This window comes from Lolium perenne, chromosome 3 (assembly GCF_019359855.2).
Source record: "Lolium perenne isolate Kyuss_39 chromosome 3, Kyuss_2.0, whole genome shotgun sequence".
NCBI classification, from domain to species: domain Eukaryota; kingdom Viridiplantae; phylum Streptophyta; class Magnoliopsida; order Poales; family Poaceae; genus Lolium; species Lolium perenne.
Genome location: NC_067246.2, coordinates 195,458,967 through 195,531,055, shown reverse-complemented (window position 1 = coordinate 195,531,055; position 72,089 = coordinate 195,458,967). Strand labels below are relative to the sequence as shown.

Sequence of the window (72,089 nt, the reverse complement as noted above, 5' to 3'; positions counted from 1 at the left end):
TCCATCCACTCTGCGATGAAGTCCGACAGTATTTGCGACTTTATTGCTTTTCTTTTTTCATACGTGATGTCCCGAGGGGAAAGTTCTATTCCCCAAAGGGAGACATGACCCGTAGCTTCTGGGTTGTTCAGTATATTTGACAAGGGAGCTTCATTGACCACTATGATCGGATGTGCCGAAAAATAGTGGCGCAATTTTCGTGCTGTCGTGAACACTCCATATGCTATCTTTTGGTACTGCGGATACCTTTGTTTTGAGGGCGATAAAACTTCGCTAACGAAGTATACTGGCCTCTGTACGCCGTGGAGTTTTCCTTCTTCTTCCCTTTCAACAACTAGCACCGTGCTCACCACTTGGGGCGTGGCTGCGATATACAGCAGGAGGGGTTCCCTTTCTTTTGGCGCCACCAAGATTGGTGGTGTCGAGATTGTACGCTTCAAATCCTCGAAAGCTCTGTCGGCTTCTTCGTTCCACTGGAATTTATCTCCTTGCTTTATCAAAGCGTAAAATGGTAACGCTTTTTCACCCAGCCTAGCGACGAATCTGCTCAAAGCTGCGACTCGCCCAGTTAGCTGTTGTATTTCTTTCAACTTTGTTGGCTTCCTCATTGTTACGATAGCTTGTATTTTATCGGGATTTGCTTCGATCCCTCTTGCTGAAACTAGAAACCCCAGAAGTTCTCCTCTTTGGGACGCCGAAAGAACACTTCGTCGGGTTCAGTTTGAGGCAGAACTTATCAAGGTTGTCGAAGGTTTCCTTGAGATCCTCGATCAGCGTTGTCCCCTTTTTTGACGTTATGACGACATCGTCGATGTATACTTGTACGTTTTTTCCGATCTGTGTCGCCAAACACTTCTGCATCATTCTCTGATATGTTGCTCCCGCATTTTTTCTACCGAAGGGCATTGTTCTGTAGCAAAACACGCCGTAAGGTGTAATAAACGCGGTCTTTACTTCATCTTCTTCTTTCAATCTGATCTGGTTATAACCAGAATATGCATCCAGGAAGGAAAGACGTTCACATCCAGCCGTGGAATCGATAATTTGATCGATCCTCGGGAGGGGAAAGTGATCCTTTGGACAATGTTTATTGAGACACGTAAAGTCGACGCACATGCGAAGGACCTTAGTGTTTTTCTTCGGCACCGACTAGGGTTTGCTACCCATGTGGCTTCTGTGAATATCTCTTTGATAAAACCAGCTTCCCGTAGTCGATTAATTTCTAACAGCATGGCTTTGCGGTTTGGTTCCGAGAAACGCCGCAAAGGTTGTTTGATTGGTCTCGCTACTGGATCCAAGTTTAGGTGGTGCTCGGCAAGTTCCCTGGGTACTCCTGGCATGTCAGCTGGACACCATGCGAAGATTTTCCAGTTCTCACGGAGGAACTCGACGAGCGCGCTTTCCTATGCGATATCCATGTCGTTTGCGATGGATGTCGTCTTTTTCGGGTCTGTCGGGTGAATCTGCACTTCTTTTGAATTTTTCTCGGTACTGAAAGTTGATTCTTTGTTTGGCCTTCCAACGTACGCGATGCGTCATAATCAGTCATGCTTTTTGACGCCAAGTACTCAGCTTGCATCCCGAAAGTTTCTGACAGCCGGTGAAAATCCTTGTCGCACTTATCGGCTAAGGCAAAGCTTCCTTTGACTGTGATTGGCCCCTTTGGTCCAGGCAATCTCCACAACAGGTATGTATAGTGTGGCACCGCCATAAATCTAGCATATGCTGGTCGTCCCAATAGAGCGTGGTATTGCGACGGAAAATCCACGACTTCAAATTCGAGCCTCTCGATTCTATAATTTTCTCGGGTCCCAAACTGAACGTCGAGATTGATCTTCCCCAATGGATAACTTGGTTTCTCCGGTGTGATGCCGTGGAACCTTGTGTCTGTTGGTTTCAGGTTTGCTAAGGATATGTTCATCTTCCTCAATGTATCTGCATACATAAGGTTTAAGCTGCTGCCGCCGTCTATGAACACTCGAGAGACATCAAATCCCGCGATAACTGCTGGCAGAATAAGTGCTGACTGCCCTGGTCGAGGAACTTGCTGCGGATGATCTGCTATTGTGAAGCCGATATCTTGTCCCGACCAATTAAGGTACTCAACTGTTGGTGGAGGCATTTTCTCCGCCATAAACACCTGTCACGAGATTACTTTCTGAGCTCTATTGGACGGCCTTCCCTTCTGAATCATCGACACTGCTCCGTTGGAGTTAGGATCAACATAAGGCGGTGGTGGAGGTGCTGCCGCTATTCTGAGCTGATGCCGATTGTCGTCTGTAATCGCGGGAGGAGGCGGCAAGTGAATCTCGCTTCTGGGCTCTCGAGGATTTCTCTGTGCTGCCCGCGCGTTAGCGTTCTCTGCATACCGCAACATTGCCTGAAAATTTCGACAATCTTTCTGCAAGTGCCCTGACTGTCTTTTACCGTTGCTGTCGAGGAAAAAGTGCATCTGGCACGGTCCATTCATCATCTCTTCAGGGGACACGAAAGGCCTTGGGAACCTAGGCCCACTATTTTGCCTGTTGCGTGAATCGTCCCTGTTATCACCTCGCTGCTCACTGCTTCTCTGATAATCATCTCTGTTGTTTCCTCCTGTATTTGACCGAAAACCTGCCGAAATTTGTCCTGGAGCGTCATAGTTCTGGTACTGCCGAGGAAATCTTCGCCTCAGTTGATAGTTTCGACCACGGTCCTCCTCTGGCGACCTGTGCCGTTTGTTGTGGACAGCGTCTTCTCCGTCTGCCCATTTATTTGCTATCTCCATTAACGCGGATACTGTCTTTGGATTGGTCCTTCCCAAGTCCTCAACAAAATCTCCATGCCTGACTCCTGCGACAAACGCATCTATTGCTCTCTCGTCGGATATATTTTCTGCCGAGTTTTTGATGATATTCCACCTTTGGATGTACTTTCTCATTGGCTCATCTGGCTTTTGTCGACATGCTCTCAACTCCTCTAACGACGCGGGTTTCTTGCACGTGGATCTGAAGTTCTTGACGAACACGTCCTCGAAACTTTCCCAGTTGTCGATGGATCCTGGAGTGAGTTTCTTTATCCAAGATCGTGCAGCTCCACTCAGATGCACTTGGATGCTTTGCATAGCTGTTGCCCTGGTCCCTCCTGTGAGCTTCACCGTCTCCAGATAGTCGACTAACCAATCCTCTGGATCTTGAAGGCCGTCGAACTTCTTGAAATTGTCGGGTAACTTGAATCCTGAGGGGACTCGAGTTTTTCGGACTCTCCTCGTGAAGCATGGCAAGCCGCACATATCTTCGTCGTTTAGCTCCGGAGATTGTCGATGATCCCTTCTGCTCTGCCGCGCTCTGTCGACTCTTGCTTGTGCTGCTGTGTCTCTTGCTCCACTTGGTCCTTCAGGTGCTGCCGCTGTTGCTGCTGCAGGTCGTGGACTATTTTGCCTTGCCGCTCCTTCGGGAGGCGTTGATACAAACGATGTCCCCATAGCTCCAACTCCTGCTACCGCCATATTGTACAGTGTTTCCCTTGGATCACCTGGAGGTGGTTTAGATGCAAGGATGAAAGCATGTGTCGCCATATACCCAGCCTCTGGTGTCTTAGGGATGATGTTTCCTCTTGTGTCTATCGACATAAAGGACATGTCGAGGTTTTGGACCAAGTGCTCTCTTTCTGCTTCGGGTATGTGTTGCAGCCTTGATCTTGCTCTGTTCCGCGCCTCCCTGTGGCTATCACCCGTAGTTCTAGATTGTCGACTTAGATCTGCCCTTCTCCTGCTGGACGCAGAAGCTGCCTCCTTTCTCCTATTCAACTCAGCTGTCTGTTTTTCTAATTCCCTGGCAGCTCGCGCGAGCCTATATTGATATGCTTGCAATTCTTCTGGTGTGGCTGTGGTAGCCATTGGTTCTGTGCCGTTCATAGCTCTCGCGGCTCTGTCCCACGCTGCTTGTGAAAGTTGAACTCTATCTCGCGGCTCTGGCCCGACGTATTTGTTGCCCAGGCCTTGTCGCAGATTGGAGGGATCGACGTATGGATTTCCCAGACTGTCGAAAGCCTCAGATGTCTCCTCTTGATCTTCAATGGCGTAAATCTGATGATACTTTGTACTCAGATCCACGTTGGGTTTGGTGACATCATCGTTGAGATTGATGAAGACCTTGCCCACTGTGATAGATTTGTCGATGAAGTCGTAACTATCGACATCGCTTGAGCCATCGCTTATATATGAGTCCGCAGATGACTCAAACGACATGTCGTTGAAGATCTTGGCGAGTTTCTCTCTTGTTCTGGTGCTGACATAACGTGTCGCCGAGGTTTCTTCTTCTCCTGACTCGATTGACGATGCATAGCTCAAAAAATCAGAATCGACCACCGACGATCCCGACGAAATCGGAATCTCGACACGATACGATCCTTCCTTCTCGACGCGAAAGTGAAACCTTCCGAACGTCATCTCCATGGGCTCCGCCAGATACGCATATGCATCCAAACGGGAGGGTGGGTGAGGAACAAAATCGACAAGACCAGCAGCGATCTGTTTACCTCGATCCATTGTGTTGCTTGCGGTTGACGATGTCGAAGATCTTGAGCGTGCCATCGAGATCAGATCCTTACGCCTCTAGTTCCCACAGACGGCGCCAATTGACAAGGTATCAACTTGTCAATGCCTATGGATTGTAGGCTAGGGTTTAGTTGGAAGTAGAGGGTAAGTAGATCTCGAAGGTTTCAGCCGAAAAGTACTCGACGATTATGAAAACTAAAATTTGCAGACAATGATTCGATTGATTCTTCGTCCCTCGGCTCCCCCTTTATATAGGAGGTGGAACCGAGGGATTCGTGCTATACAAGTTACAGAGTCCGGGACGGTTTCTAACTCATCCCGCCAGATTACAAATAACACTTCCTATTACAACTCTTAACTTTCCTTAATATATCTTGGACTCCCGAATCTTCTTATTCTTCGGGTAGTGGGCCTTCAGTAAACCCCGGGTACTATCTTCGGAAGGCCCATTTGGCATGCCTATGTCACCGGGGTTCCCAGCGATCTACACTAGTGGTAACTCTCCAATAAGTGACAAGTGTTGGGTGAACAAATTACAGTTGGGCAATTGATAGGATTGATAAAGCATTAAGAAAGAACATCAATTCATTAATCATGTAGGCATGTTTTCCATATATAGTCGTACGTGCTCGCAATGAGAAACTTGCACAACATCTTTTGTCCTACCAGCCGGTGGCAGCCGGGCCTCAAGGGAATCTACTTGATATTAAGGTACTCATTTTAATAGAGTACCGAAGCAAAGCATTAACACTCCGTGAAAACATGTGTCCCTCACATCACCGCCATCCCCTCCGGTTGTCCCGATTCTTGTCACTTCGGGGCCTTTGGTTCCGGACAGTGACATGTGCATACAACTTGTAGATACAATCTAAGCAATAATATAGAGCTTAAATCTAAGATCATGCCACTTGGGCCCTAGTGACAAGCATTAAGCATAACAAGATTGCAGCAACAATAACTTCACAAACTTTATAGATAGACTAATCATAATGTATCATCCATCGGATCCCAACAAACACAACACCGATTACATCAGATGGATCTCAATCATGTAAGGCAGCTCATGAGATCATTGTATTGAAGTACATGGGATAGAGAGTACCAACTAGCTACTGCTAGAACCCGTAGTCCATGGGGGAACTACTCACGGAGCATGATGGAGGCGGTGGCGTTGATGGAGATGGCTTCCGGGGGCACTTTCCCGTCCCGGCAGGGTGCCGGAACAGAGACTTCTATCCCCCGAATTGGAGTTTCGCGATGGCGGCGGCGCCCCTGGAGTCTTTTTGGAGTTTCGTCGATTCGTCCCGAGTTTTTAGGTCGAAAGGGCTTATATAGGTGAAGAGGCGGCGCAGGAGGGCGCCTGGGGCCTCCTCCCCATAGGCCGGCGCGGCCAGGGTGGAGCCCGCGCGGCCCACATGTGTGGTGGCCCCCTGGCTCTCCTCCGACTCCCCTTCGGTGTTCTGGAGCCTTCCGGGAAAAATAAGATCTTTGGCGTTGATTTCGTCCAATTCCGAGAATATTGCCCGAACAGCCTTTCTGGAACCAAAAACAGCAGAAAACAGGAACTGGCACTGTGGCATCTTGTTAATAGGTTAGTTCCGGAAAACGCATAAAACATTATAAAGTGCGAGCAAAACATGTAAGTATTGTCATAAAACAAGCATGGAACATCAGAAATTATGGATACGTTGGAGACGTATCAATTTGCCGTTATCTTTTTCGAGTTATGCATTAGAGACAGCCGCATTCACTTTAAATAGAGCACCATCAAAATCCGTAGAAACGACACCGTATGAATTATGGTTTAATAAGAAACCTAAGCTGTCGTTCCTTAAAGTTTGTGGTTGCGAAGCCTATGTAAAGAAGTTACAACCGGACAAGCTAGAACCCAAAGCGGAGAAATGCGTCTTCATAGGATACCCTAAGGAAACTATAGGGTACACTTTCTATCACAGATCCGAAGGAAAAATCTTTGTTACTAAGAACGGAACCTTTCTTGAGAAAGAATTTCTCACTAAAGAAGTGACTGGAAGAAAAGTAGAACTCGATGAGATTGATGAATCTATACTCGTTGATCAGAGTAGCGCGATGCGGAAGTTGTACCTGTACCGCCTACACCGGCAACAGAGGAAGCTAATGATAATGATCATGAAACTTCGAACGAGGAAACTACTGAACCTCGCAGATCGACAAGGGAACGTGCCACTCCTAATTGGTATGATCCTTGTCTAAATGTCATGATTGTGGATAACAATGATGAGGACCCTGCGACGTATGAAGAAGCGATGATGAGCCCAGATTCCAACAAATGGCAAGAAGCCATGAAATCCGAGATGGGATCCATGTATGATAACAAAGTATGGACTTTGGTAGACTTACCTGATAGCCGCAAGGCTGTCGAGAATAAATGGATCTTCAAGAGAAAAACAGATGCTGATGGTAATATTACTGTCTATAAAGCTCGACTTGTCGCAAAGGGTTTCCGACAAATTCAAGGAGTTGACTACGATGAGACTTTCTCACCTGTAGCGAAGCTAAAATCTGTGAGGATTTTGTTAGCAATAGCTGCATTTTTCGATTATGAGATTTGGCAGATGGATGTCAAAACGGCGTTCCTTAATGGAGACATTGATGAAGAGTTGTATATGGTACAACCCAAAGGTTTTGTCGATCTTAAAAATGCTGACAAAGTATGCAAACTTCAGCGTTCAATCTATGGACCGAAGCAAGCATCAAGAAGTTGGAACCGACGCTTTGATAGGGTGATCAAAGACTTCGGGTTTATATAGTGTCATGGAGAGGCCTGTATTTACAAGAAAGTGAGTGGGAGCTTGATGTCTACTTCCCCCTCCTTTTCCTGTAGACAGTGTTGGGCCTCCAAGAGCAGAGGTTTGTAGAACAGCAGCAAGTTTTCCCTTAAGTGGATCACCCAAGGTTTATCGAACTCAGGGAGGAAGAGGTCAAAGATATCCCTCTCATGCAACCCTGCAACCACAAAGCAAGAAGTCTCTTGTGTCCCCAACACACCTAATAGGTGCACTAGTTCGGCGAAGAGATAGTGAAATACAGGTGGTATGAATATATATGAGCAGTAGCAACGGTGCCAGAAAATAGCTTGCTGGCGTGTAGTTGATGGTGGTAGTATTGCAGCAGTAGTAACACAGTAAAACAGTAAACAAGCAGCGATAGCAGTATTTAGGAACAAGGCCTAGGGATTAGACTTTCACTAGTGGAAACTCTCAACATTGATCACATAACAGAATAGATAAATGCATACTCTACACTTTTGTTGGATGATGAACACATTGCGTAGGATTACACGAACCCTCAATGCCGGAGTTAACAAGCTCCACAATTAATGTTCATATTTTAGTAACCTTATAGTGTAAGATAGATCAAAAGACTAAACCAAGTACTAACATAGCATGCACACTGTCACCTTCATGCATATGTAGGAGGAATAGATCACATCAATACTATCATAGCAATAATTAACTTCATAATCTACAAGAGATCATAATCATAGCATAAACCAAGTACTAACATGGATGCACACACTGTCACCATTACATCGTGAAGGAGGAATAGACTACTTTAATAACATTGCTAGAGTAGCACATAGATAAATTGTGATACAAATACATTGCAGTCATAAAGAGATATAAATAAGCACCTCACTATGCCATTCATCAGTGAATAAGTATTCTGTGAAATATAGCCTAAGAGACCCACACGGTGCACACACTGTCACCTTTACACACGTGGGACAAGGAGTCTCCGGAGATCACATAAGTAAAACTCACTTGACTAGCATAATGACATCTAGATTACAAGCATCATCATATGAATCTCAATCATGTAAGGCAGCTCATGAGATTATTGTATTGAAGCACATAGGAGAGAGATGAACCACATAGCTACCGGTACAGCCCCGAGCCTCGATGGAGAACTACTCCCTCCTCATGGGAGCAGCAGCGGTGATGAAGATGGCGGTGGAGATGGCAGCGGTGTCGATGGAGAAGCCTTCCGGGGGCACTTCCCCGCTCCGGCAGCGTGCCGGAACAGAGACTCCTGTCCCCCAGATCTTGGCCTCGCGATGGCGGCGGTTCTGGAAGGTTTCTGTGGATTTCGTCGAACGTGATAGGGTTTTCGCGACGGAGGCTTTAAATAGGCGAAGAGGCGGCGTAGGAGGGCTTCTAGGGGGCCCACACTATAGGGGGGCGCGGCCCCCCCTGGCCGCGCCGGGGTGTGGTGTGGGGCCCCCAGGGCTCCCCTCTGGCGGCTCTCGGGTGTTCTGGATGGTTCCGGGAAAAATAGGAACCTGGGCGATTTCGTTACTAGGATTTCTGAAACCAAAAACAGCAGAAAACAGGAACTGGCACTTCGGCATCTTGTTAATAGGTTAGTTCCAGAAAATGCACGAATATGACATAAAGTGTGCATAAAACATGTAGATAACATCAATAATGTGGCATGGAACATAAGAAATTATCGATACGTCGGAGACGTATCAGAGCTCTGTAGCATTCCTGATATTATATGTAGATAACATATTATTGATTGGGAATGATATAGAACTATTAAGCAGTGTAAAAGGTTATTTGAATAATAGTTTTTCAATGAAAGACCTTGGTGAAGCATCGTATATATTAGGCATCAAGATTTATAGAGATAGATCAAGACGCCTAATAGGGCTATCATAGAGTACATACCTGGACAAGATTCTAAAGAAGTTTAGAATGGACGAAAGTAAGAAAGGGTTCTTACCTATGTTACCAGGCAAGGTCTTGAGTAAGACTCAAGGACCGGCTACGGCAGAAGAAAGAGAAAGGATGAGTAATATCCCCTATGCCTCGGCAGTAGGATCTATCATGTATGCCATGCTATGTACTAGACCGGATATAGCACATGCTGTTAGTTTAACTAGCAGTTATCAAAGTGATCCAGGAATGGAACACTGGACAATGGTCAAGAATATCCTGAAGTACTTGAAAAGAACTAAGGATATGTTTCTTTGTTATGGAGGTGACCAAGAGCTCGTTGTAAGCGGTTACACCGATGCAAGTTGGAACACTGATCCTGATGACTCTAAGTCACAGTCTGGGTACGTGTTTATATTAAATGGTGCTGCAGTAAGCTGGGCAAGCTCGAAGTAGTGCACGGTGGCGAAGTCTTCAACAGAATCAGAGTACATAGTGGCTTCAGAGGCTTCATCAGAAGCGGTATGGATGAAGAGGTTCATTGTAGAGCTCGGTGTGGTTCCTAGTGCATTGGACCCATTAGTCATCTACTGTGACAACATGGGTGCCATCGCCAATGCACAAGAACCAAGGTCACACAAGAGGCTGAAGCATATCAAGCTGCGTTACCACTCGATTCGCGAGTACATCGAAGATGGAGAAGTAAAGATTTGCAAAGTACACACTGATCTGAATGTAGTAGATCCGTTGACTAAAGCTCTCCCAAGGGCAAAGCATGACCAACACCAGAATGCCATGGGTGTTAGGTACCTTACAATGTAATCTAGATTATTGACTCTAGTGCAAGTGGGAGACTGAAGGAGATATGCCCTAGAGGCAATAATAAAGTGGTTATTATATATCTTTATGTTTATGATAAATGTGTATATACCATGCTATAATTGTATTAACCGAAACATTGATACATGTGTGATATGTAAACAACAAAGAGTCCCTAGTATGCCTCTTAACTAGCTTGTTGATTAATGGATGATTAGTTTCATAATCATGAACATTGGATGTTATTAATAACAAGGTTATATCATTGTATGAATGATGTAATGGACACACCCAATTAAGCGTAGCATAAGATCTCGTCATTAAGTTATTTGCTATAAGCTTTCGATACATAGTTACCTAGTCCTTATGACCATGAGATCATGTAAATCACTTATACCGGAAAGGTACTTTGATTACATCAAACGCCACTGCGTAAATGGGTGGTTATAAAGGTGGGATTAAGTATCCGGAAAGTATGAGTTGAGGCATATGGATCAACAGTGGGATTTTTCCATCCCGATGACGGATAGATATACTCTGGGCCCTCTCGGTGGAATGTCGTCTAATGTTTTGCAAGCATATGAATAAGTTCATAAGAGACCACATACCACGGTACGAGTAAAGAGTACTTGTCAGGAGACGAGGTTGAACAAGGTATAGAGTGATACCGATGATCAAACCTCGGACAAGTAAAATATCGTGTGACAAAGGGAATTGGTATCGTATGTGAATGGTTCATTCGATCACTAAAGTCATCGTTGAATATGTGGGAGCCATTATGGATCTCCAGATCCCGCTATTGGTTATTGGTCGGACTGAGTACTCAACCATGTCCGCATAGTTCGCGAACCGTAGGGTGACACACTTAAGGTTGGATGTTGAAATGGTAGAACTTGAATATGGAATGGAGTTTGAATATTTGTTCGGAGTCCCGGATGAGATCCCGGACATCACGAGGAGTTCCGGAATGGTCCGGAGAATAAGATTCATATATAGGAAGTCATTTTATAAGATTTAAAATGATCCGGAAGGTTATATGGAAGGTTCTAGAAGGTTCTAGAAAAGTCCGGAAGAAACCACTTTGGAAGGCGGAGTCCCAAAGGGACTCCACCACCATGGCCGGCCAACCCTAGGAGGGGGGAGTCCACCTTGGTCTCCACCAAGGGGGCCGGCCACCCCCCCACATGGAAGGGGGGAATCCCACCCCAAGTGGGATTCCCACCTTGGGTAGGTTTCCCTATCACATGGAAGGTTTTGGGTTCGGGTCTTATTCGAAGACTTGTAGTCCAACACTTGGGGCTTCCACCTATATAATGAGGGGCCAAGGGGAGGGGGCCGGCCACCCCAAGACCACAAGGTGGCCGCACCCCCTAGTGGCCGGCGCCCCCTCTCCCAAACTCTAGCGGCCCTCTCTCCTCCACCACACCCCGCACGCTTAGCGAAGCTCCGCCGGGTTTCTCCACCACCACCGACACCACGCCGTCGTGCTGCCGGATTCAAGAGGAGCTACTACTTCCGCTGCCCGCTGGAACGGGGAGGTGGACGTCATCTTCATCAACAACCGAACGTGTGACCGAGTACGGAGGTGCTGCCCGTTCGTGGCGCCGTGATCAAGATCTTCTACGCGCTTTTGCAAGCGGCAAGTGAACGTCTACCGCAGCAACAAGAGCCTCATCTTGTAGGCTTTGGAATCTCTTCAAGGGTGAGACTCAATAATCCCCTCGTTGCTACCGTCTTCTAGATTGCATCTTGGCTTGGATTGCGTGTTCGCGGTAGGAAATTTTTTGTTTTCTATGCAACGAATCCCTACAGATGATGCCTGTGACAGGCGTGACCAGCGGTGTCATGGTGGTGATGGTTGTGGTATGTGATAGGCAGTAATCCATGGTTGTAACCGTGTAGGTGTAGCCAGTGGTGGCGACGTTCTTCTTGTGCTACTTCGAAAGCTTCGGCCTATCATATTCAGCCTAGTCTTGCTCGTAGGTAGCGTAAACCCGCCATGACCTCTATCGGCGAGAGTGACATGGTGATCTTTCTGCGCACCGGTGTCGTGCCAGGCTTCGTGAAAACGACGTGAGGCTTTGTGATAGGTGAGAGGTAAAATCACCATGTGGACAAGTGGTGAGGCTAAAGCTAGGCTCGTATGAAACCAAACAAAATGAGCCTTACGTTTTTGCTGGGCCAAGAAAACTCTGCACATGCGACCAAACGAGATGCGTTTTCTGGCCCATGGCCCGTTCGCAATGCGGAGGCACTCCCATCTCACTGCCGCAGTCATGCAAGAAATCGGTTCAGCCTACCAAATGGGCGCAATATATTCTGAATGTTGTTTTATATAACAGCTTCATATTTGATGCGTATTTGGTGATAACCAAATCTTTGATCCAGGTTAGAAGATATCCTATCGTTCTAATTCATTAAATAAATCGTCAATCAAATGGAATTGGAAATGTTAATTAGTGCGAGCCTCAAATTTTCTCACTATCCAAGGATCACTACAAGTTCTACTCCATCTAATGCACACATTCCTCCGCATATGCCCTAGCCTACTAGTTTGATCAGAAAAAGTTTAGAAGAATGGGGGTTATAATATACATCTACAACTACAAATAGATAAACAACAAATACACATACTTAAATATAATAATTTAACTCATAATATGAGGATTGAACATCAAGAGTATACAAGTATGACCATAATCATGTAGGGCAACTCTTTTTTATTGAACAAGAAGGGCCCCGAAAGGCCTAGAATCTGCATTTAAAACGGCCATAGGTACATTTTCCAAAGGGGCCTCTAAGAAATAGGAAATTACAACAAGGTCCAACTTATTTTGCACTAAGCACCGTAAAAAGCTTCGCAGAAACTCAGTCGAGTACATGGCCGCCGCCGATAAAGATAGGCTTCCAAACACATCCATCCTTTCTTCCGCCAGGGACAACAACACTTGGGGAATCTCAGAGTTGCATGGATGCATCGAAGCCAGGAAAGATCCTCCGGAGGAGTTCAAAAAATCTCAAGCAGACGAGCTCGAGGGCAGCAGGGGCCATCCCCATTGCCGAAGATATCAGCGACGCGACCGTCACTTGGAAGCTGCTGCATGGGATGCAGACTCCGCCAGCTCCAAGTAACTCCTACATCTTGCACATGCCACCAAGCCTATCTTCTCATTCCTCTACAGAAAGAGAAGAGCTGCCCCATCGCCGCTGATGCTACAAGTACACAACATGGACCAACACCATCACCTTATGGATGGAGTGGAACTCCCTCTTTCCCACCATCACCTTTGGCTCCGACCGAGGGAGGTCCACGATGGGAGTTTGAAGGAGAAGGCAACAACAAATCTGGCCGGCGAGATTTGCGGTTATCATGCCGACATGGAGAAAAACTGTAGCATAAAGATAAACCCTAGCCCTATCACTACTTGTACTACCTAGATCTACTCCGGCGCCACTCCTTTGCCACCTTTTTACATCCTCGCTCCGCAGCGTGGTGCATAAATACGGGGCGGCATCGTTCGGCCTGGTGCTCTGCTCTCCTCGAGAGAACGGAGACCCTACGCCATAATGACGACACGCGCCACCTCACCTATTAATCACAGTTTAAGTTTAGAACGCCCGTGTGCGGCACGGTGATTAACCCGTAAGACGACTTCCTTATTACAGTATTAACTAACCGACCGAGTGGATATCTATAGGACTGTGTGTGTGCCCGTACGGCCCGTGGGATATATACAACCGCCGTAAGAGCATGTCTAGCGGTGCCCGTAAAATTCAGGCCCTTAAAAGCCGAGTACAGGGCGTAGAAAACGGTTTATACGGGGCGAAAACTGGTGGCCCAGAACAGTCCCCGTAAACCCTAATCTGTTGTTTAAGGGGGCTCTTGTGCACCACCACCAAACTGGAATCCTAAAACAACAATTGAGCATAACGCAATCACAAACAATGTGTGAATGCATGATCAATACACAAACATTTGATGCATAGTCCATAGTTTTTACATCAAATCTCACGATGGCAATGGAGCGGGTTTGGACGGATATAGAAAAACCAGATCCATGCCCAAATCCATCAGCCTCACTCTGCCCCGCCCACGAAAGTATCCATGGGCATGGATGTCGCTCCAAATCCAAATCCACTGGATACCCGGATATCCATGGATATCCATGCCCATAAAATTTCAGTAGCATTTCAGCAATATTTTAGTAGCATTTCAGCAATAATTATGTCGAAAATTCTTAGGAATATCAAAGTAACAATATATCAATGACATAGTACTTATAATATATCAAATCCCACACAATCACACCATACAATAGCTATCTCATTCCAATCTCATGGAACACTTTTTATTAGAAGATTCCAACACAACATCTAGTGCATTTTATTAGAAGATTCCAACACAATATATATCCGACGGACGGACCGATACTCGGAGATGGATGTTCGTGCGGGACGGAAGCCAGAAGTATTTAGCGATAGGAGACGGATGGGCAGATGGCTCGATTATGGCTAAGTTCTTAATTATGTCAAGCAATTACCTAGGAGGCGGAGCAATCAGCAAATTTCCAGAGTCAATGCGTACGAAGCCCAACCAGCACAAAGCTATTCCGTGAATATTTAGAGTATAAAATCATTAAGACTTAAATTAAGGGTTTGGTGATTTGGGCCTCAAAAATGGTAGCTAAGCCTAGGTAAAATTACATGTGTCACTAACATGTGGGTCCCACATGTCTGCCGGATATCCATCGAATATCCACGGGGCAAAAGCTCTGCCCGTGCCCGCTCCATAAATTATTGGATATCCGCCCCATGAAATCCATGGACACAATTAGCCCTCCAAACCCGTGCCCGACGGGTCGAATATCCGTGGATACCCGGATCCGTGGATAAAATTGCCATCCTTAATCAAATCGTCAAGCCACGACGGTAAACAAAAAGTTGCACCTCATCATCACAACACAATCAAGCATCAAGCGTCGACAGAGTGGTCGAGGCCTCCATCACCACCACCACCACTCATCGGAGGCTCACCTTGAGGAGTAGACGCTCCACCACTGCTTGGCCCACGACCTTGACGCAAGAGCCTCGCTTGAATGAAAACTCCTTTTTCTTGGAGCCGACCATGTCTTTGTAGCGCAATTGAGCAAATTTGGGCAACACAAATAAAATATGATCAAAACATGATCACACGCCTAGCATGACCAACAAAAAATGATCCAGAACATGAGAAAAGAACTCACATAGTCCTCGGGAACACATCCACTCAGGGGATGATCCCTCACATGGTCCATTGCCACACTCCAACGAGCATAACATGGTTTGATCACGTCCCACCGACCTTGAAGGGAGCGGTAAGACATATACCCTAACGTGCTTGTCCAAGACTTTAACTTGCAATATTCATCCTCAATGTGTTGCCAATAGCACTTGATGGTTTGGTCCGTGCCAGTCACCACATCCAACCCCACCTTGCCCCGAGAACGAATCAAACTGACGTCTTCAACCTCGGTGTAGTTGGACGAGCACTTTTGAAAGAACATCTCTCTAATTAAAGTTTTGTGTGTTTGATGACAACATGTGTGATACACTAATGTGTGTTGATATAGTGCAGAATTTATTTGTGGTTGATTTTTTGTTGAGAAAAAGAGAAAGGAAGCAGGAAAACTAATGTAGGCCGGATAATCTGGGGCCGGATATTCTTAAAATATCTGGGCCCTGAAAACGGCTAAGGACCTTGGCGTCGAGGCTCTCCGTACTCCCCTGGATCAAGGCCAGATATTTGTGCTTGCCCTGGATAATATTGGGGGGGGGGGGGGGGGGGGCGCAGATTATCTGGCCCTTACTTAGGCCGGATTATCCGCCCCCCCAAGTTCCTGCAACGGCTCGATTTCCAGGGGGTATAAATACCCCCTTCTTCCTCAACCTCAAGCTGGTCATTCCTGCTCAAGTTCATCCACCATTAGAGCCACACCAAGAAACACAAGATTCACTAGATCTCCTCCTCCAACCATCCAAAGCTCTTGATCTTTGGAGAACCAAATGAGAAGACCCCGATCTACATCTTCACCGAAGCGATTTACATTTCCCCCTCATTTGCTTGAGGGCCCCTTTGTTAGTGTTCCATTTGGAAACCCTAGTTGCGTGTGGTTGATTTGTTCTCGTTATTGTTGTTGTGTTGCTACAGCTATCTGGGAGCCTCTGATTCAGTTGTGGATGTGTGCCCCAATAACCTTGTAAAGGCCCGATTTTCGCCTCGAGGAAATCCCTTGGTGGAAGTGGGCTAGGCCTTTGTGACGTTGCTCACATGAGACCTGAGTGAGGCCTTCGTGGCATTGGTCTGGCCTTTGTGGCGACCACACTCCTCCAAACGTAGATGTACTTCCCCTCAAAAGGAAGGAACTACGGGAATCATCTCTGTGTCTCCACGTGCTCCACGCTCGATTACCTCTATCCTTAATAGCTCTATTATATCTTGTCTAGCTATATCTTGCTTAGTTATATATCTTGTTATATAGGTAAATTCACATAGTTGCATATCTAGAGAATTTACCTTTTTGTCAAGCCTAAATTGAAAAAGAACTAAAAATTGGGTAGCACCTAATCACACCCTCTAGGTGCAGCATACGATCCTTTCAACTTCGCTGGCACGGACACTCCCTGGTCGATCTCGGTCACATCACCGTCAACCTCTTAATCAGCATCATCATCGTCAACCTCTTCGTCGACAACCTCCTCGACGTGAACCTCATCACCAACGAACCGATGGAATCATCAATGTTCACTACGGATTCATTGAGGACATCCATGAACTCTGATATGGGACGCATCACCGAACACCTTGTCTGTATCGACGACGTTGGGAGCCAGAGGCGTTAGAACGATGGGAGGAGGGGTAGCGGCCTTGGGCGCCAGGGCGTCGAGTCCGACATGGCTCATCGACTTCTTCACCTTGGGCGTTGGGGCTCCCTTCGGCCCTATGGACTTGGTCTCTGTGCGACCCGGCTTTGGCACGACGGCGGGGGTCACTACCGGCGCAATAGCGGGGGCCGCCGGGGCTTGATACATGGGTGGGTGCCCGGACGCTTCCTCTTCGCCGACATGGTGGCGAAGACCATGGCCGCTACCTCGACTGAGGTCGGCGGACCTCCCGACGTGGTGGAAACAACAGTCACGGGAACGTCGACCACTATCGACACCGACGGTATGCTTTGAGCGGTCGGCGGGGTCTTCGCGAGGTCCATGGCGGTGACTTTTGGCCGCGTGGTGGCTGGATAGGGTGGGTGCGTGGAGATCGGGGGCGGCGGCGTGAGAGGCGAGAGATGGGCGGGGTGAAATGTCCCCGCGCGCAATGGAGGGGAGTAGTGTGGGTCGCGTTCAGTTTGCCCTCCCAACTCTCACTAGTAGGGTTCATGAGCTGGGCCGGAACTGGTTTTTTACGGACCGGGCGTTATACGGGTACTCGTCTATGCCCTTTTGGAATCTAAATCCATATACTAGCGTTTATTATAAGCGTTTGGGCCTTTTAAGGGTCTCTGCTAGACATGCTCTGACCACTAGCAACAGGAGGGCGAGCTTCAGCCCATGGCGCCCGCCGCGTTTGACGCCGAGGCCGGCGGCCCGACGATCGTGGCCGCCGCGGGTACCAACGCACACAAGCCCACGCCGAGTGCCAGCGCGGACACCGACGCAGCCTTCGTGCTCGATTCCAAAGGTACCCGGCCCCACGCGCATCTCTCGCACGATGATTCGATCCTAATCCACCATCCTCAAAGCATATTCTCGAGCATTCTGTTATCTCGGTCGCGTTTTGCGTGTCTGGACTGCGCTACCGAATATGCTGTTATGCGGGTCGTTTTTTGCGCGTCTGGACTGCATGGCCGTTTTTCGGCCCACAACCAAAACCGGAAACAAAGGTTTTTTAAAAATATCACAATCAACCAATTGATATAACAAATGTTTCATAAAATACAGCAATAATCCGAATTATTAAATTTACAAACAATACGAATTAGAACAAATGTTTTGAATCAATATGAATCAAATGATACAACAACAAATTGAACAAATAACAAATGGTTGGAAATACAAATAAATCCTAGTTACCGTGCCTATTATTTTGGTTTGAACGGCTACGGGATGTTGATAACCTAGTCCATCTCAGCGCAGACGAAAGCCAAGTCGACCTTCTTTCTCAATTCAGTGTAGTTATCACCTTCGAGGGTTGGAACATCCTTGATGCATCCCATCAAGTAGTACCCTCCTACACAACCACAAAGATGTAAGATCATAACAACAATTGCATGCATTAATCCAACGTTGGTAAAAAATTAAGACATACAACTGTTTATGCAATCAATTCTATATCACCGTTGGGCAGAACGTATAAATAAATGCATAAAAACAAACACAAATCATGATCATGTTATTAACAATGTTGGTTAGAAAATAATAGGACCATAATTTTCATCATCATTTTGATCATGCTATTGTCACTTTTTGATGAGGACATCTCTATTACACCACTACCTCCGTCATTGACAAATGAAGATGAACCTGCTGTGAAGCTCAAGTCCAATAAAGTTAGGATTGGACCAATTACAAGGGCTCGTGCGAAGCTACTTAAACAACATGTGAACTTGTTTCTAAACGATACTTTGATTGATGAGAACTTTATACTGCCTAAGTCCTGTTACTTATGTATCATCAGGTATCAAGAGGAGACGAGCATCGCACGAGGAGTAGAGGAGCAGCTAGACGTGAAGACGGACGTCAAGATGGACGTGAAGTTGGACATGGAGCTGGACATGAAGAAATCTCATGGACGCGCGAGGGAGGAGCGGGAGGCATGCGCGAGAGGAGAAGTTGACGTCCAGGCCGGCCCAGCGCCCGGTCAGACCGGCTGCCAGACCGGCGCGCCCGGTTCCTGGCCCGGTTCAACCGAGCGGCACGCCGGATCCACCCCGGCGCAACCCGGCCGTCGTACTGGGGCCAACCGGAAGAGCATCTGCGACACTTCCGGTTGCCGCCCGGTCCCTGGCCCAGTCTAGACCGGCCAGCCCGGCCCAGCACCCGGTCAACCGGGTTCCAGACCGGATTAGTCCGAATCTGTCTCGACCAGATCTATTCTGGGTCGGTTATTCTTGTATCTTTTCGACCAGAAGTTGCCCCGGACGCCTATATAAATGCCCAGGACGCCCCCCTAGCTGTTTTAGACCACGTTTAAGATAAACCCTTGTTCTTAGTTGTTTGCTCTGCAAAACTATTAAATTCCCTACACCATATTGCTTGATATTGTGTAGATTCTGATAAAGTCTTGTGTGATCTGCTGTTCCATTGGGAATTAGACGGTTGCAACTTACCGCTTCGTGGTCGGCGGCTACGTTTGCAAGTGTGTGGAGTTGCGAATATCTTGCAGGGTTGAGAGCTGTTGCATTGGCGACAGGGACCAATCGAGAGATCTCGTTGCGTCATACAAGTTATCATCTACTTCATCGTCGTGTTCCTCCGCTGCTATCATCCCGTGATCATCATCACCACCGTCGCTTACTGAGAAGATCGGGCCACCCCTTATCATATTGGTATCAGATTTCCAGTTTTCCTCGGCAAGCCATCCACAATCCACCGCATAGTTGAGTTGTGAGTGTTTTCCTATCCAGAAAAAGCCAAAAATATTAAGGTTAGGGTTTGCCATAGCCTTAGATTGCACTAATTTCGAGTTTTAGTTGCTTTTCGTAGTTGTTTTTGCGTATCTTTTCTTGCATCTAGTATTGTTAGGGTTTGAGTCTCTATTATCATCTAGTTTCAGTTTTGTTACTCCGAGTCCACATAGCGTACAGTGTGCTTGTTCCCAACCATAGACACAGCCTTTCAATATAAAGTGACTAGGAACTTCCCCAGAAGAGACTAGTTTTACCGCTCGACAGGCTGCTCATTAGGGTTTTGGTGCTTTGCATATCTTGTTGGCCGTGTTATCAAGGAGTGTGTCATAAAATAAAATAAAAACAAAAAATTGAAAAGAAGCAAAAAGAGCTACATAGTTGCGTGTTATACAAAAAGAAAACTCCAAAAAGAAAAGTGAAGTGCTAGAAGAATCAAGTGAGGGCCTAAGTTTAGTTGAGCAATCTTGTGCCTATATCGTTGAGCTTTGCTAGCGTCTCTCTAGTGCATTGCAATTTTTCCTACATATAGTTGCTTTGCCACATTTATCGCCTTGTGTGAGTATCATTGGTTGTCTACGGTCAGCGCTAGAGCTTGTTATTGGTGCAAATAGGTAGCCTACCTACAGCCCCACATATATCCTTCTTTGCCGTGTGATTTGTTCTTATACCCTTGATATTCGCTCCGCTACATCCGTGCAGTAGTTGTTACTACAAGTGGTAAGCAAAACTAATTTACTTTGGAACGGTAAGATCACCTTTTCTTATCAGTTTTTGAGTGAGTTGTGAGAGTACCACCATATATTTTTGACTTAGTGCACTAATCTACTAACGATGTCTGCTAGTGATCATAAACTTGTTAACCAGGAAAACAAGAGTTTTGCAGACCTCATCACATGGAGGGAGTATGAGGCTCTTCGTAATGAGATGCGACGTGAATTCCGCACTCAGGATGATGAGCTTAAAGGGACGGTCCAAGAGATCTCCCAGAAGCTGGATACTACATGTGAGACCGTCACTACGATGAAAGATCAAGTGACGGATATGCAACGCAATCTTGCTGATTTGCGCTTAGCTGTTGAGAATCTGATCGCTCAACAACAACAAGAAGATGACGAAGATCCTAAGCTTCAAGATGACGCACACAATGCTCGTGGTGCGCCACGTGGTAATCGTCCTCGAGGATGGGCTCCACTTGGCCGTAATGGTCATGGACATGATGAGGAAGATGGATTGGGTAAGCCCAAGTTTTCTATACCCAAGTTTGAAGGAGGTGCTGATGTTGAAGAATACCTCACTTGGGAGATCAATATTGAGAAGTTATGGAGTTTGCATCCGCATTACACTGAAGATAGGAAGATCAATCTTGCTTCTTCTGAATTTGATGGTTATGCTTTGCGTTGGTGGGATGCATTTGTTCGTAACCGAGCCGAGGATGATGAGCAACCTATACACACATGGCGTGCTATGAAGGAGGCGATGACTTCTCGCTTTGTGCCTACAAATTACTTGCGGAATATATTTGATAAGTTGACCCTGTTGAGACAAGGTGTGAAGACTGTGGATGAATACTACATGGAGATGGAGATGCTTATGCAGCGTGGCCGTGTCCGTGAGTCTCTTGAGATGACAATGCAGTGTTTTCTGAACGGCTTGAAGTATGATATCAAAGGCATTGTTCATCACTACAGTTACACCAATATGAATCAATTGTTACATCATGCAAGAGAAGCTGAATCACAATTGGCTGACGAAGCAAAGGTTAAAGGTCGAGCTACAGGAGCTGGGCGCTTCACACCCCGCGCTGCCCCATCTACGCCGCCGGCGCCTTCGACACACTCCGCACCCTACTCTACTCCGCCTAGCAAGTCGGTCTCCAATGCGCCTAACACAAAGAAGTCCGAATCTGTTGAAAGTACGAGTGGCTCTAACATGTCTACTGCGCGCAATCGTGATATGGCTTGTCATACATGTGGAGGCAAAGGTCACTTCAAGATTGATTGTCCTAACCGCAAATTTATGATTATCAATGAGGATAATGAGTATGAGACTGGAGATGATGTTGATCCTAATGCTCCAGAAGATGATGACTATGGCACTGATGGTGAAGATGCTTATCCTTCTGACGCTCGCACCATTGTTGTGTCGCAGCGTGCTCTTAATGTGTTGCCTAGTGCATCTACTCAGCGCTGCAATTTGTTCCAAACAAAGGCTTTAGTTGGTCCTGACAAGGCTTGCAAGGTCATTATTGATGGCGGGAGTTGCCGCAATTTAGCAAGCAAGGAGTTGTGTACCAAGCTGAAGTTGAAGTATCTACCACACCCGCATCCATACTATATTCAGTGGTTGAGCGACAATGGTGAGATGAAGGTAAACCACATGGTGCGTGTTGAGTTTGCTATTGGACCGTATAAGGATTGCATTGACTTTGATGTGGTTCCTATGACGGTGTGTCACCTACTATTGGGTCGGCCTTGGCTTTATGACCGTTCTGTACAACACTATGGCCGTGCCAATACATATCACTTGGAGTTCAAGGGCAAGAAAATCAATCTACAACCTATGTCACCGCATCAAATTGTCAATGAATCTCGTCAGAAAGTTGAAGTAAACTTGGAGGATGCTTCTTTAGATAGGCGAGAGAATTATAATGTCGCGAGTGATATAACGAAAAGTGAGAGAGTGAATTCCTTAGTCCCATTAGCCACCAAAGAAGACATGAGAGAATTTAGCGAGGATCCTACAGCCATGCCTCTTGTGCTCTTGTACAGGTGTACGGTTTTGGTTTCTAACGACATGACCCCTCTTCCTCTTGGTGTTTCTAATGTTTTGCAGGAATTTGGCGACGTGTTTCCGGATGAGGTACCCGCAGGACTTCCACCATTGCGAGGTATTGAGCATCAAATTGACTTGATTCCCGGAGCTTCGCTACCCAATCGGGCACCATATAGAACAAATCCCGAAGAGACGAAGGAGATACATAAGCAAGTACAAGCGCTACTCGACAAAGGTTATATCCGCATAAGCCTTAGTCCTTGTGCTGTTCCTGTTATTCTTGTTCCTAAGAAAGATGGTACATGGCGTATGTGCGTAGATTGTAGAGCTATAAACAACATTACTATTCGATATCGTCACCCTATTCCCCGTTTAGAGGATATGCTAGATGAATTGAGTGGTGCTGCTGTGTTCTCTAAAATTGATTTGCGTAGTGGTTATCATCAAATTAGGATGAAAGAAGGAGATGAGTGGAAAACAACCTTTAAAACAAAATTTGGTTTATATGAGTGGTTAGTAATGCCTTTTGGTTTGACTAATGCACCTAGCACTTTCATGAGACTGATGAACCATGTTTTGCGTGAATTTATTGGCAAGTTTGTGGTTATGTATTTTGATGACATATTAATCTACAGCCGCAATGAATCTGATCATACTATACATATTCGACATGTTTTGCAAGTGTTGCGTGATAATAAACTCTATGGTAATCTTGAGAGTGCACATTTTGCAAAGATAAGGTCATATTTTTGGGTTATGTTGTCTCTAAGCATGGAGTAGAAGTAGATGCATCTAAAATTGAAGCTATTCAAAATTGGCCTACTCCCATGAATGTGAGTCAAGTAAGAAGTTTTCATGGTTTAGCTGGGTTTTATAGAAGATTTGTGCCCAACTTTAGTACTATTGCTGCACCTTTGAATGACTTGACTAAAAAGGGTGTTGTTTTTGAGTGGGGCGCAGCCCAAGATCATGCTTTTGATGAACTGAAACGATTGTTAACTTCTGCACCGTTGCTTGCACTTCCTGATTTCAATAAGCAATTTGAGATTGAATGTGATGCTAGTGGTATTGGAATTGGTGGTGTGTTGATGCAAGAGGGTCGCCCAATTGCATATTTTTCTGAGAAACTTTCTGGTGCTAAGTTGAACTATCCTATCTATGATAAAGAATTGTATGCTTTAATTAGAGTTCTTGAGGTTTGGCAATATTACTTGTGACCAAAATAATTTATCATACATTCTGATCATGAATCTTTAAAATATCTGAAAGCTCAATCTACTTTGCATAAGCGTCTTGCTAAGTGGGTCGAGTTCATTGAGTCTTTCCCATACATTATTAAGCATAAGAAGGGAAAAGATAATATTGTTGCTGATGCTCTATCTAGGAAGAATATGCTATTAACTCAACTTGATGTTAAAATTCCTGGATTAGAAGTGTTATGTGATTTGTATGCTACTGATCATGATTTTCCTGAACCATATCGCTTGTGTGCTATTGGTAAAGCATGAGAAAAATATCACATACATGATGGGTTCTTGTTTAGAGCTAACAAATTATGTGTTCCAGAATCGTCTGTGCGTTTGCTCTTATTACAGGAATCACATGCTGGAGGTTTGATGGGTCACTTTGGGCGTGAGAAGACGCTACTCATGCTAGCTGACCACTTTTATTGGCCAAAGATGAGGCGGGATGTGGACAGGTATGTGAAGAGCTGAATTACTTGCAACAAGTCCAAGTCCAAGCTGAAGCCTCACGGTTTGTATACTCCTTTACCGGCACCTACTACACCTTGGGAGGATATTAGTATGGATTTTGTGTTGGGTTTGCCGCTTACTAAGAGAGGCCATGATTCTATATTTGTGGTAGTGGACAGATTTTTTAAGATGTCACACTTTATTGCCTGCCACAAAAGCGATGATGCGTCGCATATTGCTAACCTGTTTTTCAGGGAGGTTGTGCGACTACATGGAGTCCCAAAGACTATTGTTTCTGATCATGACGTGAAGTTTATGAGCTACTTCTGGAAGACGCTGTGGAGAAAGCTGGGAACGAAGCTACTCTTCAGTACTACTTGTCATCCTCAAACTGATGGACAAACTGAAGTGGTTAATAGAACCTTGTCACAACTATTGAGATCCATGATAAAGAAGAACCTGAAGGAGTGAGAAGAGTGTTTGCCGCATGTGGAGTTTGCTTACAATGGGGCGGTACATTCTACCACGGAGCTGTGTCCTTTTGAGGTGGTGTATGGTTTCAAACCCATTACTCCACTTGACTTGTTGCCTTTTCCCATACATGAGAGAGTTAATATGGAGGCATCCAAGAGGGCAGATTTTGTGCGAAAGATCCATGTGAAGACTAAAGAGTTGATAGAGAAGAAAGGCAAGAGCAATGCTGCAAGGATGAACAAGAAGCGCACAGAGATGTTGTTCAAGCCTAGTGATATGGTCTGGGTACATTTTTGCAAGGATAGGTTCCCGAAGCTGCGGAAGTCCAAGTTGCTTCCTCGTGGTGTTGGTCCTTAAAAAGTGCTTGCCAAGATCAACGATAATCCATACTCGATAGATCTTCCACTTGATGAGTTTGGTGTCAGTAATTCTTTCAATGTTGTTGATTTGACACCATATGACGGAGAAGACCTTGGAGCATCGAGGTCGACGCCTTTTGAAGGGGGGGGGGGGATGATGAGGACATCCCTACTACACCACTACCTCCATCATTGACTAATGAAGATGAACCTGCTGTGAAGCTCAAGTCCAATGAAGTTAGGATTGGACCAATTACAAGGGCTCATGCGAAGCCACTTAAACAACATGTGAACTTGTTTCTAAACGATACTTTGATTGATAAGAACTTTATACTGCCTAAGTCCTGTTACTTATGTATCATCAGGTATCAAGAGGAGACGAGCATCGCACGAGGAGTAGAGGAGCAGCTAGACGTGAAGACGGACGTCAAGATGGACGTGAAGCTGGACATGGAGCTGGACATGAAGAAATCTCATGGACGCGCGAGGGAGGAGCGGGAGGCTTGAGCGAGAGGAGAAGTTGACGTCCAGGCCGGCCCAGCGCCCGGTCAGACCGGCCGCCAGACCGGCGCGCCCGGTCCCTGGCCCGGTTCAACCGGGCGGCACGCCGGATCCACCCCGGCGCCAATCAGGCGTCGTACTGGGGCCAACCGGAAGAGCATCTGCGACACTTCCGGTTGCCGCCCGGTCCCTGTCCCGGTCTAGACCGGCCAGCCCAGCCCAGCACCCGGTCAACCGGGTTCCAGAACGGATTAGTCAGAGTCTGTCTCGACCAGATCTATTCTGGGTCGGTTATTCTTGTATGTTTTCGACCAGAAGTTGCCCCGGACGCCTATATAAGTGCCGAGGACGCCCCCTAGCTGCTTTAGACCACGTTTAAGATAAACCCTAGTCCTTAGTTGTTTGCTCTGCAAAACTATTGAATTCCATGCACCATATTGCTTGATATTGTGTAGATCCTGATAAAGTCTTGTGTGATCTACTGTTCCATTGGGAATTAGACGGTTGAAACTTACCGCTTCGTGGTCGGCGGCTACGTGTGCAAGTGTGTGGAGTTGCGAATATCTTGCAGGGTTGAGAGCTGTTGCATTGGCGACAGGGACCAATCGAGAGATCTCGTTGCGTCATACAAGTTATCATCTACTACATCGTCGTGTTCCTCCGCTGCTATCACCATGTGATCATCATCACCACCGTCGCTTACTGAGAAGATCGGGCCACCCCTTATCACTTTTGCTCTTCTCAAATTTAAAAGACACTTTTCAACTATTTGTAGCGGGAAATATGAATAAATTTCATGAACTTTATACCAGAAGCATTACTGTCCCTTTTCTATTTCGTAAAACAAATATCCCATTGGTTCAGTTTGACTAGGAGAAAACTAGACAAAATGTCAAAAAATGCTTCTGTATATAATAAAAAAGGATAAACTCGGCGTTGGCCAATTTTGCCCACGGTCTCCACCACGCCTGCAACGCACAGGGCCCATGGCATGCTCTGCAGATGGCCTGCCTTCACTCCCGGCCTGCTCCGCGCTCGCCGCCGAAACGTTGGCCGTTCGATGCATCTGACTGTCGGCCGTGTCCCTCGCGGCAACAAAAATGGCACTGGCCGACGGTCCCCCGAACCCTAGCGTCATTTCTCTCCACCTCACATCCCTGGCTTGCACTCTGGAGGCGTCGAGGAGACAACGCCCCTCAGCTCTCGACCGGTGACGAGGAGCCCCTCCCCCTCTGCTTTCTTCTTCCTTCACCAAGAACCCGAAGGCCTACAACGAGAAGGAGCGGCGTCCACCAGCCCTCTTGCCGGTGTGTGCGTGCACTCGAGGGTGGGCACACCGCCACCAAGCGGCTCCCTTTGGCGGCGTGTCGTGTGGTTACGGTCGCTAAACCCTTTTTCCTTTCCCCCATCTTTTCTGGTTAGTGTTAGGGTTTGCGGGATGAACTAGGGTGAGGGTTTCAGCTGTTCTTCTTTGATCTTTCTACCCGAAAAGAAATCTACAAAGCCTAGTGTGCGCTAATACCATTGTTAGATTGCTAGGATCGTCTAGGTGTAGATCTAATTGTGGTAGTACTGTATCTATGAACGAAGATGTGAATATCATGTCTATTGACTGCGAGAGAGAGAGAGAGAGATATGGAGAGGCATACCTTCACCTTGCCTCGATGGGCCCGACAGGTTGTACATGACGGCGAGGACGACGGCGGCGGGCTTCCTGTCAATACATTGCTCCCTAGATCGGTAGGGTTATGTCGGTGGGGTGTGCGGCGCAGCGACGAACCTCGTAGCGCGTGCCGCCGACCCCCACCTCTTTATATAGCGCTGGCGCCAGGAGCCGCCAACCAGAAGAGGGTTGGATGCCCCTGATAAGGGCGCATATCAAAAGGGTCCGGTGGGTGGTTGGGCCCACTCGGGAGGAGATCGTCCTAAGACTTGAAAGACAATGAAGCACCGGGGCAACTCTATCTACTTCCCCCATCTTCAAAGTGCTACCACCAATCAATACACCTCGGATCTTCCGCCACATCCACCATTGTTGGATTGTTCATCTACATGAAAAATAGAAGTTTGCTTGTTACAGGGTCTGAAATAAGAAATTAGTGTTGTGGGTATACTTCATGGGTGTACCATCGACAGTGCCTAAGATCCGGCAAGCCCGGGTGGCCCACAGATGGTGGTGAGGCATGTGGCCCATCGGGCGGCCCAGTTGCTGTTGATCCTGACGGAAGATGTCCGGCCCAGGAGCAGGGAGCCGGATCCAACCGACATTGAGGAGGAACCCGGATCCACGGAGGCCCATTAAGGGACCCGGATCCGGTACGACATAGATGGATGGGCGGATCCTTGGCGTACACGGCAAGACATTGTACCGTAGTTAGGAAACCTGTATCCGGGTAGGACTCTCCATGTAAACCCTAGATCCGTGCGCCTTTATAAGCCGGATCCTGGGAGCCCTAGAGGCAGAACCTCAACTCATTGTAACATCGCGAAAGCGCCCAGATAATTCCAGACAAGCAGCAGTAGGCCCTGTCGTCGTGCAGGTGTTCCGAAGCTGGGTAAATCGCGTACCACCGTCCCGTGTGCACTCCACCCTATGGCCCCTACTTCTTCTTCCCCTCGTGAGGATCCCTCCTCCGGGGTACCGTCGATTAGGCAACGACAGTTGGCGCCCACCGTGGGGCCTGCGGCGTCTGGAGGCCGGAACCGGGAGGGTTCTGCCAGGGGAAGCTACGACGACACCATCGCTGTGGGGCGCGTCCTCTACGCCGGAAATCTGCCGATCGTCCCTCCGGATGAGTGTTGGATTCCGGCTAGGACAAACCCCGTCAAGCTCTCCATCGTCCCAGTTGGCGGCATACACATCTCCATCGGGGAAACCGTCGATTCCGACGGAAACCCACTGGTAAGTAACGCAGACGCGACCGCCGCAGAGCTAGACGCTGTCGCGAAGATCCGATCTGAGATGCAGGAGCTTCCCAAGGAAGATTCCGCCTTGGATCTGGAAAAATCAAAGCCCACCCAATCCGCCCCTGAGCAGGAAATAAAGGTGGAAGACCAATGCAGATCCGCCTGGATCTCCCAGGTGTTAGAGAAGCAAAGCTGTCACTTCGTACACTTCTTGGCCCATACCGCCGGAACCGCCCCTCAAGAAGGCGGTGCTGGTCTCGAGCAGGTCGAGGTACCGGAAAACAACGCTGCTCCGGATCAGCATGAGGCTGTCGGCGAAAGCGGAACCCCGGTTGAAGAGTCGATTCTGGGCAACCTAAGCCCAATTTCCGGGGATACGCCCTCCATGGATACTGAAGAGTTCGATCGCAAGATAAGGGAATACGGATACGGTGATCAGCCTGAAGTTAAATCCGCCCAGCCTAAGGAGGTTCTCGCAACCGTAGCAGCGCTGGGAGAACCTGGATCTGAAGGGGCAACCAACCAATCCGACCCTCAGCCATCCCGCCAAGGATCTCCAATGTCACGGGAGCGACCCCGCAAGGATTCTTCCTCGGAGGAACTCCTGTCACCTGAAGAGATGGTTGCACAAGTGGGCATGGATGTAGTTTATCGCTCGGATATTCTTAACAAACCCATAACCTTGGGCGACGCCGCAGATCCGGAGGCTTTAGAGGCCACGAGAAAGGAAATGCTGGCCACAGCCAAGAAGCTCGCCAATACCGCAGCCGCAATAAGGGATGAAAGGGCAGAAGCTGCAAACTTGATGGACCGCTTCGAAAGACAGGATCGCGAAATCGCTGACACACTCGAGCACGTCAAGAGCATGAGGCAAGAGTGGGAAGTAAAGATGACCTATGCGCAGGCGGAGGCCGATCGAATCATTAGAGAAGCAATTCCGCCCCGCAGAATCAACTTCGCCACGCCCGCAGAGCAGCAGCCGCTGGAAACCCCAAAGGATAACATGCTAAAAGCTGCGGAGCTGTTGAAAAAGAAGGACGAAGAGGTTGATATCAACTACCTCCGCAAACTTGTCGCTTCAGCAATGCAGCAGCAAAGCAAGGCGGATACCTCACGCAGGTTAGAATCCAATCCGATAACTGTGTATCTACCGCGCAGAAGGATGCTCGCGCCAGTCGCCATCGAGATGACGAATCGCGAACCGGATCTTCGGAACGCAGAAGGATAGCCAGAGAACACCCAAATCCGATCCCCGCGCCGTCAAAGACGCCTCCGTCTGATCCAAGAAAGGGAAAGGATGCAATGTACTCTGGACGAGACAAGTACCGCAACCCCTCTCCTCCGCCTAATGGTTACCCGCGACCCCCTCGCCGCCGTAGTCCAGCCGGAAACACCAGGCCCCCAGGGCATGGTGGGATTGTTATCCGCGACAACGTGCTGCCAAGAAACAGAAACAGGGAGCGCTCGCCGGAACCTCGCCGGAACCAGAACAACGATCGTGAGCCCGAGCCCAGGAGGAGTCGGAATGAGGAGCGCGACCCGGAGCCTCGCCGGAGCCGCGACCCGGAGCCTCGCCGGAGCCGGAACAACCAGGGCAGCCAGCGCCATGGCGAAGGCAGCCACAGAAGCCGGAGCCAGCACCGGGAAGGCCGAGGAGAATCAGAAGGCGGAAGCAAGAAGTCGGATCGACCACCTCGCAGGTCTCCCTCACCACCACCTAGCGGTGGCGGCGGAGGTGGAGGCGGAGGCGACGGCCGGAGATCTCGCTCTCGCTCACAATCTCCTCGCCACGGCCCGCGCGACACGCGGGAACGCCTTGACGAATACAGAATCGACTACATTGGTCCAAAGTGCTTTGGCAGGATGATTCGAGAGGAACCAAAGCCAAGGATGAACCTCAAGCTACCAGGAAACTTGAAGCATTATGATGGCACCGAAAGGCCGGATACCTGGATTGAGGATTACTATAATGCAGTAACCTTTGCCGGAGGAACCCCTAACATCGCATGCCGCATGCTCCAGTTGTACCTTGTAGGTCCAGCCCGGATCTGGCTCAGTGACCTCAAGAAGAACTCCATCTTTTGCTGGTTCGACCTGAAGACCGCTTTCGAGAAACACTTCAGAGGCACCTACAAAAGACCTGCCACGGCAAGCGACTTGCAAGCCTGCATCCAGAAGAAGGGAGAAACCTCAAGACACTACCTCACACGATGGTTGGCATGCAGGAACGAGTGCGAAAACGTCGACCACACCACCGCCATGTACGCCTTCATTGGTGGACTGCAGAGGGGAGGATTGCTGAGGCATACGCTCACTCGTTTGGCTAACTCAAACAAACTGACTTTGGATGAAATGATCTCCATTGCTAGTGATCATACTGCCGCCGATGATGACGCAGGCGGTGATCTCGCAGCTACAGCAATCCCCCTACATCAACAAAAGAAGAACCGTGATAACGGCAACAGCAGCAGCCATAAGCGCAAGAACCCTAATGACCAGAAGAGTGGCGGATCCGAGATGGTCGCCATGGCGTTTCAACGCGGAGGTTCAGGAGGCGGAAGAGGACGTGGCCGTGGTGGCGGAGCCGGCAGGGGTCAGCAGCATGGCACTGAGGTCACAGCTGGCGGATCCCGCGCCCCGCAAACCTATGAGGAGTACAGAGACATGCCTTGCCTAGCCCACTTGGATCCGGTTACAGGGAAGTCCACTCACACCAACCGCAACTGCAAATGGGTCAATGATTTAAAGAACGACCCGGAGGCAGGATACAAGCGAGCCCGGAAGCACCGCCCACGCGGCAAGGGAGGCAAGGGCAAGAACAAGGACAAAGGGGAAGATAGTTCCGAGGCGATGGATGAGGATGATAACTCGCCGGATCCCAAGGCAGGGTCCGCAGGTAAATCCAACCCATTCGATAAAAAGAGCGTGGGGGCTTACCACACTTTCCTCGGAACCCCAACAGTCCGCGCTACCAAGTCAGCTACCCGGATCCTGAACGCCACAGTTCCGGTTGTGCCGCAGTATGTCAGGTGGTCGGAAGTCCCGTGCACATTTGATAGGGAGGATCACCCTGCCTTTGTGCCAAAAGAATGCTACGCCTTGGTTGTAAGTCCCCGCATAGACGGGTATGACTTCTCCAAGTGCCTCATGGATGGTGGAGCAAGCTTGAACATCATGTACCTGGAGACTCTAGAGCGGATGAACCTCACCAAGGAACAGCTCAAACACAGCAACACTGAGTTTCATGGCGTGGTTCCGGGTAAGAAGGCGAACTCCCTCGGCAGCATCACACTTCCCGTGGCTTTCGGCGATGTTCACAATTTCCGCGAAGAGAAGATCACGTTTGAAGTTGTGCCCTTCAAGAGCTCCTACCACGTCATCTTCGGCAGGCCCACCTACCACAAGTTCCACGCAAGAGCGTGCTACATCTACAACAAGCTCAAGATTCCGGGTCCTAAGGTAATGATTACCGTATCCGGAGACTACAAAAAGGCTCATGAGTGCGAGTTAGGCGAAGCCGCCTTCGCAAAGTCTGTGATATCTGGAGAAGAGCTGAAAGGCTACAGAGCCGCGGTGGATCCGACTGAGATGCAGACCACCAAGAAGCAGATCTCCGAGCACAAAAACTCCTTCAAGGCCGCGATAGAGACCAAGAAAGTCAACTTCAAGGAAGACGACGATTCCAAGCAGGTCTCAGTCGGAGCCAACATGGACCCCAAATAGGAAAACGCGCTCGTCGAGTTCCTCCGCGCTAACATGGATATCTTCGCATGGCAGCCTTCTGACATGTCCGGAGTACCAAGGGAACTCGCCGAGCACTACCTCAACATAAACTCGGGGGCTAAACCGGTGAAGCAAGCTATGCGATGCTTTGGAGACAAGAAGCGTCGCGCCATAGGAATGGAGTTAGCAAAGTTACTTGAGGCAGGTTTTGTAATAGAAGTTATCCACACTGATTGGATCGCAAATCCCGTCCTTGTACCCAAAAAGAACACTGAAATACTAAGAATGTGCATCGATTACTCTGGCTTGAACAAACATTGCCCGAAAGATCCGTTTCCCCTGCCGCGCATTGACCAAGTCATTGATTCGACGGCAGGGGCGGAACTTCTGTGTTTTCTTGATGCGTATTCCGGGTATCATCAGATCCGGATGAAGGAGTCCGACCAAAAGGCGACCTCATTCATCACCCCGTTCGGCACTTACTGCTATGTTACTATGCCCTTTGGCTTGAAAAACGCAGGTGCCACCTATCAACGTACGATGCAGCGGTGCTTGAACGACCAAATTGGCCAGAACGTACACGCCTACGTCGATGACATCGCGGTCATGACTCGGAAAGGATCCGACTTGATCAGCGATCTCACAGAAACCTTTGAGAATCTCCGTCGGTACAAGATGATGTTGAATCCGCTAAAGTGCGTCTTTGGCGTACCAGCTGGAAAACTCCTTGGCTTCATTGTCTCTAATAGGGGCATCGAAGTTAACCCGGAAAAAATCAAGGCAATTTTGTGCATAAAAAGGCCAACTTGTCTCAAAGATGTGCAACGGCTCACTGGTTGTGTCGCAGCAATCAGCAGGTTTGTTAGCCGTCTTGGCGAGAAGGCACTCCCCCTGTACAAGCTATTGAAGAAAACAGACAAGTTTGTCTGGGACGAGGCAGCAGATGCAGCTCTTCAAGGGTTGAAGGACATACTTACCTCCCCACCTATCCTAGCAGCTCCAGGAGAGTCAGAGCCTATGCTCCTCTACCTGGCAGCTACCAACAGGGTCATCAGCCTCGTCATCGTGGTGGAGCGACAGGAAGAAGGTCACGAGTACGGAGTCCAAAGGCCAGTCTACTATATCAGCGAAGTCCTTACGGAATCCAAACAGCGCTACCCTCACTTTCAGAAGTTAGCCTACGGAGTATTCTGTTGGAGATATGCCCAAGAGGCAATAATAAAATGGTTATTATAATATCTTTGAGTTTATGATAATGTTTACATACCATGCTATAATTGTATTAACCGAAACATTGATACATGTGTGTTATGTGAACAACAAGGAGTCCCTAGTAAGCCTCTTGTATAACTAGCTTGTTGATTAATAGATGATCATCGTTTCATGATCATAAACATTGGATGTTATTAATAACAAGGTTATGTCATTATGTGAATGATATAATGGACACACCCAATTAAGTGTAGCATAAGATCACGTCATTAAGTTATTTGCTATAAGCTTTCGATACATAGTTACCTAGTCCTTATGACCATGAGATCATATAAATCACTTATACCGGAAAGGTACTTTGATTACATCAAACGCCACTGCATAAATGGGTGGTTATAAAGGTGGGATTAAGTATCCGGAAAGTATGAGTTGAGGCATATGGATCAACAGTGGGATTTGTCCATCCCGATGACGGATAGATATACTCTGGGCCCTCTCGGTGGAATGTCGTCTAATGTCTTGCAAGCATATGAATAAGTTCATAAGAGACCACATACCACGGTACGAGTAAAGAGTACTTGTCAGGAGACGAGGTTGAACAAGGTATAGAGTGATACCGATGATCAAACCTCGGACAAGTAAAATATCACGTGACAAAGGGAATTGGTATCGTATGTGAATGGTTCATTCGATCACTAAGTCATCGTTGAATATGTGGGAGCCATTATGGATCTCCAAATCCCGCTATTGGTTATTGGTTGGAGAGAGTACTCAACCATGTCCGCATAGTTCACGAACCGTAGGGTGACACACTTAAGGTTTGATGTTGAAATGGTAGAACTTGAATATGGAATGGAGTTCGAAGTTTTGTTCGAAGTCCCGGATGGGATCCCGGACATCACGAGGAGTTCCGGAATGGTCTGGAGAATAAGAGTCATATATAGGAAGTCATATTCCAAGTTTGGAAATGATCCGGTGCATTTATGGCAGGTTCTAGAAGGTTCTAGAAAAGTCCGGAAGAAATCACCATGGAAAGTAGAGTCCCGGAGGGACTCCACCTTGCATGGCCAGCCAACCCTAAAGGGGAGGAGTCGAAGGTGGACTCCCCAAGGGTGGCCGGCCAACCCCCCTCATGGAAGGGGGGAATCCCACCCCAAGTGGGATTCCCACCTTGGGTAGGTTTCCCTACACATGGAAGGTTTTTGGTTCGGGTCTTATTCGAAGACTTGTAGTCCAACACTTGGGGCTTTCACCTATATAATGAGGGGCATAGGAGAGGGGGCTGACCACCTCAAGCCCATAGCTTGGCCGCACCCCTAGGTGGCCGGCCACCCCCTCTCCCAAACCCTAGCCGCCCCCTCTCTCCTCCTCTTCTCCCGCACGCTTAGCGAAGCTCCGCCGGAGATCTCCACCGCCACCGCCACCACGCCGTCGTGCTGCCGGATTCAAGGAGGAGCTACTACTTCCGCTGCCCACTGGAACGGGGAGAAGGACGTCGTCTTCATCAACACCGAACGTGTGACCGAGTACGGAGGTGCTGCCCGATTGTGGCACCGTGATCAAGATCTTCTACGCGCTTTTGCAAGCGGCAAGTGATCGTCTACCGCAGCAATAAGAGCCTACTCTTATAGGCTTTGGAAATCTTCAAGGGTTAGTATTGATCATCCCCTCGTTGCTCCCGTCTTCTAGATTGCATCTTGGCTTGGATTGCGTTCTCGCGGTAGGAAAATTTTTGTTTTCTATGCAACGAATCCCTACAGTGGTATCATAGCCGTGTCTATGCATAGATGGTTGCACGAGTAGAACACAATGGTTTTGTGGGTGTTGATGCTCTTGTTATCTTTAGTTTGAGTACTTTGCATCTTTGTGGCATAGTGGGATGAAGCGGCTCGGACTAACTTTACATGACCGCGTTCATGAGACTTGTTCCTCGTTCGACATGCAACTTGTATTGCATAAGAGGCTTTGCGGGTGTCTGTCTCTCCTACTATAGTGAAGATTCAATTTACTCTTCTATTGACAACACTAGTATCACCATTGTGGTTCATGTTCGTAGGTAGATTAGATCTTACTCGAAAACCCTAAACCACGTAAAATATGCAAACCAAATTAGAGACGTCTAACTTGTTTTTGCAGGGTTTGGTGATGTGATATGGCCATAATGTGATGATGAATATGTATGAGATGATCATTATTGTATTGTGGCAACCGGCAGGAGCCTTATGGTTGTCTTTAAATTTCATGTTGAGTAGTATTTCAAAGTAGTTGTAATAGTTGCTACATGAGGTGAACAACCATGAAGACGGCGCCATGAACCTTGACGCTACGCCGACGATGATGGAGATCATGCCCGTTGATGATGGAGATCATGTCCGTTCTTTGGAGATGAAGATCAAAGGCGCAAAGACAAAAGGGCCATATCATATCACATATGAACTGCATGTGATGTTAATCCTTTATGCATCTTATTTTGCTTAGATTGCGACGGTAGCATTATAAGATGATCCCTCACGTTAATATCAAGATAATAAAGTGTTCTCCCCTCGTATGCACCGTTGCATTGTTCGTCGTTTTGAAGCATCTCGTGATGATCGGGTGTGATAAACTCAACATACAACGGGTGTAAGCCATGTTGCACACGCGGAATACTTGGGTTTGCTTGACGAGCCTAGCATGTACAGACATGGCCTCGGGACAACGGAAACCGAAAGGTTGAACACGAGTCATATGGATGATATGATCAACATGTTGATGTTCACCATTGAAGCTACATCATCTCACGTGATGATCGGTTTTGGTGTAGTGAATTTGGATCGTGTACCACTTAACAACTATGAGGGATGTTGTATTAAGTGGGAGTTCATTAGTAATTAGATTAAAACATGAACTAATTATCATAAACATAGTCTGAGTAGTATTTTGAATTAATTTTGTAGTATTGGCATCCGTTTTTCTACCATGCGCTAGTCTTGTTATTGAGATAGAAATACTGTTAAAATCTGACAAGAAACTTTACAGATTGGTACCGTATTGTTAAAAGAATCAAGAATTTATTAAGTCCTATTGCAAACTTTTAGTAAACCTCACATTGTTGATTCAAAGAGCTATGGTTTCAATTAGTACCTAAAGTTATCTTGTCTCCGTGAAACTTGAAGTTCAAATCAGTTTGAAAAGTAAGGAGCTGAAAATTTAGTTTTCAGAAATAATCAAGGTATGAGATATATGTGATATCTAAGACCTTATTGCAAGATGATAGAATATAATTTGGTGAGACTACATAAACTCATAAGATTTATGGGAATGTACGAAGGTTGAAGACGCAAGGCGTCCCAATCCTCCAACTATTGGGGCACTAACGATATTCGCATATCCATGAAGTGATTGTCCTTAGTATGCACCGTTGCTATGACTCGTCGTTTCGAAGCATCACGTGATGATCGGATGTTATAGATTCTACGTGTGCATACAACGGGTGCAAGCCAGATTTGCACATGCGAATACCAAGGTTAAAACTTTATGAGCCTAGCATGTACAGACATGGTCTCAGAAAGTCATCATGATACAGTGGATAAAATTATGAGTGAAATTGTTCATCATATTACAAGGTTACTAATAGTGAAATCCGGAACACTTGTCATATGATGATCAACTTCAAAGTAAGAACCTCAAGGTTATTGGTATTTGACCAACAAACCGAGAAGTTATTGAAGTTGATGTGTTTTTCTGAATAATGAGGAAAGCTAAAAGAGAAACTACAAAAGATTATTGGCAGAAAGAAAGAAAAGACTAGAATGTCTAGCTCAGGTGTATATAAATGATATACATGTTATGGTTATATTCCTAGTTAGGTCACACTATGAAATTCTTGGGTATTAGTACTATATTGGTTGGTATGAAGTGTCATACAAAACAACGCAATACAAGAATACAATGGCCTAAGTGACTGACAAGGAACATGATAGGAATGCACATCTGGAACAAAATAAAGTGTTATTATGTTCATCGTTAGCATTCTATCTAGCCCTTAGAATTTATAATAAAGAACTTAATAATTGTTATTTTGCTCTGGTCAAATAAAAACAATGAGTTGTTTAAATTATGACATTACTCCATGTACGATGGATAAGTTATTATAAATCTTAATGGTGAAATACACATACATAACACTGACGCTAAAATGCCATAAGGCAAATGATTTGAATTCCACTTATTTGTGGAACCGCCATTTAGGTCATGTTAGAAAGGAACGCATGAAGGAACTCCATGCAAATGGATTTTTGGAGTCATTTGATTTTTGAATCATTTGGCGCTTGCAAATCTTTTCTAAAGAGAATGACTAAAATACCGTTTATAGGCCAAGAGTTGAACGGGCAACTAACTTAGTGAAAACATACATGATGATGTATGTAGTTCACTGGACATAGTTGTGTGCGGGAGATTCTTCTACTTCATGAAAACTTCAAACAATGAATTGAATATATATATGTGGATATATTCGATAAGGAAGAAGTTTGAAACTTTTGAATAGATTCAAATAAATTTCAGCATGAAGTGGAAATCATCGTAATAGAAAAGTCAAATATCTATGATTGGATCATGGTGGAAATATTTGAATTACGAGTTTTAGCGAACATCTAAGAGAGTTATGAAGTTGTTCTACAACTCACGTTTCTTGGAGTATCATAGTGATGATGAAGTATCCAAAAGACGTATCCAAACCTTGTTGGATCAATGATGAGATAAAATATTGATGCCATTATATTTTTTGTGGATTATGCTTTAGTGACTACCGCTTTTACACTAAATAGAGCATCATCATGATCCGTTGAAATGACACCATACAAGTTATGGCATGGGTATAAACCCTAATAGTCTTTTCTTTAAATTTTGGTCTAAGAGTTTACAACCAAAATCGGATGAATGTCTTTGTTGGTTATCCCAGAGATTTGATTGGGAATTCTTCCCACGAGACAAAGACAAAAGTGTTTGTCAATGTTTCTTATTTCCGAGAAATTGTTTCTAGTGAAGTATTTGAGTGGGAGGACAATAGAATTTGATAAGGTTTATGAACCTGAGCATAATGATCAGAGTAGCGCAGCATCGGAATTAGTTCCGGAAGCGGCCACGACAAGCATGGCTCCCATGACTACAAAGTGTTTTAGCCATGGAGATCAAAGTACATATTGAACCTTGTAGGTATGGTTTACTTTGTGATCAAATAAATGATTTGTGGACAAAGGATTGATTTTGAACAATGATAAACCAACTACAAACAAAGAAATTATGATGGGCCCTGACTCCGTTAAAATGGCTATACGCCATGAAATCCAAGATAGATAAATACTTTTTGAAAGTAAAAAGATCTATAAAATTGATGGACTTGGATGAAATATCCTTAAAGAAGCTAGACTTGTCGAAAAATTGTTTACGACAAAGTTCAAAGAGTTGACTACGATAAGATTAGATCTTCCGTAGCAATGCTTATAGTCTATGTGGATTATTCTAGTAATCACTACATATTTCTTTTATGAGATATGCTAGTAGGATGGCAAAATACATTACTTATCAGATGTGTGTATTAAAGGTGTATACAAGATACAACCAATTGTGTTGCTAGTCCGTAGAATACTAAATAGGTATACAAACTTCAATTGGATGAAGTGAGTATCACGGAGTTGGAATCTTCACCAGATGAAATAGTCAAAGAGTTTTTGATTTCATCAGAAACGATGAAGAGGCTTGCATTAGCAAAAAATTAAGTGGGAGCGCTGAGACATATTTATAATAATTTATGTAGATGACATATAGCTGGTTATAAATGATGTAATTATATACTTGATTAAAAAGGTTTCATTGAGAAATTAACTTCAATGAAAGGATATGGACTGAAACAAATTTAGTGTCAAGATCTATGAAGATAGATTGAAACACATAATAAGTTTAAGTCAAAGTACATAGAATGGATATTGAAGTAGTTCAATATAGAAATATTAAGAAAATGTTCTTGTCATGTGAAGGTTTAACAAGACTTGAGTGTATCTGACACTCGATGAGTAAAAACACATGAGTGATTTTAGATCATGAATAATATGTACATAATCAGATATCTTGTGCTCTAAAAAGTTAGGAGCATATACCAGAATGATTCATGTGATGATCATTGAAAAACAGTAAGAATATTCTTGAGTACTTAAGAAGAACCAAGAATATATATATATAGTTTTTGTATGAAGAAATGACAAACAAATTGCTGTAAAGTGTTGCACCGATATTTGTTTTGTCACATATGAAAATAAAATTTCAATTTCAAATTAGACTAAGTGTTGTTTAAAAGGTAGCACAATGAGCTAGAAGTTGTCTATGCTAGATTTAGAAGAGTTCTAAATATTGTGACGGATTCTACAAAAGAAGGCAGAGTATGTCATTGTTTTGACAATGACAAAGGATGTTAAGTCAAGAGGATCTTTTAGAACTTGGTGTAGTTCCGACAGAGTCAGAACTTTGAAGCTATATTGTATGTGACAATATTAGTGACATATTTCAGACCGCGGAATTAAGGTTCCACCAGAAGACAAAACATATTTAATGCCGACTCATTTGGAAATGAGTGATGCGTTGAGACGCAAATGAATTACAAAATACATACGGTTCTGAGCATGTCAAATCCGTTGACTAAAACCTCTCCCGTGAGCAAAACATGATAAAGCACTGGAAGGCCAAGGTGTTATATCTTTACAAATGTAAACTAGATTATTGACTCTAGTGCAAGTGGGAGACTGTTGGAGATATGCCCAAGAGGCAATAATAAAATGGTTATTATAATATCTTTGAGTTTATGATAATGTTTACATACCATGCTATAATTGTATTAACCGAAACATTGATACATGTGTGTTATGTGAACAACAAGGAGTCCCTAGTAAGCCTCTTGTATAACTAGCTTGTTGATTAATAGATGATCATCGTTTCATGATCATGAACATTGGATGTTATTAATAACAAAGTTATGTCATTATGTGAATGATATAATGGACACACCCAATTAAGCGTAGCATAAGATCACGTCATTAAGTTATTTGCTATAAGCTTTCGATACATAGTTACCTAGTCCTTATGACCATGAGATCATATAAATCACTTATACCGGAAAGGTATTTTGATTACATCAAACGCCACTGCGTAAATGGGTGGTTATAAAGGTGGGATTAAGTATCCGGAAAGTATGAGTTGAGGCATATGGATCAACAGTGGGATTTGTCCACCCCGATGACGGATAGATATACTCTGGGCCCTCTCGGTGGAATGTCGTCTAATGTCTTGCAAGCATATGAATAAGTTCATAAGAGACCACATACCACGGTACGAGTAAAGAGTACTTGTCAGGAGACGAGGTTGAACAAGGTATAGAGTGATACCGATGATCAAACCTCGGACAAGTAAAATATCGCGTGACAAAGGGAATTGGTATCGTATGTGAATGGTTCATTCGATCACTAAGTCATCGTTGAATATGTGGGAGCCATTATGGATCTCCAGATCCCGCTATTGGTTATTGGTTGGAGAGAGTACTCAACCATGTCCGCATAGTTCACGAACCGTAGGGTGACACACTTAAGGTTTGATGTTGAAATAGTAGAACTTGAATATGTAATGGAGTTCGAAGTTTTGTTCGAAGTCCCGGATGGGATCCCGGACATCACGAGGAGTTCCGGAATGGTCCGGAGAATAAGATTCATATATAGGAAGTCATATTCCAAGTTTGGAAATGATCCGGTGCATTTATGGCAGGTTCTAGAAGGTTCTAGAAAAGTCCGGAAGAAATCACCATGGAAAGTAGAGTCCCGGAGGGACTCCACCTTGCATGGCCAGCCAACCCTAAAGGGGAGGAGTCCAAGGTGGACTCCCCAAGGGTGGCCGGCCAACCCCCCTCATGGAAGGGGGGAATCCCACCCCAAGTGGGATTCCCACCTTGGGTAGGTTTCCCTACACATGGAAGGTTTTTGGTTCGGGTCTTATTCGAAGACTTGTAGTCCAACACTTGGGGCTTTCACCTATATAATGAGGGGCATAGGAGAGGGGGCTGACCACCTCAAGCCCATAGCTTGGCCGCACCCCTAGGTGGCCGGCCACCCCCTCTCCCAAACCCTAGCCGCCCCCTCTCTCCTCCTCTTCTCCCGCACGCTTAGCGAAGCTCCGCCGGAGATCTCCACCGCCACCGCCACCACGCCGTCGTGCTGCCGGATTCAAGGAGGAGCTACTACTTCCGCTGCCCGCTGGAACGGGGAGAAGGACGTCATCTTCATCAACACCGAACGTGTGACCGAGTACGGAGGTGCTGCCCGATTGTGGCACCGTGATCAAGATCTTCTACGCGCTTTTGCAAGCGGCAAGTGATCGTCTACCGCAGCAATAAGAGCCTACTCTTATAGGCTTTGGAAATCTTCAAGGGTTAGTATTGATCATCCCCTCGTTGCTCCCGTCTTCTAGATTGCATCTTGGCTTGGATTGCGTTCTCGCGGTAGGAAATTTTTTGTTTTCTATGCAACGAATCCCTACATATTCCTAGGCAGCAGGAAGCTGAGACACTACTTCCAGGAACATCCAGTAACATTCGTGAGCAAGGCTCCGCTGTCAACGATTCTCAACAACGCTGACGCAACAGGACGCACAACAAAATGGGGCATTGAGTTATCCGCCTTCGACATCAACTACAAAGCCAGGACCGCGGTCAAATCCCAGGTCTTGGCAGATTTCGTCGCAGATTGGACAGAAGCTCCGGATATGAACCTGGAGCCGGAACCTGAGACATGGGTTATGCACTTCGATGGATCCAAGCAGCATCAAGGCTCGGGAGCCAGAGTCACCCTGAAGTCCCCTACCGGAGAAGAACTGCAGTATGTTCTGCAGATACACTTCGAAGCTACAAACAATATGGCGGAATACGAGGCTCTACTACATGGATTGCGCATCGCCAAGGAGATAGGGATCAAGCACATTATATGTTGCGGAGATTCAGACCTGGTGGCACAGCAAGTAACCGGAACCTGGAACGCCAGAAATTCCGTCATGGCGGCCTATAGAGACGAAGTTGACGAGATCGCCAAACATTTCCTTGGATACGAAGTCAAGTACGTCAGGCGAGATGACAATGCAGCGGCATATATGCTATCCAAGCTCGGATCCGGCAGGAAGCCAATTCCGCCTGGAATTTTCCTGGAGCATCTCCGGATACCCTCGGTGAAGGGCGCTAATCCGGAAAACCCAGATGTGGCAGTATCTCCGGCTAGGGAAGTGATGGCTATCATTCCGGCTTGGACACAGCCTTTCCTGGACTACCTCATCGATCAGAAGTTGCCAGAGGATGAGGTCCTCGCGCGACAGATCGTCAGACGAGCAAGATCCTACACCATTGTTGATGGACAGCTCTACAAACGAAGCGCAACAGGGGTATTTCTCAAATGCGTCTCCAATCAAGATGGCATTGAAATCCTCAGAGAGATTCATGCAGGGGACTGCGGGCATCATGCCGTCCCCAGGTCACTCGTTGCAAAAGCTTTCCGGCTAGGTTTTTACTGGCTCACAGCTAAAGAAGATGCTGACAAGATAGTCAAGACCTGCCGAGGTTGTCAGTACTACGCTACTCAACCAAACGCTCCAGCCCGAGAGCTGAAGACCATACCTATCACCTGGCCATTTGCGGTCTGGGGGCTCGATATGGTTGGTAAATTAAAAAGATCATCTCCTGGCGGTTTTGAATACCTTCTGGTCGCTGTTGACAAGTTCAGCAAGTGGATCGAGGCAAAGCCAGTGAGGAAAGCCGATGGTGCTACGGCACTAAAATTTGTCTGCAGCCTCGTGATGCGATTCGGCATCCCACACAGCATAATCACAGACAATGGCACAAACTTCGCACATGGAGAATTGAAGGATTACTGTGAGACAGTAGGGATTCGACTGGACCTCGCATCTGTGGCTCATCCACAATCGAATGGTCAGGTCGAAAGGGCTAACGGCCTAATATTATCAGGAATTAAGCCGCGCCTTGAAGAACCGCTGCGACGAGCAGCTGGAGCTTGGGCTGACGAGTTGGAAGCTGTTTTGTGGAGTTTACGAACTACCCCTAACAGATCAACAGGGTTTACCCCATTTTTCCTGGTATACGGATCCGAAGCCGTACTTCCCTCCGACATCATCCACGATTCACCGCGAGTTTCCGCCTACAATGAAGAAACAGCTGACGAGGCCAGACAGCTATCTGTGGACCTGATCGACGAAGCTCGGAATCTAGCTGACTAGCGTTCCGCCATCTACCAGCAGAAGCTCCGACGCTATCACAGTCGTCGAGTTCGGAATCGCTCCTTCATGGCAGGAGACCTGGTCCTCCGCCTTCGACAGGTGAAAGACCATAAGCTGCAGTCTCCATGGGAAGGACCCTTCGTCGTTAGCAAAGTGCTTCATAACGGGTCGTACTACCTTGTTGATTTCCGCGAGCTGAAGGATAGACCTGCTAATTGGCACCGGAAACGCAAGCGTGAGGATCCGGATGACATCTACGACGAGACAGATCGCCCTTGGAACATCGCACAGCTACGTCCTTTCTACACTTAGCGTATTTTTTCCGAGTTACAAACTCTGTAATAGTTATACATGATCAATGAAATAAAGCTTATGGTTCACTCTCTGAGTCTTTTACCTCCTTTACTTGTTCATTTTTAGATCATGTATGTTTTCCGACTAAAACCGTAGAGCTGGATTTTTCCGCCTAGGCGTGTATGAAAGTTGTGATTTTCAAAAATCGTCCTTTAGGACGTAAGCTTAAGTTTTCTGATTAAATTGTTATCTGTTGCGAACTCGTGGATTCCTAGTAGCGATTTCCGGCACCTATGCCTGGGGGCTTGTTTCCGCGGTTATGGACGGATTGCCATTAGGCTTCGTCGCCGCTGGCGAGTGTTTCCGGCTAAGGTCCTCCGGCTCGCGGAAGGTCAAGCGGGCAAGCCGGAAAAACGATAAAATCAGCACTTGCTTTCCAACATAAAACGAAACATGCGCATAATATTAACGGATAGCAGGATAAGTGTTTCCGCCCCATGCATAGTCTTTTCGTTTCCTAGCTACTTAAGAATTTAAAGTCTTATTACAAACCCACTCTGGGGCCAAAATGATGCAACTTGTTTCATTGTCTAAACATGAACTCTACTCGGAGTCCTCTTCTTCAGATTCCTGGTAGGCAGAGCCGTCGTCGTCACTGTCACCAGATCCGGCTTCGGAGTCGTCACCAGAGCCTCCTCCGGAATGCTCGACGCTTGACCCGGAGCCTTCCCCATAATACTCCGGCTCACCTTCCTCCTCCTCCTCTGCATCGGAAAATCCCTTGGGCAGATCGTGTTTGTTATACCAGAACGAGTGATTCACTCGCCTGACAAACAACTGCTCATAGCCTTGGGTTTCCGCAAGGAGGGCACCCATGTCGGAACCCTTGGGGGCTCCACGTGCAACATTCGCAAAGTTGAGCGAGGGGAAGTGAGCCTTGCAGGTGGCCAAGACTAGGGAGGCGACTCCGCGTGCTGAAGATTTTTGCCAGTCCTTGATGAAATCCGGCACTTGTTCCATAAGATTGGTCATCGTATCGATGACTGTGGTTTTGGCCTTCTTCAGAGACAGAGTCTTGGCGATTCCGCGACAGGCTTCAAATAACGCGTCAATAGAAATCCGCGCTTCATCGTATGCCTCCGTCCTCTTCAGGTTCGACTCTTTTGACCACTCGAAGCCAAGGCTCGCTGTGGAAGAAGGAGGTCCAGTTCCGTTAGAAAGAAAGCATATAAGGCAGTCGGAACAATGACACGGAAAAAAGCTTACGGAAGATAAGTTGGTCGATGGCCTCCGCCTCCGCTTCTAGAACTTTGTTCTTGGCTACCAAGGAAATCACGCGACCCTGGCTCTTCTCTAGTTTTTCATTCAGATCCGCCAGGTCGCGGGCATGCTTCTCGGAGAGCTCCTTCCTCGCCTCAGTCTCCTTGTTGGAGGATTCTTGGAGGAAGGTTTTGAGGGATTCATTCTCCGCCTCAAGCACCTTGACCTTGGCGGATAGCTCATCAAACGAGGAGTGCTTGGCAGTTTCTTCTGAAGGCGGAAAGTTGCACATATCAAGCATCATGAACAGTTATATCAATATATGAAATCAAAACTCGGATCTCGTACCATGGAGGCGGGTCTCAAGAAGCTGGATAGCCTTCCGGCTGTTTTCCGCGTTCTGACGCAGCCCTTCGATCTCCGTGATCTGCTCCAGCACATGAACGCGGAGATCCTCGTGCAATTTCCGCATCGTCTGAGAAGCAGAGAGGAGTTAGCAGGATATTTGAAATCCGGGGGGCTGGCGAGGAATTCAAATTCTTGAAGGAATAAAATTTTTAAATCTCCGCCTAAGGTACATTTTGAGAAAGCATCGGCTAACACATGTTACTCGGAAATGTCTGACCCAATGCTTGGGGGCTAGTATTACCTGCCGCACTTCTTTGTGCTTGGCGAAAAACTCTTTTAGATCGTTTTCCAAGACGGTGAGCTCTTGCATCTCCTCATCCGACTTCCCCCAGACCTTGTTCAGCATGGCGGAAACTTCCGTATGGCGCTCGGCGAGGGAAAGCTTTTGAAGAGACTGGGTCGGTTGAGGATCCACCCGGATCGCGTTGGAGGCTTGAACGAGCTTCACCTTCTCCTCATATTCTTCCTCGGTGGGCTCCGCGAAAGCGGCGCTTGGTTGATCTTGAGGAGGGGCAGATGAGGAGGCACCCTTGGCGGAATCGCCGAGGTCTGCGGGATCTTCCGGAAGATCTTCAAGGTCGATGATGTCCTTGGGATCCGGCTTGGAAGCAGATGAAGCTTTGGGTGGGATCTCCACTTCTGGAGTAACAGGAACTGAAGCCGGAGACGGCTTGACCTTCTTCTTCAAGACCTTTGGAGCCTTGGGGGGCTGGCTTCCGGAGCTTCAGTAAAAAGAAAAAAGCATAAACAACTAAGGAATTGCTCGTGAAACTAGAACTTGGATCTCGGAAACGGATACTTACCCGGAGGGCTTGAAGAAGTTCTGGATGGTGGGCTGCCCCTTGTTGCTGGTGTTAATCAGCTTAAGGCATTTCTTTTCTGCCTCCGCCTTCCAAGTTGCCGCAGTGCTAGGCACTTCGCGGGCACGTTTAGCGGCGGGGCTGGAAGGAGCTGGCCTTTTCCTCTTAGGAGGGCGCGGAGCTTCGTGAACCTCCGCTTCAGATGCAGCCTCCAGATCCGTGTTGCCGGTGGAAGGAACCCGGAGAAGAGTTCCGAGTTCACTTTCTTCGAGCGCCTCAAGCTAATGCAGTGTTGAACACTTAGACAAAAAGTTTGGATGCGAAGGAAAGCAATGGACTAAAAAGTCGAGACGACGTACCGCGGTTTCGGAACCATTCGTGTGAATGTCCTTGTTGCACACGTGAACATGAAGTTCACGCGGAACCTTGATGAGGAGCCAGATCCTCTTGTCGATGGCGTCGGCGGAAAGATTGTGTTTTGTGGCGCGCATTGGGTCGTCGCGCCCTGAGTACTGGAACATCAGCCGGTCCCTGTGTTGAAGCGGCTGGATCCGCTTGGTGAACCAGGAAAGGGTTAAGTCCTTCCCTGACAGCCCCTCCTCCGTGAGCTTGCAGATCCGCCTGACAGCGCGAGTGAGCTGGGGCGACTCGGAGAGATGGGGGCAGTGCGTCCATGTCGGAAGCTCGGTGGCGGGGCAGTTCTTGAACGGCGGCAGCCTCCTTGTGCTCGCCGGGTCGGAAACGTCCTTCAAATAGAAGAAGCCTCCGGACCAGTACCGTGCAGATTCGTGGCGGTCAGTGTGGGGGTAGACACGGCCCGGGCGGATCATGAAGGTGATGGATCCGCATGTTGCGAGCTCGGTGGAGTTCCGGATCCTCTCCTTCTTGACGGTGAAGTAATATTGAAACAGAGGAAGTTCGGGAGTTACCCGGAGATGGCCCTCGCACAGGGTGACGTGATTGCTGATCGCAAGCACGCTGTTTGGAAAGATGTTGTGGGGTTGGAGCCCGTAAACCTTCAGGATCTCCAGGAAGAAGTCCGAAGGCGGAAATGAAAAACCCCGCTCCACCAGTGCTTTCGTGAGCACCATCTCGTTGTCCTCCGGAGCTGGGGCTAAGGCAGTGGGAACTGACCTCCAGCTTCCGGGTTGCAGGAAGCCTTCCGTCTCGAGATTCGTCAACTCCGTCTTGGTGGTGGTGCATGACCACCATTTTCCCTTGGCTTCAGCATCTCGTTGGCGAGCCTTTGATTTTTTGGTAGCGGCCTCTTCTGCCTTGTGCTCCGCCTGATCCTCCCCGGAGGCCTTTTCCGGGTTAGCGGAAGTCCCTTCGGTTTCCTTGCCGGAATCCTTTGAAGGACCCAGCTTAACTGGAGCGAAAGGTGGAGGGGCGGAGGAGATTGGGGTGGCCATGATCGGTTCAGAGGCTGGAGGCGGAGTCGTTGAAGACATCTGAAGAAAAGATGAATGGCGGAAAATGTTCTTTAGTCGGATCCAGCATCGTCTTCCCAAGTTCATCCCTACCAACTACAGCGCGAGAGCAAAGTTCGAGAACTAACCGTAATGGCGTTTACGGCGGTCGGAGTCGCCGGCGACGAGGTTTCTGCACGGTGGCTCGCTGATGTTAAGAACAGGATGAACTCGACGCGGCGGCGAAGCAACTCCGGCGATGTTCCGGTGAGTTTCCGGCACGGCGGAGAGGGAGCTCGCGGCGGCGCTTGGCAGAGAGGTGAGAAGGGGGGGGTGAATGAGGGTTAAGGCGTCGACGGCGGATATTTATAGGCCGGCGGGACGAGATTCGTGCTCCGCATCCTGTGGTCGGAACGCAAGCGTCGCACCGTTGGATGCGTGACACGTGTCCTAAACCCTAAGCGGTAAAAATGGCTAGAGATAAGTTACCGCACAAATCACGCGAAAATGGCGCCAGAATTGGCGGAACCGTTTGAGTCTTTTGAGATTCCGGGTAATTGCGTGAGGATAAGTTGGCTCTCATTCGCGAGCAGGGAGTAACCCGGAAATGTTCTTTGGAACGTCGATGGATGAAGTCCCGCAGGATGGGAGCATTTTCCGGCTATAGGTTGGAAAAAGAAGGAAAAGTGAAGTTGGAGTTCTTCAAGTTTCTCCGTGTTACCAACATTTGCCGGAGGTCATGATGGACTAGCAAGGCGGAAACAGCAGGGGAAACTCGGAGAACTAAGAGAGAGGCTACTGTTGTGGGTATACTTCATGGGTGTACCATCGACAGTGCCTAAGATCCGGCAAGCCCGGGTGGCCCACAGATGGTGGTGAGGCATGTGGCCCATCGGGCGGCCCAGTTGCTGTTGATCCTGACGGAAGATGTCCGGCCCCGGGAGCGAGGAGCCGGATCCAACCGACATTGAGGAGGAACCCGGATCCACGGAGGCCCATTAAGGGACCCGGATCCGGTACGACATAGATGGAAGGGCGGATCCTTGGCGTACACGGCAAGACATTGTACCGTAGTTAGGAAACCTGTATCCGGGTAGGACTCTCCATGTAAACCCTAGATTCGTGCGCCTTTATAAGCCGGATCCTGGGAGCCCTAGAGGCAGAACCTCAACTCATTGTAACATCGCGAAAGCGCCCAGATAATTCCAGACAAGCAGCAGTAGGCCCTGTCGTCGTGCAGGTGTTCCGAAGCTGGGTAAATCGCGTACCACCGTCCCGTGTGCACTCCGCCCTATGGCCCCTACTTCTTCTTCCCCTCGTGAGGATCCCTCCTCCGGGGTACCGTCGATTAGGCAACGACAATTAGAACTTGGAAGTGGGCAAGATGCAGAGCTGAAACCTGGGTTGGAGGTGAACATGCAAAGGAAATCACAGAGGCCCAGAGAGGATAGATTGGATCGTAGCTTTTTATAAATCAATTCCATTGTGGATGGAACACAGAAGCCAAGAACAGATCTAGGGTTCGCTCGACGATGCGATGGTAAGCCCCAACAGGGATGGCCTCAACGAAGCCGAACACCAAGCGCCACCGTCCTCAATAGAACCCAAATCCTCCTCCATACCAACCCACACAGCAGCCCGATTCGTGAAGGAGCCATCACGGGGTTGTCGGCGCTTTTATTGGTCTCGAAACCGCGCCGACACTTTTTGGGAGGCGCCGGTGTGAGCCCAAAAACCGCACCGGCCCTCAAATAGCTATCTGGGCCACTATTGGGGCGACATTGGAGATGCTCTTGGCCACGTTTGGTAGCCTGGCCTTGCCTTGGCTCGCATCGGGCCAACCATTTTCGACACGTTTGGTTACCCGGCCTCGCCCGCGTTGTTGTAGGAACTGTTTCTCAAAGCACCCTCGGGCCAGGCCCTGGAGGAACACCCGGATCGGCCGTTTCTAGCGAGCCACGCCCCCATCTCCACAGAACTCGAGAATGCCGCATTCCCGCAGAGCCACTGCGGGAGATGGCGCGGGACGGTGAAATCTCGACGGGATGAATTCAGTCATCACACTTCAAATTTCGTCACCGTATATAGGGGCGGCTCTCTCACCGCCAAATCAAAATCCCCCATTCCCCCCCCCATTTCGAGCTCATCCACCCTTCCCGATCTAGCAACATGGACGACTCTTCCTCAGCCGCACGGTCAGCGAGGCTTGCGGCGACGACGGTGGCTGTGGCCGTCGCTACTGGCCGCGGATGGTTGTCTTCTTCCTCTGCGTCGATGACTTCAGTTGTGGTAAGCTTCTACAAACTGTAGCCTTAGATCTAGATCTTTTGGGTACATAGGGGGTCTAAACGAATCCATTGTAGGACATTCCTTCATCGCCGATCGAGGTTATCGAGGTTGTCCAGGTTGCATCTGACTGTACCACGGGGACGGTTGTCGCCGTTGCATCTGACTCTTCCACTGGGACGATGGTGTTGCGTGCATGTTTGTCAGGTCCCCTGCTTCCCTGACCTCAGTGCTACGTGTGGCTCCTCTGACTGTAAGGCCGCTCTTACTTTTCTCGTTGTTCATTGATGTGGTAGTGCTTAAGCATGTGGATGTGGTAGTGGTAGTTCATTGATGTGGTACTGCTTAAGGATGTGGATATGGTAGTGGTAGTTCATTGATCTGCTAGTGTTTGTCATGTAGGCGATCATACTATTGGGCTCCCCTAATCTTTTTGCTCCTATTGTCAATGCTGAGCAATGTCTGGTTTCAAGCAAACCGGCCATGGTTTGGTAATCTGAGCTTTCAGAGTTTGTGCTCAACCGGTTGGTTCAGCTCGTCTGTAGCGGCGTCTGTTTTAACATGGGTTCAAAGAGCAGCAGATGAAGAAGGTAACTGTTGATGTTCTTGCATTCGCTGGCATACATGTGACCACTCTTCAGCTCTACAACCACATCAGAAACTAGAGGACCAAGTGGAGCGTCATACTGAAGATGAAAACCGATCGCATTCTGTACTAGAGCGAAGATGGTTGCTGCTTCTATGCTGCTGATGAAGATACAACGGACGAGTACATTCACGTAGTAAGCCTCATTGAGTTCCTTCATAGATCTGAAAGTATGTGAATGGCGTCCGCACTAACAGTTGTTCCTTGTGAACTGCAGCGCTACCCGAGGCATCATCAGTACGTCGAGACCCCGATCACGAACTATGGTTAGATGAAGACGATCTTCACACCTAGGTTTGTCTGCAGGGCGTAGGTGTTCCAACCTAAGTTGCAGGTGAGGGCTATCAACTTCATTGCAGATAACAAAGAAGAGTATGCCAAGTACCGTAAGCTGCAGCCAGCGGAGAGGAGGAGCTAGCTTACGACCTGGGTAGTGCTTCTTCACCCTTGGTCATGATCTGCTGATTTTTGGAGGTGGTCTCGTATCCCTCCTTTAGCTAGGACTTGCTTGAACCTGATCCCCGATCTGTAATGATGAACTTATTCGAGGTGGTATATACTAACACCTCGTGTGATGAACGTGTGATGCATCATGAAGTATAGTTGCTTCGCTCGTGATGCATCGTCTGCTAAGTACTTGCTATGTATTACCAGCAACTTTTGATGAACTGAATCTGCTAAGTATACTTAGTAACCTCACCACTACAAGGAAAGGGTTACCACATCACGGTCATATCTGCAACCAAACATGATGTGGGCTGCACAAGCAGGGAAGAAAGTAGTATATGTGCAGGCACCCAAACAATAAGGTCTCGCTTCTCTCTCCGATGTAGAAAAGGTAGGCTACCAAACCTTTTATGGTTCATGGCTCGTTCGCGTCGATGAGCCACGAAATAGATGCATGCTACCAAACGCGTCCTTTATCTACTTTTCAAGCCCTTTGCGATCACGCACACAAAGGTGCAACCTTTTTCATCCTCGCCCCGCAACGTGCTGCATAAATACGGGGCGGCATCGTTTGGCATGGTGCTCTGCTCTTCTTGAGAGAGAACGGAGACCCCACGCCACGCCTCGCCTCGTCTCCTAGTAATCACAGTTTAAGTTTAGAACGCCCGTGTGCGGCACGGTGATTAACCGTAATAACGACTTCCTTATTACAGTACTGTCTTAACTAACCGACCGAGTAGATATCTATAGGGACCGTGTGTGCCCGTACGTCCCGTGGGATATATACAACCGCCGCAACCACTAGCAACAGGTAGGGGGAGCTTCAGCCCATGGCGCCCGCCGCGTTCGACGCCGAGGCCGGCGGCCCGGCGATCGTGCCCGCCGCGGGCAACGGCACGCACAAGCCCGCCCCGGGTGCCGACGCGGACGCCGGCGCCGCCTTCGTGCTCGAGTCTAAAGGTACGTACCCCCACCGCGCGCCTCTCCCGCAATGACCCAGCTGTGATTCGATCCTAATCCGCCGTTTCTCATCCGTCGGCCGCAGGGACCTGGTGGCACGCGGGGTTCCACCTGACGACGGCGATCGTCGGGCCGACGGTGCTGACGCTGCCGTACGCGCTGCGCGGGATGGGGTGGGCGCTCGGCCTCACCGCGCTCTCCCTCGTCGCCGCCGTCACCTTCTACGAGTACTCCCTCATGTCCCGCGTCCTCGACCACTGCGAGGCGCGCGGCCGCAGGCACATCCGCTTCCGCGAGCTCGCCGCCGACGTGCTCGGTACGGTAATCAAACAACTGATATCTCCATTACATCTATCTACAAACTGTGTTCGTTCGTTCGCTGCAACGCCCCTTCAGTTCAGTACGACTTCGAGCGACAGTTGCGTTTCTCCTGCTGCATTGCGTTTGTGTGCACGCCATGAAGCGGCAGGACTACTGGTGTATTTCGCCTCTGCTGTCGTGTGCTGTCCTCCTGACATGAATTTGGATGCGTGTGCTGGCGAGTTTGTGTGGGGAAGACGTATTGATCTGATTCCTTTTTTGGTGGGTGTGCTCTTTAATCTGCATGCAGGCTCCGGCTGGATGTTTTACTTCGTGGTGATTGTGCAGACGACCATCAACACCGGCGTCAGCATCGGCTCCATCCTTCTGGCCGCCGATTGCATCGAGGTGCGTCCTGCGTACCTTCCAACAACACCTGAATTTACTTGTCTCATTACGCCGGTAAATTTCACTAAATAGTTTCCTCGTCGACATCGTCCTCGTTTTGGACACAGCTAGTTAGAGCTGTCTGCTCTCTGCTCTCTGCAAACTAGCAGGAAATTCAACATAGATTTGCCGTCCCAAATGTAGAAGGGCGTTCTTGTGTGGACCTGGCATACTGGCATGTGCACTTACTCTATGTAGCACGGGCTACTGCATGTTTTGATTTCCAGAATTGTTCTGGCCTAACTGCTGCCTCCGATTCCGATATGAGGTATAGTCCGTGATCACTTGACGCTGCTAAGAAATCTGCTCATATACGCAAGACTGGCTTGCTGCCAAATGCTTGGGACCGGAAGTACACGAAACATGCAATTAATGTCTAAATTGGCATTGCTTGTGGGTGTGTCGTTTGCAACCATGCAATATGTCACAGTCATATGCACCATCATCTAGTAACAAGATCTTGCATATATGATGCCATTATTCTCAAGTCTGAACCGTAGGAAAACCATGATAGATTATAGTCGGGCTCCGATGCGTCAAGTTGCTTCAGCATGGGAGGATTGCTTTCGCATATCCACTGCTGCAACTACTGAATCTGCACGCAGAAACTAGTCTGTTGAGAGTCAGTGTTGAGTTCACATTACCAAGAAAGCTGCTAATGTACGCAAGGCTGCCTTGCCAATGCTGTGGATTGGGAAATATGCAGTTGATTTTAGATTGGCGTTGCTTGTGGGTGTGTTCTTTGCAACAGTGCAGAATGTCACCATCATGCATCTAGTGACAACATTACATTTATGATGACAAAAGACTATGATTATCGTACAGTTTCTTTCAACCATGAGAACAGATGGTTTCCCACTCCGTTTATTCAGATGATACATTAGTGGACGAAACAAGTGTTCACATCAGCAAAACAACAAGTGAAGTAGCTCATCTGTCATTTTCAAGTGTTTGTTCTTGTTCAGGCTTTCGAAGGTTTGAGCATACATATTGATGCATCCCTGACAGTATTACTTTTTCTGACATTCAAATACTATGAATGAAGGAGATATGTAGTCTTTCATGTCTCTTGGCTTGGAGAAAATTACAAAAACCAACCACAATTGCGGCTAGGGTTTCAAAAAACCACCACCTTTCATATTTTTGATAGAAAACCACCGGTTTGGTGTAACAGCGTGACAAATACCCACCACTTCGTGAAATGAGGACGGTTTGGCGGGTTAAGCACCAAATTGACAGGTGGGGCCTGCTGTCAGGCTGACATGACAAGTGTCGGAGATCTCTGTACTGTACTGTAAAGTGGTGGTTTTCTGTCATCTCTGTACTGTAAAGTAGTGGTTTTCTGTCATCTCCGACACTTGCCACGTTAGCCTGACAATGGGCCCTACATGTCAATTTGGTGCTTAACCCGCTAAACCGTTCTCATTTCACGAAGTGGTGGGTATTTGTCACGCTGTTACACCAAACTGGTGGTTTTCTGTCAAAAATATGAAAGGTGATGGTTTTTTGAAACCCTAGCCGCAATTGTGGTGGGTTTTTGTAATTATCTCCTTGGCTTGAAATCTAAATACCTCAGTATATGTGCTAAAGTAAAACATAAATTAACCAGCAACAAATTGAATTCTATTGTCTGTCCGATAGAACGGACTTCACTAGCTGACTTGTCAATTTGCACATTTCTTAGAAGCAAACAAAAGAATTGGAATGGAAGTTTTCAATCAGTGAAATTGCGTAAACATCATGATGTCCGCTGTCATAGAAATTGACTCAAAAAAAATGCTTTGTGTTCTCTTCTTATATCGTCAGTTGCATAAGCTGATCATTATTGTGCCCAAACAGATCATGTACTCGAGCCTTGCTCCCAATGGTCCCCTAAAGCTCTACCACTTCATCATCATCGTGGCTGTGGTGCTGGCTTTCCTCTCCCAACTACCATCATTTCACTCGCTGCGGCACATCAACTTCGCCTCACTACTCCTATGCTTGGGCTACACGATCCTTGTATCTGCTGCTTGCATTCGAGCAGGTATATTGCTTCAACTCTCGTTGTGACACATCCTCTGTCTGTCTTTTCCCAATACTTTTCTGGTATGAGAGTTATACATTACTGATTTAGGAATTAGATTCCTGACACACTTAGGAAGGCATTTCAGGGGAATCAGATGCCTTAATCTTTCAGTGTTACTACTTCATAAACTCCTATTTACATCTTACACCTTTCTATCGATTCTTTGATGTATGACATCAGAACAAACTCATGTGCACAGAGCCAAAGATATGTCAACACGGAAGAATGCATTATCTGTGACACTCCTCAACAAAATGCAGTAGCGTTGTTAAGGTCGCGCTGATTCCCCTCGGGAACCGTAGCACTACAAACTATATCAGATTAGTCCATAAATTGATGAATATCACCTCACTAGTCACGTGGGCAGTAATCAGTGTGTTGAGTGATTTGAGGTTTTCACTATTGACAACTAGAGTGGTCCTTTCTAACAACTGAACAATAATCAGAAAAAGGTGTACATTAAATTGCACCTAAATAGCGATTGCTTTTGTAGCTGGCAGAATGAACTCTCTATTAAATCACCCATTTCAAATTATTGACGATTTTGCCACCAGTCAGTTGCATTTCAGAACTCCATAGGCAATGGTAGATTCTACCTTTATTGAATATTTACATTCTAGTTGCAAATAAAGACTATTTTTCGATGAACTAGAGTAAAGACAATTTCCCTGGGCCGATTACAGGAAAGAAGAGTATCTTGTTTCAATTGTGTGCATACAAATTTATGTTAGTTAATCATTGTGATTCCGATTTCAGGCTCAAACCAACCAATAGGAATTATCGATGTGAGCTATTCCAAACTAAAAAATGAATTTGTTTGTTAGATTCTTCTGCAAGAATCCAGAGTTAAAAGCATTTTTACATGAAATTCAGAACTACTTTGGTGCAAAGTTCCTAAATAGTTTTTTTGCGAATTTCCAAAACAATATATTAATAAAATCTTTTGTACAAGTAGAAAGCTATTCAGGCAAGAGTTGTCTAGTCTACATTAAATGCTTCCTTATAGTCTATTTTAGTAGTTCTTTGTACTCTTTTCTATGGTATTTGACCTGTTACCATCCTTGACAGGTTTGTCCAAAGACGCCCCAGCCAAGGACTACTCTATAAGCTCATCGAAATCGGAGCAGACCTTCAATGCCTTCCTATCCATTTCCATCCTGGCCTCCGTTTTCGGCAATGGCATACTGCCTGAAATCCAGGTATTCTATGTTCGCTTTCTGAGCAACATGTTGGTCAATTCTTGTCAGAAATCCCCTTCCATGTTTTCGTAAAGATTCAACCCGGAGTTGTGCTATTGTACTCTGGAAACAAGTCTGTGAAAGGCCATGACGCCTGGCACACCGGGCCATTTGAAGAATCATGATGGTCTGGGCTCCCTATCGTGCCTGCATAGACAGGCCAAGTTTTGAGCCTTAGAATCGCATTACTGCCCATTCTACAATATTAACATTGGGATTATTTTGAACTCTGGTTCGCAGGCCACGTTGGCGCCACCGGCCGCCGGGAAGATGATGAAGGCTCTGGTGCTGTGCTACTCCGTCATAGGCTTCACCTTCTACGTCGCGTCGATCAGCGGATACTGGGCGTTTGGCAGCCAGGTCCAGTCCAACGTCCTGAAGAGCCTCATGCCGGACTCCGGCCCATCCCTCGCGCCGACCTGGCTGCTTGGCACCGCCGTCCTCTTCGTCCTCCTCCAGCTCCTCGCCATCGGGCTCGTCTACTCGCAGGTGGCGTACGAGATCATGGAGAAGAACTCGGCGGACGTGACGCGGGGCAAGTTCTCGCGGCGGAACCTGGTGCCGCGGCTGCTGCTGCGGACGCTCTACCTGGCCTTCTGCGCGTTCATGGCCGCCATGCTGCCCTTCTTTGGCGACATCGTCGGCGTGGTCGGCGCCGTTGGGTTCATCCCGCTGGACTTCGTTCTCCCCGTCATCATGTACAACATCGCGCTCGCGCCGCCGAGGAGGTCCCCCATGTACATCGCCAACACGGCTATCATGGTCCTCTTCGTAGGCGTCGGGGCCATTGGCGCCTTCGCGTCTATACGGAAGCTCGTGCTAGACGCCGGCCAGTTCAAGCTCTTCAGCAACAACGTCGTCGACTGAAGCACTGTAGAATCAAGTTTGTTAGGCGCCTAATCCCCTTAATTTCTTGAGGTATAGCGAAGTAATTAATCAGGCTATGTTTCCTTACTCCGTAGAGCTAGTTGTAAACAGTTCACAAGTACGTACGCGCCCATCGATTGAGTGTACACTAGGTACAGTATAACGTACGGGTCATGTAAATGGAATGTGTTACGAGAAATGCAATATACACGCTAGTGTCAGAGCATTGGCCGAAAAAAATATTGACACGATCGATGCTATGGAGCGCCGATCCTGACAAAGAGGACGGAGAGTGGTGATAACTCAGGGCACGTATTCCCTCCGATCATAATTACTTCACGCCCTATTTTTAGCTAATAAAGTCAAACTTTGTAAATCTTAACTAAATATTTATGAAAAATATCAACATCTATGATATAAAACTATTATATATATTAGAATTGACATTAAGTATACTTCCATATTATATCTATTTGGTATGACAAATATTGATGTTTTCTTTTATTCTTGTCAAACTTTGCTAATATGAATTTGACTTAACCTAAAACGCAAACTAAATAAAAATGGAGGAAGTACAAATAGTTTTATCTTAGTGATGCCACGTAGGATAATTGATGATGTGGCGGAGAGAAAAATAGAAAAAAGAGGTTTATCTTCTCTTAGCTAAGAAATAATCTCTTAGCAACAATTTCTCTCACCACAGATTTAGGGTTGTCTCGTTACTAGTGATAAGATTACAAACTAACTAATTGCACATTATATTTTATTGTTATATCTAGATTATGTGGTGGGTTGAAGAAAAGACTGTCTTATCAACCATTGTTCATGCTCTAAGTATGTGTATAAGATAAGAGGCTGCCGAAACACTCCACGCTAGCACCGAAAGTGTCTCGAAAATAGAGGTACCAGAGCTTCATGTGACGCGTAGCCGTTGTCGAGACCGAGACGGTCAACAATTTTCACCCGGATTGCAAATGAGGGAGCTGACTACATCGACACCGGCAGACATTGCCTCCGTGGGCACCAGAGAGCTTTCACCTAGAAAAACCTTTGCATCACATCCAAGTACCCTCAATCGCCCACTATCGCCAAGCTAGGTTTCCAGGATGCGATCTTGGAGCTTCCATTGTCAAAGCGGTGCCCACACCTCCCTCCTCGCCACCCTCATCTCAAAAGAGAAAGACCATCACCACTGCCACATCGTTTGTCGGATAGCTGCCCGCGTAGTCCACCTTCTAGGATTACCGCTCCAGCATCAAATATCTTGAAACTGGGAGAGAACAAAACACAACCGCGATGAGCCCAATGGCACAGGTGCCACCATGGGATGAGTCCCTGCAGGTCTTCACACATCCACCTCAGAGAGCATCGTCAGCCACCCAACACCGTCCACCTTGTAGCTAGCGCCGCACGGATGCCACAAGCCGCCACGCTAAGATAGCGTTGGGTTCCGCTCAACCCGGCCATAGCAGAGCACCATGCGCTCAGAGCCGAGGAGGACGGACAAGGAGGAGGTGCCTGGCCGCACCCAGGCGCAAGAGGCAGAATGGCCGGGCCCACCAGACCCAGATCAGGCCCTTCGGGCGCAGACCAGAGCCGGCAAGCCCGCGCCGCCATGGCGCCATCTCCGACCGCCCAATGCCGCTTGCCGCCAGCATCGTCGCAGTCATCCCAGCGCCGTCGTTGTCGCTGGCCACCCGGGAAACCACCTGGGCCGGGCCGCCCTCCACTGGACTTGGTGGCCACCTGAGAGCAGCCGCCGCCTCCAGCACGGGGACGTCACCACACCATGAAGCCGCCACACCACTATCGAGGCAGCCGCGCCCCTCGTAAAGCGCGCCACCCTCATCGGCCCCGTCGGCCCGCGCCAAGTCCTTCGTGTGAGGGGAGAGGAGTCCCCGCCGCCGCCAGCTCCCAGCCTTTGCCTAGCGACGCCCTCCGCCACCGGCGAGGAGAGGGAGGAGCTGGGGTTCCCTCTCGTCGACCACGAGAGCGATGAGGGGGAACGGGCTCTCTCTTTCCCCTCTCTGTGATTTTTTGAGTCCCCTTTCACAATTCTTTTGCCTCAAATATTTTTTCTCTTCTTCTCTTTTTTTATATTTTAAACCAAACTAATGATTGTGACATGCTAACAAGAATTCTTCTTTTACTAGTACTATCAGTGTGGAAGACCCTAAAATCATGGTGAAGTACAAGCAAGATATTACTCATCCTAATTCATACATCTAACACAATGATCATAAAACCAAAAATACTCTGAATGTAATAATGGCTCGAAAATTCATTGGATATAAATCTTTCCTTCCTCCAAGGGAGATATTACGCAACTAATGCAAAACTTTAGAGTCTCCGATAGTGGAGAAAGGGAGATCAAGAGGGTCAAGAAGGAAGGCCAAAAACGTGATTATGAACTTGGAGAAATAGATCCCTTAAATAGCCCTCACTCGGATTCTAACTGTTGGAAACACGCAATAGCTTTTCGCTGCCCGGAATGGTTAACTTGGCCGTACCACTCAATCCGTCCAAACTCGTCTGGGCTACCTGGACGAGGTGTGGCCTAAATTACTGCCTTCTCTCGAGTTATCCTGGAACAAGGGTTCGGACTAGTCCGGGATGGCTGGATCTGTTTGGCCAAACAAAAAAAACACACTAAAACATCATAACTTAAGCATTCGGATTTCGATTTTGATGATCTTGCGCTTATTCGAATTTAGCAACGAGCTCTACAAGATCATGCTGACAATCATAATAGTCCAACAATGGGGTAAAACTAAATGAAGAAAGTTTTAACCTATCTATAAAAGACAAACTGGTAAAACCTATACAAGCTTGGAGAAATCTCCACAACTTAACTGGAGCCTCCTAAGAAAATCACCAAGAAGGCCTCGCGTTTGAGGAATCTCCACAACTTAATTGGAGGCTCGAGGGACACCACTAAGATCACCAAGTCGTCTAGGGTTCAAAGATCCAAGAGGAACAAGCTCCGGCTATAAGCACCTGCGAGAAATACTCACAAACTTTCATCTCCATGAATCACCGTGGGAAACTCAAACCGTTGCATCAAATGCAATGGCAAGAACCTCACTCTCAAATTTCACCAAAACTACAAAAGCTATTGGGAAAATAAGAGAGGAAGAACAAATGTATAGAACACCAAATTTTTCCAAGATCTAGATCTATTGGGTTCCCCTCACAAAGAGATGAATTTAATTGGTGAAGATGTAGGTTTAGATCTCATCTCTCTTTTCCCTCAAATGAGTGAAAGAATCATGAAGCGATTGTGGAGAAAGGAAGCTCAAAAGAGTCAAGAATTAAGATAAAAAACTTTCTCAAGAAACTTAGGGAAGAAGAAGACCCCTTAAATACCACTCCCATAGATTCTAACCGTTGAAAACACGTAACAGTTTTTCCCGCTGTCTGAAATTGCTGGCCTAGCTGAACCACTCTAGCCGGCCGGACTCGTCCGGGCTACCCGGACTAGGTCTGGCCCAAATTACTGCCTTCTCTGGAGTTAATCCGAACAAATGCGTAGGACCAATCCGGCCATTTGGCCAAATAGAGAACACCCACTAAAAATGACATAACTTGAGCATATGAACTCTAATTTTGGTGATCTTGGGCTTGTTTCGAAGCTAGCAACAAGCTCTACAAGATCATGCAGAGAACCATCATATTCAAAAAAATAAGGGTAAAACCAAATGAAGAAAGTCCTATATACAAGATACAAACCGGTAAAACCTTCAATATAAAAAATGCAACAACTTGAGTTAGGAAACTCCGATTTAGGTGAAACCAATTTTGTTGGGAAGAGGATGAAAATATACACGCCACATAAAGTGAAAATCTTAAGAACAAGTGGTATTTTTTCATTAACTTATAGGCAAACCTCTCAATACGATGAACTAGAAAAAACATCAATATCGAAAACACAACAAGTATTTCATGCAGAATTCATGTTCGATGAACTAGAGCTTGTCATGAGATTAAACACAAGCTCTAAAACATAACATGCATAAGTGAAAGGACGAGATGTCGTCTAGAGGGGGCGTGAATAGGCGTTTAAAAACTATTACGGATTTGGCTTGTAAAAATGCGGAATTAAACTAATGTTTAGTTTACAAGCATAAACCCTAAATATGCTAGGCTCAACTAAGTGCAACAACAACAACTAGAGCTAAGCAAGATAGGCACAAGATATATATATGCACAATAAGTGATAGCAAGATATAATAGATACTTTAAACTCGATGGCTATCACAAGGAAAGTAAGCTCGGGTATAGAAATAACCGAGACACGTGGAGAAAAATATGTATTCCCGTGTTCCCTTCCTTTGCAAGAAGGTACATCACGTTTGGAGAGGTGGAGGTCCCACGAAGGATTCCCCAACGCCACGAAGGCTCACCTTCTTCTCCGAGCCAAACCCATGAAGGATAATGACCCTTTCCTTATGGTTAGATTTTCCTCCACTCCGGAGATGGCAAGCTCCACAACCACTTCACAAGCTCCACGAAGGAGAAGCCCGGGCCTCTTCACAATCTTCCATGAAGAGGTCACCGGGACAACAACCAAGCCAACTAGGAGGTCACCCTCCAAGAGTAACAAGCTCACGGTCTCTCACTCGAATTAATCGTGGTGGAGAGCTTAACACTATGCAATGATGCAAAGCAAGAACACAAAAGGTGTTCAGATCCTTCACACTCAAATCCCACCAAAGCAACAAATGCTAGGATGAGATTAGAGAGGAAGAACAAAGGAGGAAATCAACAAATTACTTCAAGATCTAGATCCAAAGGGTTTCCCTCACTTGGAGGAGAAATGGATTGGTGGGAATTGTAGATCTAGATCTCCTCTCTTAGATCCATCAAGAATGAGAAAGAATCATGGGGGGGGAATCAAGAGATAGGGCAAGGTCTTTAAAGTCAACAATGGAGGAGAGAGAGTGGAAGAACTTTTTCAGCCCAAGGTGGAAAAGGCCTATTTATAGTGTAAGAGAAAATATAACCGTTGGGGAAAAAGTCGGGCTGAGAAAACTAATCGTTTGAGGCAAAGTCGAGTAACCCGGTACACAGCTCGGCAGGGCCGGACCAGGTGTCGGGAATTTCGGCAGCCTACCCGGCATGCCGGGCCAAAGGCTGAGCTACCCGGCAGCAGCACCCGGCAGGCCGGGCCAGAGGTCGGGCTGACCAGGAGGCTAAGCCGGTCGGCACCATACCCGGTGGGCCGAGCCAGATGCCGACCCGCCCGGCAGCAGCACTCGGCATGCCGGGCTGTGTGCCGGACTGACCGGCAGCAGCACTCGGCAGGCCGGGCCAGAGATCGGATTTCGGGACCCCTGAAAAACCCTTTGTTTTTTCTTTTAAATAGAAAATGCTCCCGAACTCCGATTGACATGAAACCAATTTTATTGGAAAGATAACGACAAATAGAACCCCAACATGGAGACTCCTCACTGAATAGTTTAGATGATTCTAGAGAGGAAGTCTCCCACCGTTAAGAAATGGTGAAGAAGTCCAAACTCAAAAACGCAATAGAAGATGCATGCGAATTCCGTTTTCGATGAACTTGTGATTGTTGTAAAGATAGCAACAAGCTCAACAACCTCACACAAAGAAATACCAAGAAGCAATAGGGATATGCAAAGTATGCAAAGGATTGAGCTCCCTAAAACGATGCAATCAAGTTACCCATCGAAAGCCCCTCTTGATAGTGCGGCTATCTATCCTATAACCCGGTCTCCCAACAACCACCTTGAGACCGGTAAAAGGAAAACCTAGCAAGACCATACCTTTGCATTGTGCATCCTGCTTGATCTTGATGATAACTCTTCAAGCTCCACTCAAGCCAGAATGCCACACTTGATCATTGTTGCGTCGTGAAGACTCACAAATGCTCCCCCATACACCATGATGGGAAAGCTCCATTGATGCACATCTTCACATGTCCATTATCACCAAATGGACGACAAGCTTCAAGCATATGATCCTCTTGAGATGCTCAACTTGATCTTGCCCAACTCAACCTTGATGATGATCACCACTTGATGTCATCCTCTCATGGGCTATATGAGATCTCACTTTTGATGCATGCCCATGGAAATATACCTAACCCACATAGACAACACAAGGACACATATATGATGGGTTAGTTTATTAAGCATAATTGACAAGGCTTACCATACCACATGATTTTATGTGGCACATTCTTCATGCTTCATGTGTTGACCAAACTTGAATCTATTCTTCACTCTTTATATTGGTCAACCTTGTATCTTCTCATGCTCTATCATACTATTTTGAGGTGTATAAAGAACTCTTCATTTGTTTGCATGCTCTAAATTTTAGTCAACCATAGTTCAACTTATGAGCCTATCATGACACCGACTTAGAGTCATATCTTGAGTTCTTCACTTGGAATTAAGCACTCAAGATCTTGATCATTCATTGCTTAACACATAAGCTAGAGCATGGCTAATGTTGAGTTCCACATAAGAACTCCATCTTCATTTCTTCTTCTCGATCATATCACATATATGAATTCAGATCGATGATCTTGATGCTGATACTGAAGGTATATCTTTTATCATCATGGCATCCATACTTGAATCCAACACATGGACTACAAGTAGTACCTATCTAATATTCCTTCATATAAACTCACTGAAAACATTAGTCCATTGGGGTTGTCATTAATTACCAAAACCACACATAGGGGCAATGTACCCTTACAATAAGAACCAAATAACATCCAAGAAAGATGATGCAAACGTTTGGGATCTCTCTGAATGATACGATTGAGTTATGATGACGCGTGAAGCACACGTCCATTGGGAACCCCAAGAGGAAGGTGTGATGCGTACAACAGCAAGTTTTCCCTCAGTAAGAAACCAAGCTTATCGAACCAGTAGGAGATGAAGGCCACGTGAAGGTTGTTGGTGAAGGAGTGTAGTGCGGCGCAACACCAGGGATTCCGGCGCCAACGTGGAACCTGCACAACACAATCAAAATACTTTGCCCCAACTTAACAGTGAGGTTGTCAATCTCACCGGCTTGCTGTAAACAAAGGATTAAACGTATGGTGTGGAGAATGATGTTTGCTTGCAAAGAACAACAGAGAATAATTATTGCAGTAGGTTGTATTTCAGATGTAAAAGAATGGACCGGGGTCCATAGTTCACTAGTGGTGTCTCTCCAATAAGATAAATAACATGTTGGGTGAACAAATTACAGTTGGGCAATTGACAAATAGAGAGGGTATAACAATGCACATACATATCATGATGACTACTATGAGATTTACTTAGGGCATTACGACAAAGAACATAGACCGCTATCCAGCATGCATCTATGCCTAAAAAGTCCACCTTCGGGTTAGCATCCGCACCCCTTCCAGTATTAAGTTGCAAACAACAGACAATTGCATTAAGTACTGTGCGTAATGTAAACAATACAAATATCCTTAGACAAAGCATTGATGTTTTATCCCTAGTGGCAACAGCACATCCACAACCTTAGGACTCTCTGTCACTGTCCCAGATTCAATGGAGACATGAACCCACTATCGAGCATAAATACTCCCTCTTGGAGTTACAAGTATCAACTTGGCCAGAGCTTCTACTAGCAACGGAGAGCATGCAAGATCATAAACAACACATATATGATAGATCGATAATCAACTTGACATAGTATTCCATATTCATCGGATCCCAACAAACACAACATGTAGCATTACAAATAGATGATCTTGATCATGATAGGCAGCTCACAAGATCTAAACATGATAGCACAATAGGAGAAGACAACCACCTAGCTACTGCTATGGACCCATAGTCCAAGGATGAACTACTCACACATCATTTCGGAGGCGGGCATGGTGATGTAGAGCCCTCCGGTGATGATTCCCCTCTCCGGCAGGGTGCCGGAGGTGATCTTAAGAACCCCCCGAGATGGGGTTGACGGCGGCAGCGTCTTGATACGTCTCAAACATATCTATAATTTCTTATGTTCCATGCTACTTTTATGATGATACTCACATGTTTTATACACACTTTATGTCATTATCATGCATTTTCCGGCACTAACCTATTGACAAAATGCCGAAGAGCCAGTTGCTGTTTTCTGCTGTTTTTGGTTTCAGAAATCCTACAAAGGAAATATTCTCGGAATTGGACGAAATCAACGCCCAGGGTCTTATTTTTCCACGAAGCTTCCAGAAGATCGAAGGGATTACGAAGTGGGGCGACGAGGCGCCGCCACCATAGGGCCGCGCGGCCTGGGTGGGGCCCGCGCCGCCCTATGGGGTGGGCCCCTCGCGCCGCCTCCAACCCTGCCCTTCCGCCTACTTATAGTCTTCGTCGCGAAAACCCCTGTACCGAGAGCCACGATACGGAAAACCTTCTAGAGACGCCGCCGCCGCCAATCCCATCTCGGGGGATTCAGGAGATCGCCTCCGGCACCCTGCCGGAGAGGGGAATCATCTCCCGGAGGACTCTTCATCACCATGATCGCCTCCGGATTGAGACGTGAGTAGTTCACCCCTAGACTATGGGTCCATAGCAGTAGCTAGATGGTTGTCTTCTCCTCATTGTGCTATCATGTTAGATCTTGTGAGATGCCTATCATGATCAAGATCATCTATTTGTAATGCTACATGTTGTGTTTGTTGGGATCCGATGAATATGGAATACTATGTCATGTTGATTATCAATCTATCACATATGTGTTGTTTATGATCTTGCATGCTCTCCGTTGCTAGTAGAGGCTCTGGCCAAGTTGATACTTGTGACTCCAAGAGGGAGTATTTATGCTCGATAGTGGGTTCATGCCTCCATTAAATCTGGGACAAAGGATGTGAAAGTTCTAAGGTTGTGGATGTGCTGTTGCCACTAGGGATAAAACATCAATGCTTTGTCTAAGGATATTTGTGTTGATTACATTACGCACCATACTTAATGCAATTGTCTGTTGTTTGCAACTTAATACTGGAAGGGGTGCGGATGCTAACCCGAAGGTGGACTTTTTAGGCATAGATGCATGCTGGATAGCGGTCTATGTACTTTGTCGTAATGCCCAATTGAATCTCACACTACTCATCATGATATGTATGTGCATTGTTATACCCTCTTTATTTGTCAATTGCCCAACTGTAATTTGTTCACCCAACATGCTATTTCTTATTGGAGAGACACCACTAGTGAACTATGGACCCCGGTCCATTCTTTTACATCTGAAATACAATCTACTGCAAACATTGTTCTTTACTGTTCTTCGCATACAAACATCATTTTCCACACCATATATTTAATCCTTTGTTACAGCAAGCCGGTGAGATTGACAACCTCACTGTTAAGTTGGGGCAAAGTATTTGGATTGTGTTGTGCAGGTTCCACGTTGGCGCCGGAATCTCTGGTGTTGCGCCGCACTACACTCCGTCACCAACAACCTTCACGTGCTCCTTGACTCCTACTGGTTCGATAACCTTGGTTTCTTACTGAGGGAAAACTTGCTGCTGTACGCATCACACCTTCCTCTTGGGGTTCCCAACGGGCGTGTGCTTGACGCGTCATCGAGACTATTTTCTGGCGCCGTTGCCGGGGATCCGAAGAAAAGTTACACCACAGAGATCTCTAACTCCCACGTCAACTGTACGCCAGCAACTATTTTCTTGCGCCGTTGCCGGGGAGATCAAGACACGCTGAAAGGGGAGTCTCCCACTTCCAATCTCTTTACTTTGTTTTTGTCTTGCTTTACTTTACTTTATTTACTGCTTTGTTTGCTTTCTTATAACAAAATACAAAAAAAATAGTTACTTGCTTTACTTTATTTTATTGTCTTGTTTGCGTTCTCTATATCAAAAATACAAAAAAATAGTTACTTGCTTTACTTTATTTACTGTCTTGTTAGCGTTCTCCATATTAAAAACACGAAAAAATTAGTTACTTGCATTTACTTTATTTTGTTATCATGACTAGTCCCGTAGCTGTTACTCTATCACCTGAGGAATCGATCTTTACTTTTAAACAAGGGGGTTAGAATTTTTGATTTTTATAGTAAAACTGAACCTAAAATGACTCTAAGTTTGCTTCTTAGTAACTTTTATTTTGGGCTTATTCTTCGCTATAGATATGCCTTAGATGCTGTAGTGGGAGGAGATTTCCTTCACTGTGATGGGGATCAAGCTTTTAATGCCATAAGAAAATTGGTTACATCATCTAGCTCCGCTAATAATTTTGATTCATCTCTTGCTAGCATTCATAATAGATTAAACACTCTCGAAAAAAATATATCCTGTTTAAAAGAAGGGTACAACCAGATTCGCGAATATTATGATTATGTTCCATTAAGCTTTGAACCTTCAATGTGGGTGCCTACCATTAAAGTTGCTATTTGTGGTGAAACTTTTCATGCTCGTTGTGATATTATGTCTGAGTTTTGCCTTATGCCTAAAAGTATTTATGATTCTTTGACATTTTGGGAACTTACTGAAGGAGGAGAAGGAATAACTCTTACTGATAACTCTGTTATAATTCCTAAGGGAATAGCTGAAGGTGTGTTCACAATCTTTCTTGGAAGGACGGTATCCACTGATTATCTCGTTATTGAATGTGTAGGGACAGGACAAATCACACTTGGAAGATCGCCCTGCTGAAACTCGTGGGAGCAATCATAGATGTGGGGAAAGGCACTCTAAATTTTACCTCTACGCCCGGATGCGGTAACATATTCCCTAAACCAAAGAGTAAGAATAAGAGTAAGAAAGGTAGGCGCAACGCCCCTGGTAAGAATGTTAATGCTTCATCTCTTGATAATACTTGATTCACACTTTCTACGCCTAGCTGAAAGGCGTTAAAGAAAAGCGCTTATGGGAGACAACCCATTATTTTACTACAGTACTTTTGTTTTATATTTGAGTCTTGTAAGTTGTTACTACAGTAGCAACCTCTCCTTATCTTTATTTTATCGCATTGTTGTGCCAAGTAAAGTCTTTGATAGTAAAGATGATACTAGATTTGGATTACTGCGCAAAAACAGATTTCTCGCTGTCACGAATTTGAGTAGGATTCTCTGTAAGTAACTCAGAAAAATCTGCCAATTTACGTGCGTGATCCTCAGATATGTACGCAACTTTCATTCAATTTGAGCATTTTCATCTGAGCAAGTTAAGTGCCTCAGAAAAATTTGTCTTTACGGACTGTTCTGTTGATTCTGCCATTTATTTTGCATTGCCTGTTTTGCTATGTTTGATGGATTTCTTTGTTCCATTAACTTTCAGTAGCTTTGTGCAATGTCCAGAAGTATTAAAAATGATTATGTCACCTCTGAATATGTGAATTTTTGATTATGCACTAACCCTCTAATGAGTTTGTTTTGAGTTTGGTGTGGAGGAAGTTTTCAAGGATCAAGAGAGGAGGATGATACAATATGATCAAGGAGAGTGAAAACTCTAAGCTTGGGGATGCCCCCGTGGTCCATCCCTGCATATTTCAGACTCAAGCATCTAAGCTTGGGGATGCCCAAGGCATCCCCTTCTTCATCGACAACTTATCAGGTCACCTCTAGTGAAACTATATTTTTATTCCGTCACATCTTATGTGCTTTACTTGGAGCGTCTGTATGTTTTTATTTTTGTTTTTGTTTGAATAAAATCAGATCCTAGCATTCTTTGTGTGGGAGAGAGACACGCTCCGCTGTTGCATATGAACACATGTGTTCTTAGCTTTATTCTTAATGTTCATGGCGAAGGTTGAAACTGCTTCGTTAATTGTTATATGGTTGGAAACAGAAAATGCTGCATGTGGTAATTGGTATAATGTCTTGAATAATCTGATACTTGGCAATTGTTGTGCTCAAATAGATCATGTTTAAGCTCTTGCATCATGTACTTTGCACCTATTAATGAAGAAATACTGTAGAGCTTGTTGAAATTTGGTTTTCATGATTAGTCTCTCTAAAGTCTAGATATTTTCTGGTGAGGGTTTGAACAACAAGGAAGACAGTGTAGAGTCTTATAATGCTTGCAATATGTTCTTATGTAAGTTTTGCTGTACCGGTTCATACTTGTGTTTGCTTCAAACAACCTTGCTAGCCTAAGCCTTGTATTGAGAGGGAATACTTCTCGTGCATCCAAAATCCTTGAGCCAAAAACTATGCCATTTGTGTCCACCATACCTACCTACTACATGGTATTTCTCTGCCATTCCAAAGTAAATTGCTTGAGTGCTACCTTTAAAATTCCATTCTTTGTCTTTGCAATATATATCTCATGGGAAAAATAGCTTAAAAACTATTGTGGTATTGAATATGTACTTATGTATCTTATTTCTTATAAGTTGCTTGTTGAGCGGTAACCATGTTCCTGGGGACGCCATCAACTATTTCACCTTTGTTGAATATCATGTGAGTTTCTATGCATGTTCGTCTTGTCAGAAGTAAGGGTGATTTATCATGATCAAATGGTTTGAGTATGCATATTGTTAGAGAAGAACATTGGGCCGCTAACTAAAGCCATGATCCATGGTGGAAGTTTCAGTTTGGACAACAATCCTCAATCTCTTATGAGAATATTATCTGTTGTTGAATGCTTATGCATTAAAGAGGAGTCCATTATCTGTTGTCTATGTTGTCCCGGTATGGATGTCTAAGTTGAGAATAATCAAAAGCGAGAAATCCAATGCGAGATTTCTCCTTAGACCTTTGTACAGGCGGCATAGAGGTACCCCTTTGTGACACTTGGTTGAAACATATGTTATGCAATGATAATCCATGTAAATCCAAGCTAATTAGGACAAGGTGCGGGCACTATTGATATACTATGCATGAGGCTTGCAACTTATAAGATATCTTATGCATAACACATATGAATGATTACTACCATTGACAAAATTGTTTCTATGTTTTCAAAATAAAAGCTCTAGCACAAATATAGCAATCCATGCTTCCCTCTACGAAGGGCCATTCTTTTACTTTTATGTTGAGTCAATTTACCTACTTCTTTGTATCTTAGAAGCAAACACTTGTGTCAATTGTGTGCATTGATTCCTACATACTTGCTTATTTGCATTCATCATATTACTTTGTGTTGACAATTATCCATGAGATAAACATGTTGAAGTTGAAAGCAACCGCTGAAACTTATATCTTCCTTTGTGTTGCTTCAAAACTTTCTACTAAGAATCTATTGCTTTATGAGTTAACTCCTATGCAAGTCTTATTGATACTTGTCTTGAAAGTACTATTCATGAAAAGTCTTTGCTATATGATTCAGTTTTTTATTCATTGTCTTTACCATTGCTTCGAATCACTTCATTCATTACATATGCTTTACAATAGTATTGATCAAGATAATGATAGCATGTCACTTCAGAAATTATCTTTGTTATCGTTTACCTACTCGAGGGCGAGTAGGAACTAAGCTTGGGGATGCTTGATACGACTCAAACGTATCTATAATTTCTTATGTTCCATGCTACTTTTATGATGATACTCACATGTTTTATACACACTTTATGTCATTATTATGCATTTTCCGGCACTAACCTATTGACAAGATGCCGAAGAGCCGATTCTTTGTTTTCTGCTGTTTTTGGTTTCAGAAATCCTACAAAGGAAATATTCTCAGAATTGGACGAAATCAACGCCCAGGGTCTTATTTTTCCACGAAGCTTCCAGAAGACCGAAGGGATTACGAAGTGGGGCGACGAGGCGCCGCCACTATAGGGCCGCGCGGCCTGGGTGGGGCCCACGCTGCCCTATGGGGTGGGCCCCTCGCGCCGCCTCCAACCCTGCCCTTCCGCCTACTTATAGTCTTCATCGCGAAAACCCCTGTACCGAGAGCCACGATACGGAAAACCTTCCAGAGACGCCGCCGCCGCCAATCCCATCTCGGGGGATTCTGGAGATCGCCTCCGGAAACGTGCCGGAGAGGGGAATCATCTCCCGGAGGACTCTTCATCACCATGATCGCCTCCGGATTGATGTGTGAGTAGTTCACCCTGGACTATGGGTACATAGCAGTAGCTAGATGGTTGTCTTCTCCTCATTGTGCTATCATGTTAGATCTTGTGAGCTGCCTATCATGATCAAGATCATCTATTTGTAATGCTACATGTTGTGTTTGTTGGGATCTGATGAATATGGAATACTATGTCATGTTAATTATCAATCTATCATATATGTGTTGTTTATGATCTTGCATGCTCTCCGTTGCTAGTAGAGGCTCTGGCCAAGTTGATACTTGTGACTCCAAGAGGGAGTATTTATGCTCGATAGTGGGTTCATGCCTCCATTAAATGCAGGACAGTAGACGAGAAAGTTCTAAGGTTGTGGATGTGCTGTTGCCACTAGGGATAAAACATCAATGCTTTGTCTAAGGATATTTGTGTTGATTACATTACGCACCATACTTAATGCAATTGTCTGTTGTTTGCAACTTAATACTGGAAGGGGTGCGGATGCTAACCCAAAGGTGTGGCCGCCTCATGGCCCCTCTTCGTCTCCTCTTCGGTGTTCTGGAAGACTTCATGGAAAATAAGACCGTGGGCTTTTGTTTCGTCCAATTCTGAGAATATTTCCTGTGTAGGATTTCTGAAACCACAAACAGCAGAAAATAGGAACTGGCGCTTCGGCATCTTGTTAATAGGCTAGTGTCGGAAAATGCATAAAAATGATATAAAGTGTATGTAAAACATGTGAGTATTGTCATAAAATTAGCATGGAACATAAGAAATTATAGATACGTTTGAGACGTATCAAGCATCCCCAAGCTTAGTTCCTACTCGCCCTCGAGTAGGTAAACGATAAAAATGATAATTTCTGAAGTGACATGCTACCATCATAATCGTGATCAATACTATTGTAAAGCATATGAGATGAATGAAGTGATTCAAAGCAATGGTCTATAGTTTGTTAACAAATAGATAATGACTAAACAACTAAATCATATAGCAAAGACTTTTCATGAATAGTACTTTCAAGACGAGCATCAACAAGTCTTGCATAAGAGTTAAC

The 72,089-nt window shown here is 46.4% G+C and overlaps 2 protein-coding genes across 2 annotated transcripts; one reads left to right on the top strand and one right to left on the bottom strand.

Moving 5' to 3' along the window:
• Positions 1-18,206: 18,206 nt before the first annotated feature.
• LOC139838075 (uncharacterized) lies at positions 18,207-46,405 on the bottom strand. Its single transcript, XM_071827428.1, has 4 exons — positions 45,559-46,405; positions 45,217-45,480; positions 44,823-45,137; positions 18,207-18,319 (listed from the first exon to the last, which is right to left on the bottom strand). Exons 1-4 carry the CDS (start codon positions 45,680-45,682, stop codon positions 18,207-18,209), a joined length of 816 nt encoding a protein of 271 aa, XP_071683529.1. The 5' UTR covers positions 45,683-46,405.
• A 5,425-nt stretch (positions 46,406-51,830) lies between these two features.
• On the top strand, positions 51,831-57,307 carry LOC127342987 (probable GABA transporter 2). Its single transcript, XM_051369052.2, has 6 exons — positions 51,831-52,166; positions 52,252-52,482; positions 52,777-52,874; positions 54,753-54,939; positions 56,050-56,180; positions 56,460-57,307. Exons 1-6 carry the CDS (start codon positions 52,037-52,039, stop codon positions 57,084-57,086), a joined length of 1,404 nt encoding a protein of 467 aa, XP_051225012.1. The 5' UTR covers positions 51,831-52,036; the 3' UTR covers positions 57,087-57,307.
• Positions 57,308-72,089: the final 14,782 nt, after the last annotated feature.

What these genes read in the sequence shown, in the direction of transcription:
- LOC139838075 (XM_071827428.1), bottom strand. Translation starts at nt 45,682, where the DNA reads ATGCGGAAATTGCACGAGGATCTCCGCGTTCATGTGCTGGAGCAGATC. An exon ending in CATCGACCAACTTATCTTCC is followed by an intron (nt 45,138 to 45,216) that starts GTAAGCTTTTTT and finishes CTTCTTCCACAG; the next exon opens with CGAGCCTTGGCTTCGAGTGG. An exon ending in CCCCAAGGGTTCCGACATGG is followed by an intron (nt 18,320 to 44,822) that starts GTGCCCTCCTTG and finishes GTGGTTGTGTAG; the next exon opens with GAGGGTACTACTTGATGGGA.
- LOC127342987 (XM_051369052.2), top strand. Translation starts at nt 52,037, where the DNA reads ATGGCGCCCGCCGCGTTCGACGCCGAGGCCGGCGGCCCGGCGATCGTG. An exon ending in TGCTGCTTGCATTCGAGCAG is followed by an intron (nt 54,940 to 56,049) that starts GTATATTGCTTC and finishes CATCCTTGACAG; the next exon opens with GTTTGTCCAAAGACGCCCCA. An exon ending in GCATACTGCCTGAAATCCAG is followed by an intron (nt 56,181 to 56,459) that starts GTATTCTATGTT and finishes TCTGGTTCGCAG; the next exon opens with GCCACGTTGGCGCCACCGGC.